The sequence below is a fragment of the Equus przewalskii genome, chromosome 8, assembly GCF_037783145.1.
Source record: "Equus przewalskii isolate Varuska chromosome 8, EquPr2, whole genome shotgun sequence".
Classification (NCBI taxonomy): domain Eukaryota; kingdom Metazoa; phylum Chordata; class Mammalia; order Perissodactyla; family Equidae; genus Equus; species Equus przewalskii.
The window spans coordinates 26364534-26436622 of NC_091838.1; positions in this window are offsets into that span (position 1 = coordinate 26364534).

Genomic DNA, 72089 nt, shown 5'->3' on the forward strand with positions numbered 1-72089 from the left:
TTTATTTAGGCTTATTCTTGCTTTTGCCACCTGGGGGTCTAGAATGGTCTGAGACTTGAAGCTCTCATGCCCTTGGAAAGGGCTGCCACTTTCTCTGGAAAAGGGGCTCATGTAGATGTTCCCCAGGACCGAGACAGTGACTGGGGCTGACCTCCATGGGAATTAGGGAGATGCATTTACACATTCCCCAGAAGGACTGTGAAGTGGAGCCTAAGCACAAGGCCCGGTACACGTGTGTCAGGGGAAACACCCCACACTGGGTGACCGTTCTGCCACTGAAAAGCTGATGGCCACTGCATCCCTTGGGAGTTCTCAGCATGGTAGACACTCTCAGAATCTCCAAGATTCGCCTATCAGGTGCCCTCTAACATTGAGCAGTGGCCTGGAGAAAGAGTGAGTTCTCAGGGCCTGTGGGGTCTGGCCCCAGAGATGGCACTGGAGGGTCAGGCTGCTCTGCCTGAGCTAAGTGAGGGGAAAGAGGAGGCAAGAAAGCCCTCGGTGCTATTGTGGGGTGGGAGTTTTTGAATGGAGAAAGATACAGTTGGGGAATCTGGCTGTGTTGGCGGGGAGGTTAGTGGGAAGGTGCTGGTAGAGCTACCTGGTCCAGAGCTCAAAGCTGTGGGAGTGTTCCCTTCATGGACACGACCAGAGAAGAAGACACAATTTGGGGATGCTGTTGCTGGTTGGAGATATGGTGCCTCATGGATGATAAAGCCCAAAGGCCATGCAGAGTCTAGACCGCCAGGGCTGCTTTCCTGTGTCTGCACTGTCAGGGAAAACATGGGCCATAGGCCACGGTACACCAAGGGAAGGGAGTAAGGATAGAGCCTGGGGAAATGGTTGTCCATCTTTATAAAAATCCACATGGGGCACAAGTAAGGAATAAGGCATGCAGGCTGTGCTGGGTAGAACAGACCCTCCCTGGAAGGGGAGAGAATGAGGGATGAAACCCAGCCTGGGATCCACTAGGCAAGCCTCTGCCTGGAGGAAAGGGTTTCTTTTTCTAATTCCACAAAAATGCCTTCCAGACTACCAGCAGCCCCAGTGGGAACTTCTTGTGATGGTTAATTTTATGTGTCAACTTGACTGGGTCACAGGATGCTAGATATCTGGTTAAAGATGATTTCTGAGTGTGTCTGTGTGGGTGTTCCAGAGGATACTAACATTTGAATTGGTAGACTGTGTAAAGCAAATGCCCTCCTCCCATGTGGGTGGGCATCACCCCGTCTGATGAGCACCTGAACAAACAAAAAGGTGGAGGAAGGGAGAATTCTCTCTTTGCCTGACTGCTGAGCCGGGACATCAATCTTCCCCTGCCCTCAGACTGGGATTGACACCATCAGCTCTCCTCGTTTCCAGGCCTTGGGGGTCAGACTGGCTTTGGTCTCTAGCTTGCTGATGGCAGATGGTGGGACATCTCAGTCTACATATTGCATGAGCCATTTCCTCAAAAAAGATACTCTGTCTCTGTCTCTGTCTCTGCCTCTGTCTCTCTCTACACCCTGTTGGTTCTGTTTCTCTGGAGAACACTGACTAAACACCGCCTTTACACTGCTTAACTTGCTTACTGTCCCCTCGTCCTCCTACAAGTATACTGGTCTAGCCTTGCATCTGGCTACAAAGATCTGTTACCTTCCTGTTGTGCATTTACTTACCATTTCTTGGTAGACCTCCTTGTCTACCAAGAAATCCCCTGGGATTCTCAAGTTTCTCTACATGGAAGGCCTCTTTCCACATTTTGGGAGCAGATTTCGTCTTTGTGTAAAAATTTGTAATCCCCTTCCCTGAAGAAATTTCCTTAAAGGATGTTCAAAATCTATCCCTTTGAAAAATCCCCTATTTCCCAACTCAACGAATGCCTTTGTATTCCTGTTTCTTGTGAAATTTCTTCCACTGCTTTACGCCAGGGTGAATGAGTTTTGGCAGAACCTCAGTCTTTGATGGATTGTCTTTAGAGGATGAATCTTCCAAAGGAATTTAATCCTAAAAGATTTTTCAATCACAAATATTTTATCCATTGTGTCTGAACTAATTCAAACAACTCTCAAAATTTGAATAAATCTCCCCACTTCTTGCTCTTCTATCTTGACTTTAACATAATCAACCTTATGTTGTTTATGGTTACAATTGATATGTTTACTAAGAGTCTCAAGATTAAACATTTGACACCAACAAGGCTTTTGTTAGCCCTTGTTGATCTAATCTTGGAAAGAGAAATCAAATTCAAACATTAATTAGTCTCACTAATCAATAGCTCTTATGAATGGAGCCACATATCATGTCACATGTGACTCAGCTTAAGGCAATTTGAAAATTAATTGTGCAAGGGCAAAGTCAACAATTACTATCACCACCAACGCCAGGAGTTCCTTCGAAGTGTGTAGTAAAGGATGAAAAATGATTTTACCCCATTTGGCAACTGCTTTAGCTAATTCAGCTCTGACACTAGAGAAATATTCTCTGCTTTGTCTAACTGTTACTTGAGTCGTAATAAAGTAACTTAGGGAGGTGGCTTTTGTGTTATTCAAGTTTCCAGAGATACCATTCTTTTTTCCTCAATGTGCACTGACAACTGAACATTTCAAAATAATGTCTATAAAGTTGAATATAAAAAGAAATAATTTAATAGATAACTAGTGGGAAAGTTTTATAGGGAAAACCAACTCAACCATGTCCCTTAGGTGGATGCAGCTAGCTCTGGGCAAATACCAACTGTTAACTGGCACCTTTGAAGGAAGCACCCTTCCCTTCATGCTCCTCCGTCTCTCCCTCTCTCACAATGCTGCCAGGACAACAGTCTTCTGCTGGTTACTGGAAAATTCCTCTTTCTCCTTATATTCCTCCTCCCCTGGTCTCCACAGCCAGGAACTCCCAACAATCTGAGGAAGCATCTCTAAAAGCTACCTCATCTCCAGAGGTTTAACCTGAGACTCAAAATTCTTCCACAATCCCTCTTTCCTTTTCTCTGTTCCTCTCAATGGGAGGACGACTTCCTTGGTTTCTCGAAGGGTGGGTGAAGTCTATACAAGAGCACCTTCCCTTCCCCAGCAGAGCTCACTTGGCTACCTTCCCTGCCTACCAGGGACTCACGGCCTCAAATCCTCTTATTATGACTTCTTGGGGAAAGTAAGGCAATGAGTGTTGCCCAAAGTGAGTACCAATCCACATTATAGGTGTCTGAGTTCCAGGCCTAGCCGTTTACATAAATAATTGTGTATTAAAAACATGGATGGACGAGCACTTCCAAATTGATGGAGTAAGGGTCTTTGAAAACTTGCTCCTCCATAAAAACAATGAGAACACTAACTAAAAAAAAAATATCAAAATAAAACTATTCAGGGAGCCGGGCTGGTAGCACAGCAGTTAAGTTTGCACACTCTGCTTCAGTGGCTCAGCGTTCGCTGGTTTGTATCCCAGGTCTGGACCTATGCACAGCTTGTTGAGCCACGCTGTGGCAGGCATCCCACATATAAAGTAGAGGAAGATGGGCACAGATGTTAGCTCAGGGCCAGTCTTCCTCAGCAAAAAGAGGAGGAATGGTGGCAGATGTTAGCTCAGGGTTTAACTCCCTCAAAAAAATAAAAATAACAAAATAAAATAATATAAGTCAGAACTCTGGAAATTAACAAAACCCTTGCCAAAAATCCCAGGATTATTTATTCAAGAAAAATGCCTGAACCATGATTAGAACAAACAGTTCGTGGTGTTTTGACTTGTCTTAGTCCCATCTTCCTCTCCCAGCTCTACAGTAGTCTTGAAACAGCCTCACAGCCATGGTAGCTATGAAAACCATCAGCCTCGCAGCCACTGGAGAGGGTGAGAATGAGTGTGGGGTTCCCTAAAAGCCCCATCCCCAGAGAAGTGCCACTATTTGATACTGCAAAGTAACAGTAATCAAGACATTGTGCTACTGACATAAGGATAGACATACGAATCAATAGGATAGGATCGAGAGTTCAGAAATAAACCCATGCACTATGGCCAATTGATTTTCAACAAGGGTGCCAAGACCCTTCAATGAGGGAAGAATGGTCTCTTCAACAAACAGTGCTGGAACAATGGCACCTCCACATGCAAAAGAACGAACTTGGATCTCTCCTTCACGTTACACACAAACATTCACTCAAAATGGATCAGTGACTTAACTATAAGTGCTAAAGCCATAAAGCTCAGAAAAAATATAGGAGTAAATCTTTGTGATCTTGGATTAGGCAATGGTTTATTAGATATGACATCAAAAATACAAACAACAAAATCAAAAACAGACACATTGCACTTCAGCAAACTTGAACACTTTTATGCTTCACCACCAAGAATGAAAATACAACCTAAAGAAGGGGCAAAAATATCTGCAAATCATACATCTGATAAGGGACTTGTATTCAGAATATATAAAGAATACTTTCAAGTCCACAACAAAAAGATGAATAATCCAAGTGAAAAGTGTGCAAAAGATTTGAATAGATGTTCCTCCAAGGAAGATTGTTGGCAAGGATGTGGAGAAATTGGAACCCTCGTATACAGCTATGGGAATGTAGTACGGTACAGTTGCTGTGGGAAACAGTCTAGCAGTTTCTCAAAATGATAAACATAGAGTTGCCCATATGACTCAGAAATTTCACTCCCAGGTATGTACCCAAAAGAAGTGAAAACATATGTCCATGCAAAAATTTATGCATCAGTGTTCGTAGCAGCATTATTCATGGTAGCTAAAAGGTGGAAGCAACCCAAATGTCCACCAACGAATGAATGGATAAAGAAAATGTGGTATAGCCATACAAGGAAATATTATTCCTCAACAGAAAGTAGATGAACCTTGAAACTTTATGCTTAGTGAAAGAAGCTAGTCATGAAAGCCAGTCATATTTATAAATAATGTTTAGAACAGGCAAATCATGGGACTGAAAGTAGTTGAGTGGTTTTCAGAGGGGAATGAGGAGTGACTGCTAATGGGCATGGGGTTTTCTTTTGGAGTGAGAAAAATGTTCTAAGATTAGATTGTGGTCATGATCGTATAACTTTGATTATACTAAAAACGACTGAATTTTACATTTTAAAGGAGTAAATTTTATGGTATGTGAATTATGTCTCAATAAATCTGTAAGTTAAAAAGAAGCATATTTATGAGTAAAGTTAAAGAAAGGTAGATTGATAGATTATTTGTAGAAGAGTTTTATTATTACGTTTTTAGAGTTGCAAATGTGTACATTTCAGGTCTACTTGTAGGGTAAACTGGCTCTCATGGGCATGTACACAAATTTACCTGCCATCTAGTATTTTCCAGTCACCGTCAGAATTCTATTCTGGGGGCCAACCCTGTGGCCGAGTGGTTAAGTTCACGTGCTCTGCTTCGGCAGCCCAGGATTTCACCAGTTCAAATCCTGGATGCGGACATAGCACTGCTCACCAGGCCATGCAGAGGCGGCGTCCCACATAGCACAACCAGAAGGACCCACAACTAAAATATGTACAACTATGTGCTGGGGGTCTTTGGGGACAAAAAGGAAAAATAAATCTTAAAAATAAAAAAAATTCTGGGGCCGGCCCAGTGGTGCAGCGGTTACGTGCATACGTTCCGCTTTGGTAGCCCGGGGCTCGCCGGTTTGCATCCCGGGTGCGGATGTAGCACCGCTTGGCAAGCCACGCTGTGGTAGGCATCCCACAAATAAAATACAGAAAGATGGGGACGGATGTTAGCTCAGGGCCAGTCTTCCTCAGCGAAAAGAGGAGGATTGGCAGATGTTAGCTCAGGGCTAGTCTTCCTCAAAAAAAAAAAAAATTCTATCCTGTTTCCTAAACCTAAAGGGAGGCAATTTTCACTTTCTGAAGAGATTGAAGTGTACAGATGATAGTGGTAAATATAAATCCTCTTGAGAGCAATGACCTTATTGCAGAGCCTGGAAAAGAAATTGATTTAAAAAATGAAAGGTTTATTGACAAACAGAAGGTTATAGTTAGTCAATCTTTTATCCTTTCAATCTACAAATATTTATTGAGCACCTACATGTGCAAGGCAGTATTTTTTTTTTTTTTTTTTTTGCAGCTGGAAATAAATATGTTGAACAAGATAAAGTTCTTGCTCTTTAGTGGAGAAAACAAACAATAAACAAAGAAGTATTTCATACTAGGTCAGGTAATGATAACTGTTATAAAGCCAAATAAGGCAGGGTAAGGGGCAGAAAGTTCTGGAGTGGAAAGTCCTGCTAGAAGGGAAGGAAGACCTTTTGATGACTTACCACTTGAAGAAAGACCTAATTTTGAATTGAAGTGAGGTAGATAATCATATGTGACAATATCTTTTTAAACAGAGAATATGTGCGAAAGCCCTGAGGCAGGAGTGTGCTTGGCACATCTATGGTACATTAAGGACTGCATAGTAGCTGGAGCCCAGATCAAAGGGGAGCATGGACAGAGATGACGTCAGAGAGGAACCAGGAGCAAGATCATGTAGGTCCCTGGTAAGATCTTTGAATTTTATTCTAATACCAATTGAGAAATTAAAAGCTAGATTTTTCCTTTATTTTTCTGCAGCTCTGATTCTCATGAAATGAATCAAAAGTCCAGTTTTAGAAGGTGCACTGTCCCATATTTTTCAAATGTCTGATAAATCTGATTTCTCATTCCTTTAACACTTGCATATACTCCAAAAAACAGACGAAAACCTGAAATCCCAAACGTTTCCTTTCCAAGTTACATCACTGCTTAAATCTCTTGCCAGCAATCTTTTATTGTCTGAGAGAGTCCGTCCAGCGATGGAGCGTAATCAGGGACAAACGCTGCATGTGGCCTGGGTTTGCAGCAGCTGTCGCTCGTCGGCACCCTTCGGCATTCCAAAGGTGTACGGAACAGTTCTTGTGTCCTCTTGACACTGAAACAATTGTTCCATTAAGCAAATAAAACTAGCCAGCAGAACGACCGGTTGATTCATCAGTGCTTTCACTTTCTACTTGGTTGTTTTATTGTTTTTGCTACCAGCTTAGAGTTCTGGAAATAAGCAATTTAGTAAGTAATTCTCAGGCTAAAAACATTCCCTACCTCACGGAACTAGATGGAGAACTAAGACACGTTGGATGAAAAGGTGTTTTCTCTTTTCCTTGATTTGAAAAAAAAAAAGTAACCCATATAGCGAGGATCCCTTAGAAAACAGGTTGCTTTCACCTCACACCACCTCAAAGCAGGAAGCTTGGAGCACACCACAGACAGCTCCACTTCTTAGGGCACGATTGAGAAATGGACATTTTAGGAAAGATTTGTGAGGAAATGGAGGAGGGAGTGGAAGGAAGAAGTGCTAATGTTACGCATAACATTTCATTCAAAAAAATTCATTCTGGACCTTCTCCTTTGAAGTATCTAAAATATTTTCTAGCTCTTCTGGATCAGCTTCCATATTCCGCTGGAGAGGGGGCATCTAGTAGTTAGTGAACTAGAGCTGTTTATTGTTCCTTAAGTGTGCCCAACTGAGGGGAGAAGCAGGATGTAAATTTCACCCTGCTACAAAAAGTTTAAGCAAAATGACTTGAAAGGAAGACTGTAACTTGTGAGACGGTAGATGGTAACTCAGCGGAAATGGGCAGGCTACATTAAGGTGGGCATGGGAGGCCTGAATGAGCTTCTGGGGCTGAAATCAGGCTGGCAGAACATGGTCAGGGAGTGGCCAAAGCCAGAAGGTGGTAATCTCAGGCAAGGACTCAGCATCAGGGAGCTTCCATCCAATTTCTAGAAGTGGAGATGGGAGTAAGAGAAGGAGTTCCCAAGAGGAAAATGGAGCATGCCAATAGAGTGGACTCATAGAAACAGTGATTAGAGATCTAAACAGGCAGTCAGGTGACAAAGAAAAAACCATGAGCAGATCTAGGGCTTCAATCACAGATTCTACCAGAGGGAAAGGGGGCTGGAAGTGATGGACACAATTGCAAGAATGAGACAGATTTCTTTAGTCTGAGAGAGTCCGAAGGGCTGGATAAGTTACTAGGTGAGAGACTCAATACAGGAATGAAGAAGAAATTAACTAGAGGTGGGGAGCAGAATAGAGACTTGGCCTGGGATTCAAGGCAGAGTCCACTTACTTTTGTCGAGGGCATAAAGGCAGCATCTTTGCCTTGGAAATCCCATCAGGTAAGCATGACGGGGAGATCCATCTGTATGTAGGAGGGCTCCAACAACCCACAAGGCAAATTTGATGCCATGGCTGAGAAGGCAGAGGAACTGGGGTTGCTTAATACCCAGGTTTAGCTTGGTCTTGGGAATGAGGTAGTGCAGAATATGTTGATAAGAATGATGGAGCCTCAGTTATAGGGAGGAGAATGGATGCTGATCACTCAGGGTCTGACATGAAACAGATGACATACTCAAACAGGGTGAAAGAGGAGAATTTAACAAAGACACAATTTACAAAGGTGCAGGTAGGATGAAAGGAAATCAACTAGAGATGGTGGTGCATTCCAGCACTAAAAACAAAAACCAAGAAACTCAGGAAGTATTACTAACGCTAGGCCTAAAAGGGCAAGAAGAGGAAGTAACTTTATGAGAGGACTACTGCGGCTGAGCTGCAGCCTTTGATCATGGAACAGAGCCAATGTTAATCTTCGGTCCATTAGGGAGGGAGCTCGGAGAATGAACACTCTGATTTCTCTCTTCCCAAGCTGTGATCTCCTGCTGGTGCCTCCCCTTGGCCAAATTTGAAGCCTGAGGGTAAGGGAGCCCAGCCTAGAGGGCAGTGTCCAGGGTCACTGGAAAGAGGTGGTGGACAGATCTGGAGGGGCAGACACCCAACAGCCGGGGCAGGTCCTGGGAACCGGGGTGAGTTTGACCTTTTCCAAATAGTTTTATATATGTATACATATAATATATATATATATATTTATATATATTTCTTCTCAAGATTGCTCTCATTTGCATGACTAAATTTTATTTTGAAATGTTCTAGAGACATTGAGAAAGAACATGTTTGCATTCAAGATACTTTTTCCTGTGTTTCATGGATAACAAAATTCTAAGCCTTGTGTAGAATGTAGATTGATTTTTTTTACCGTAAATCAAGCTTTTGTTCCAAAAACCCAATTACTAATAATGATTTCTTTACCCAGGGCTGCCAAAATTCGTCTTTATTACATTCTTGGAGTGTGCTGATTCTTGTGCTCTATCAAAGATCAAAGTCCAGTAATAAAATATATTTTAAGATTATGAAACCAGATAAAATTCACCTTCCAACAGTCAAGACTTACTCAGGTGTTTTGTTGACCTGAACTCTATCTTGGGACGCGCTCACTTGCGGTCTGTGCTCTGTCTACCAGGAGGGCAATAAAGTTCTGATGCAAGCCAGAGCATCAGAAATAGATACTGACCTCCCTTTGCAAAAGAAAGTCACCTCAAGGGCAACTGACCATGAGAAGGAACTTCTTAAGTCTTCTGGTTAAATTATGGATTTGCAGTGAGGAAATTTTACCGCTTCAATTTTTCCCTGAATAGGCTCAGGAAGCCCATGTTGCCATTGGAGACAGAGACACACCATGTACCACGTAGGCCAGTTAAATGACCTAAATGACAAAGTGGAAGCTGCTAGAAGAAGAAAACGCCACCATGGAAAACAATTTCTAGAAAATAAGTACAGTGCTTTCAACGGAACTATTCTAGATTTTATTCTTGCCCAGACCAGAATTAGAACAAGTGTGAGGCGCTGAGCAGTGACTGGAGGGTTGAAAAAAGGGTAAAGAATAGTAATTTCAGAATCTGAGGCCTTGCTGAAGTGGGAGATGGCTCAGTTTGCCAGAGTAAAATAGGGACAGGCACATCACATCTGTGTGGTTTTGGGTAGGTTATACTCTTCCTTGTTCTCATCTATAAAATGGAGATGGTGTGAGAATACCTGCCTCGCTCACCTCAGTAAAAGACATGAAAATATTTGAGAGTTTCGCCTGTAAGACAGCATAATTTAGTCTATTATTTTTTTATGTTTTTATGTAAAGAGGAAAGATAGAAAATGGCCTTTTGTGAATTTCCCAGATAAATTTCTAGGAGTGTTGTGAACATTGCTTAATTTATAGGGATTGACTTGGTCTAATTGAAGACTGGTTAGGTAAAATGATATTTATTATTACTAACGACACCCCAGGAATGGACAGTGAGTAAAGTAATGAGTAATTTGCATAATGATTTTGGCAGATGCTAAAGACAGGGTAATAGTGTGTCATTAAGAGAGATGTGCTCTGCCATATTTAGAGAGAAAATCAGAATAGGTCCAGTTAGATAATTGTAAGATAACTCATTACACCTGCAGGACAGACAGAAAGCATATAAATATTAGGGATGCATCACACAAACTGAAAGGCATGAAGAGAGACATAGAAATGTAGAGTGACTTTGGTGCATTAAATTACATTTTTAATGACTCCATTTCTGACCCTAAGCATGGTCTTCTATCTTCGACTCTCTTTTTACTACCAAGTGGATGTTGTGGGGGATTAGAATTGGCCACCCCAAGATTTACCTCTTTGGCATGTGGATTATCTTGGGCTGGTTACTTTTAAAAACTGCAGACATGAGAGAAACTCTGAAAAGTGGAAGTTACCCTTTGCTAAGAGATATTTACATTTGTAAAGGAAATCTCCATTTGTAAAGGTGTCTCCCTCTCTGTACCTGGACGAAGGGGGGATGACTTTATCTCTAGAAACTTATCAATGCAGAAGGCAAGGACTTAAATCTGCATAATACCCTTACTCTTGTTTACTGTACTCTTCTGATAATCTCTCATAACTGACTCCCCCCAACCCCAACATCCTCCTTTGTCTTTATCTGAGCATGGTATTTAAGGTGAGAGGTTCTGCCATTTTCATGAGTTACCCAGTTTTTCTAGGTCTCTCCCATGTATACATGTTACAAAGCTTTGTTTGATTTTCTCCTGTTATTCTGTCTCATGTGAATTTAATTTGTTCTGTCCAGAAGGACCTAGAGTGGGTAGAGGAATTGTCCTCCTCCCCTACAATGTTTAATGTAAATTTTGGCTGACCGAAATATTGCCCTATTAATTGAGATTTAGCTAGAGAGGATATGAAGAGTAATCACATTCAGATTAATTTGCTTTATGTTTTCTTTTTTAATATTTTGGGGCTCCTTTTTGGGTACCTAGTATCATGCTAGCCATTGGAGAGTCAATATAGGACCCCTGCCTTTGTCGTGGCAGGATCAGTTGAGTCCCCATAAGTACTATGGCTCCCACAAGTACTCACAACTTGGGCTCTATGTCCAAGATAGGTCAGCCTGGTAGTGAGAGGCAGCTTATCAGCTTCCATGTGCCATTTATATCCTTGAACTGGCAAACTTGTGCGCCCAATTAGAGCAGATTCTTTCATTCTTCAGGTCTTTTGGGTATGACATAGAAATATTTATATCCATTTGAAATTTACCTTTGAGATTCCTAGGAGATAATTGAGCCACATTAGCTTAGTCATCCAATGCACAGAACTCTGAAAAAAGTTGAAAGTGTTGAAAGAAACCAGAGAGAGTATCTTCAAATGGCTCTTGAAAAAGTAGTTCCTGGGTCTCATAAGGTGTAAGGTAAGAGACCACACTCTGTACTTTAATTTTTCTTTCAAAATCCATCCTTCAAGATGCATCCTTCAAAATCCTACCATCTTTTAAACATCTCTTTTCAATGAAATCCTTCCTCACCACTCGAGACAAAAGAAGCATCTCTTTTTTCCTGAATCATGTAAGACTCCATCCCTTTGCCAATTGCTGGATACCTATCCTAAAATTTTCTTGAGCTGTTTGATTACCCATCTCCTCCTTTAAACTGGAAGCACCTAAAGGTAAAATGATGCCATACATCTTTGAATCTGCCCTCTACTATGCTTAGTAAGTTTTCAGTAGGTATATCTTGAAAGAATTAATTTGTTAAAAGTACACATCTGACTTTTTATTGATTTGGTGGCAAAGTTTTTCAGTGCCCTTGCCATTAAGAACATACTAGATGAAGAGATTGATAATGTGAAGTTGTATTAACAGATGAAAACTCAGAATGTCTACCTTCAATATTTTTGGTAAAAGAGATCATAAATGTTAGCTTAATTTTTAAATAATCAGTTAACTTTTCATTAAAGCATAACCATCAGGACTACACTCTGGACTGCTTAGTTTTCTCCCTGACTGACTTTGCTTATGCTCAGGCATTGCCCCTCAATACCAAAGCAGTTTGTCACACAAGGAGTTTTATTGCTTCTCACCTGGGCATAGTCAAAATTCCTTGCCAAATGTCAAAGCTGTAAATACTAACAGACTGTGTAGATGTTCCTTTGGAATTCAAGATTGAACGGTACACTATATTTGTAGGGAAATATATAGAATGCAAAGTGCTCGGTCTTATGTTTTCCCAAGTATGAAATGGAGAGGATTGTTTAGAGAGAAATGGGACAAAATTTGAGTATCTTTTCATCATTCTCCGAGTGCAAATTTGACATGTGAATCATTTTATAATCCTTCAAATTACGTCCTTCTCCTCTCCTCTGGTCTGGCTGGTTCGTGAAATTCTAACCAGTAGAATCATGTTACCCAATGAATTAACCTCTTATTCCCAAAGTACCTGGGTAACAGTACACATCCACTTAGGTGGGATAGGTAACAGAATCACAGAGACTCATTCCTCGGATCAAACTGTTATTGGAGATGAAAGATCAATCCTGAGGGAATGGGGCACAGAGTGGAAAATATCCAGAGCCTGAGTCATGCTGGACAATGCAGCCTTGAGCGGGACATCACAGCGCTGTGTCCCAGAAGCTGAGGATGGGTGGAGCAGTCTAAGGGCTTTGCCCGCTGGGGTGATGGCCCAAACATAATTCTCAACTGCACCTTCTGAGGCCAGGAGCAAGATGCAAATATTATTTATGCTTCTCAGGTTTTGAAAATATTCTAAATAGCTAATGACATGACGTCAGAGTGGAAAGAACAAAGGATTTGGAATGGAAAAGTCTGCATTCCAGTTGGTGGCTCTTTCCTTAACTCGTTACTAATGACTTGAGGCCATTTCCTCGTTGTCCTCAGGCCACCACTATTTTACCTATTAAAAGCCCACTTTCACGAGGTCGTTGAGGGTATGGCAGGATGATAACGTGATCCAGTTGCCCGTAGTTCCTTGGTGGCCCACTCTTCTTCACAGTCAGGTAACAGTCACAGTTTCTATACTAAATTCCCTAAGGTTTTATCTTTCAAATTAGACTTTTGCAACCCACAACTGAGAAAATAGCTTGAGAAAAGAGGTTTATGGGTCTAAAAACTCCGTGTTTTGATAACCAAAATTCAGATCCATAAGGATTCCAGGCATAGTGTTTAAGCCATAGCACTAGCTAAGTGGGTTTCTCAAAAGGGACAAGGGGAAGGGGGTCTGCTCCCACCGGATGAGCCAGTGGAGGGGAGGGGTATTAGAACCTCATGACAAATTTGGTATTAGACAGTAGATTTTTGTGCCCCACTTTCTTCATATGGGTAAGGTGAATAGCCTGGAGTTTTTGAGCCACCAAAAAAAGCAGGGAGCAGAGTGGGTAGGACATTGTGTGTGTTTAGGTAGGGGGCCTGAGACAACACCCGCAAGTTTCATTGGAAGGGCATGAAAGATAGGTTGACTGTCAAATGCCCTTTGGAGGAGTGTGGAAGTAGATGATAAATTCAGTGGACCTGAAAACACCTCATAATGGGGAAGAGGGAGTACAACAGTAGCTGGCAGCATGAGTAAACAAATGTTTCAGCATTTGCCAGCATAAATTAGGATAACAACAACCCAGAACTGATGACAGACATGTCAGTGGATCCTGTTTGGTAGGGACACATAAAGACCAATAAGCAAATCCTGCGTTCCACCCCTCCCACCTACCTTGTTAGTATGTAACCTTCCCATCTCTCCTCCCGAAAGCTGAGGCAGGGGGAAGAGGAAAACTCTACTTTCACTAATAAAATTCTAGATTAACTGAGTCTAATGTGCATATTTTAAGACTAGTTTTTCTATCATCAGTTAAAATTGTGAGTTAGGGTAGAAATTCATTTCATTTATAAAACATAGTTTTAGATCTTTAAATATTTAAGTTTTGGGTTTATGAAATCAATGCCAATTACGTTATTAAATTATTTAAAAATTTAATAAGGACAAATAGAAACTACTGTTGGGGAAGTGGGAGAATTTGCCTCCTGCCTTTCCTTAAGGTTCTTATGGTTGGTCAAATAATCAAAAAGGCAGGTTAGCAGGAGAAAATCAAACAAAGTTTAATAGCATGTATACATGGGAGAAACCCAGGAGAGACTGAGTAACTCGGCCATCTGACGGAGGCTGCCTGTTTAAATATCTTCATCCACAGACAAGGATGATGTTGGGGGTGGTGATTTGGGATTTCAGAGGGGAAGACAATTTACAAAGAGATGGAATGCAAATGTTTGTTAAACAGGTTTTGCTGGGCCAAAAAAATGGGTGTGTTGGTGTCCTTTTATCATACCTATTTTACATCATACTACAGCTATCATACGGTATGGGGTCCTTCCTGGACCAGGCCTTCTATATTGAAGTCTTTTAGGCAGTTTGGTGAGGGGAGGTTGGATGCTCTTCCTGAGTCTTCTGAGCCTTTATTGTCTTTAGCCCCAAATAACCCTCATACCAGTATGGTGCATCTTGGGGCAGCCTGCCCTGAACCCCATCACTACAAATCTTTTGACCCTTCTGAGTAACTGACATTTTTTGAAACTATATAGCTGTATTGATATTTATCAGACAGGATTTATGTACACATCGATGTTCACTCCTTTCCTTCCTTCCTTCCTAAAAGACCCTGACTTTTGTTCAGATATCCAACCTACTCCTCTGGCCACATCTTTCCAGGGAGGAGGGCCTCAGATGGTGAATCATATTTGGTTGAAGCCAACCGTGGTGGAGCTTGTCCTTACCAGGATTGGTTTGTGTGGGGGCCAATTATGGCTGATGCGATGTGAGCATAAGTCTGCTGAGGGGCTTCTGGGAAAAGTTTCTCTTGCTAATAATGAGACTTATGAGAGAACATGTTCAATATTTTGCCTCAGAATGTTGCCATGCAAACATACGACATGTCAAATGCATTAACCTGACCATATCAGAGTGGACAGACTGAGGTCCTTGATATCCTGCACCAACCAGTGCTGGAGACAAATGATCTCCAGAAGTTCTGCTGAGTTGCTATATTTGCTGTTTTAAAAGCATGTTGAGTCAGGGTTTCCTGTTACTTGAAGCTGAAATCATATTCAATTTTAGTCTTAATAGCTTTCTGAGGGCTCACAATAACGTCTCTTGAGTGGATCTTCTCTGCTCTTAAAATTTCAGTATCAGACAGCCATCCCATGGTCTGGCCAGTGATCTGCGCACTGATTTAGTCAAAAGCAAATGAAAAGGGAGAAACGGGTGATTAGGCACATGTGTGTGGTGATGGATTGTAATTAGTCGTTGGGTGGTGAACATGATGTAATCTACACAAAAAACGAAATATATAAGGATGTACACCTGAAATTTATATAATGTTGCAAACCAATGTTGCCACAATAAAAAAATTATTAAAAAAAAGCAAAGGAAATTTCTGTCATGTACTTTGACTGTGTATGACAGGCTTCTTTCAAAGATGATTAATGGTTATATGTTAGATGGAGACATTAAAAAATAAATCAAGGGCTGGCCTGGTGGTGCAGTGGTTAAGAGCGCTTATTCCACTTCGGAGGCCCAGGGTTCACTGGTTCGGATCCCTGGTGTGGATATGGCACCACTTGACAGGCCATGCTGTGGTAGGTGTCCCACATATAAAGTAGAAGAAGATGGGCACGGATGTTAGCTCAGGGCCAGTCTTCCTCATCAAAAATAGGAGGATTGGCAGTGGAGGTTAGCTCAGGGCTAATCTTCCTCAAAAAAGAAAAGTAAAACAAATAAATCAAGATGTCAAACCTTGCCTAATTTTCTGGGAATTACGCTTACTCAACCTTACCCTTAGAAGGCTGGGAAAAATTTCCCAATATGCTCAAAAGTAGTCTCACCCTCAGATATAGACAGGAAAATCTAAAAGCTATTAAACCTAGTTGATCTTTTTTTTTTTTTAAATTTCTGCCTGAGGGAAATTAGTCAATTGAGGGAAACGTTTCATAAAGTAGAGAGTTTTAAACCAAAATGGCATTGATAATGATTTTCTATCATCGTCATAACTGTACTTCTACAGTAATTGCCATTCTTTGACCTACTGGTCAAGTGGTATTTTTCAGTTAGGAAAAATTATGTTTCTGCCATGTATTAATAAAGCATGGCACTGCATTCTCTCACTCACTAACGGTTATAGGTCTATATCCAGGGATGAGCCACATGAACAAAGTGTTGTCAAAATTATGCGTATGAAGACATATTCATATGTGTTGCTCTATTCTCAGTAATGTGATGCAAGAAAATGAGACAGGAAATGACAGGAGTGCCAAATGGATAACACAATTGAACAGGTCTCTAACACCTGACACAGTGATGAAATAAGATTTGACACTTCAAGTAATCAGACAGGTGGAGGATCTATTGCTAGTTCACACTCGCTCACTAAAAGCTGAATGAAAATGACACTGGCTGGATGATAGATGGTAAATGAAAAGAGCTCCTCTGGAATCAGGCTTGTGGGGGGGCTAACTCTTTCTGACAGTACCAGTGAAATTCCCTTGGCCAGGAGATGTTCATTTAAAAGATTTTCAATTCTTGTTCACTCAAGGATGTTTCATAATTTGGAGATTTACCATGAGGAACAATCTACTTAAGCCAACTGTAGCTTGAAGCCTTTGTAAGGAATTAGACTCAGAATCTTTCCTGTCATGTCTGCATTGGGAAAATCCTGTAAATGTTCAGAAAACAGGAAGTCTCATGAAAGAAGAAGAATTGAAAGTAATTGCATCTGTATCAATGACCCCAAAAGCTGATTCAATAAGCTATGGTCCATAAAAATGGAAAGGTGATAGGAATAGGATATTTTTGTGAGTCATTGATGATATGCATTCCCCCTGTCATTACTTTGTGTCTGCAGCTAATCTGTTTGGCCAAAGAATATCATGTGACTAATTCTGAAATTGTGCATGGAGAAACTAATTACTTGTCCTTGAAGGATTTCCAAGCTTTCTATTGCTTTATCCCTGATTCTTTGCCCATTTCTGCCTCCATTTGTAGACTATTGATCAGGAGACTTTCATATTATCAAATATTCCTCTCGAAGCCAAGAATTTGTTTGCGTATATGGGTAAGTCACATGGTTAAAGAACTTTTATGAGCAACAGGATCTTTGGAAAGACACAAGAGTCAAAGGTCCCAGGTGCCAGTCTAAGTTTACTGCTCAGGAGCCAGAAATGGCTCCTTAGATGCATCGGTTAATCTCTCTCTGCACCTCAAGTCCTCATGAAAAAGACTGACGGTAATATCTAACTCACAGGAATATGATCTTGAATTGGGAATTTATTCTGTAAACAGCAAAATGTTCTATGTTGATTATTCATTGTGTCAGAGGAACTAGGGTTGGGTGGTCAAATAATTAGTAGGCTTGGGCTAATCATAAATCAATATATAATCTCTACACCTATATAACAACTACGCTGAACATCTCAAGAAGAACTATTCTACCTTCTTAACAACAGCAAAACTTAGCCAATTTATGAACATTCTTCTATGACTCAATTGCTCTTATCTTATTCATGAAACTCTTAAGAGTATACCTATTCTTACTTACGGTTCTTCATATACATACACCCAGGTTGGCACCTTGATAATTTATCCAGACGTTCCTGGGCAATGGTGAGTTAAATAAGCCATGCAACAACAACTGATTCGTTCCACCGAAACGACTATTAGAGATATGTCATACATATTTAAATAGAGAGAAATGTCTACTTATTTATAAACAGAAATAGACCTTTATTAGATAGAGCAACAAATTTACTCAATGTGTCATGCAAATTGACAGAAGTTACCAGGTCCACATAAAGCCTTTTAAATGAACAAAAAGTTTCTGAGCATTAAGAGTGCTGGCTTCCTACATCTGTGTAAGAACTGATAACCAGAGCTCTATAAAATGCAAAATCCTTCAGGGAAGAAAATGTTCTTGCTCATTGCTCTTTCTAGCAGAAACAAGATTACTTTGGTCTAAATTAAGTATAATTTCTACTTAATTTATTACTTTGTATTGTACTTTGAGATACACTAAGCATGAAATTATCCTATAAATATAAATTTCCTTCTACTCCAATGCTGCTGATGTGACAGAGTGGAATAATGTTGACTATTTTTCCCGAAGAATTTAAAAGACGGAAAATGGACTGAAAATTGGCCGTGTGTTTTACTCTCTAAATAGCAGGCTTGTCTATTTCTTAAGTTTACAGGCATAAAAAGTGCTAAAACTGAGCTAAACTTAAAGGGAAATTCCTTCTTTATACCTTAACCAATACGCCTACTATATTTCAAGAAATTCTGTAAAGTTTCTTTTTCATTTATAACATTTGATATTCTGCAATCAATTCGTACTGTTATTTAGGTTTTTTTTTTTCATATTCATACACAAGTATTCCCTAATCTTCCTTTAAAAGAGTCGAAATGGTCTAATTGTGAGGCCTTGAGCATGAAATACCAGGCTAATTGAGAGGTGCTCTTTTGATTAAACCACTCGAAAGTGATCTAATGCTAGGTAAGCTGTTTCTCCTCCTTGTGCCTCAACATTCTCATCAATAGGATGGGGTTAAACCATATCTGTTTCTTGTCTGTTCCTCAGGAATGTTGGGCAGAAAATATATCGACTTTTTAAAAAAATGGCTTATTATCACTTAGAATTTTAGCTGCAGACTCAGGCAACCGTGGGAGAAGAATTTGGGTTTGAATAAAATGAAAATAAGATGTTTTTAGAATTATAGGTAGAGAAAAAGATGAGAGGAATGCAGAATTCAATCAGGCAGTAAGTAGTTTAGTTGAATACATTCAAGTGATGAAAAAACCTACTTAGTGGTTGCCAAAATCTGTTGAAATAAACCAGGTGATATAATTTGAAAAAGATGAGGAAATAAGTACATTTTGACGCAAGGGAAATGTGGGCTACTGAGCCAGCCCAAGTGAATGGTGTGATCGTGGAGGAACACGTCCAGCTGTTGACTCAGTTAGAAAAACACTGTAGACATGTGACTCATGGGTCCTCTTTTTGGTTTGGGGTCTCTGACAAATATAAAACTATATATCTTGGTTATATAGCCACACTGTGTATACGTATGTAACCTCAGCTCCCCTGAGATGATAAAGCAGATTTTTCTGTCTCAAATCTCGGACCATTAGGCAACTCTGGGGTAGGTGTAAGACTTATCTAATGTGGTAAATCTGATCCTCTAATTGGGTAAAGCCTTCACAGCCCTGGAAAGACTTGAGTAAATGCTGATATGATGAAAGTAAGGAAATTGCAGAGTTTGAATTCTTTTGCATTAGGTTCAATACAGTTGGTATGTTTATAATGTTTCTGAGAATTTAGCAATTTAGAGAATTTGGTTTAATTTAATTTTAAACTTGTAGCTTTAAGTTCAAAAGTACAAAAGATTTGACAACATGTATAAACATTTTGAAAAAATGCCTTGACATTCACTGTGTCTATGTGGTTACTTCGTTAGCTTACAGGAATAATTTAAGTACTCAGAAAGGTTTTGTTTGTTAGGGCCATAGGCTTGCATGGTCAGGTGCTCAAAATGCTTAAAAAGGAAATCAAAGCTATTAAATTGACATATGAATTTAGAATATTTAATGAATCTTAATTATCTTAAAAGAGCTAAAAAACCTTTTTCTGTACAATATGAGTGAATCAAATAGTCAGAGAAAGGGAACTTAGACTTATTTTACTAAGTTTATAAATAAATGCTAATAACATTTGTATAAGAAACTTGAATTGAGGAAAAATATGTTTTGGGTTTGTAACTTTTTAATAAACTAAATAATAATTCGAAGTGCAGTAGCTGCAAAAGTCCTTTCTGTGCCTTTCTATGGCAAAAAGCCCTCTCCTGAAAAAACTTTAGAAATTAACACAAATATTTGTCCATCTTAAAATATACGTGCTATCTATATTTAAGATTTTATTTGGAACTGTTACTTTGCTCGAATTCTAAAGATCCTGTAATCGTTTTTATTATTTATATGATCTTTAACCTTTGAACTGTACTTGTCAATTCAAAAGATTTTTTTCTGCGACAATTAATAAAATACATTATACTTGAGATCATAATTGTTCTGATGTCTTCTTCTATCTGTACTCATTTCCTAGGTGATATCATTCAGTCTATTGGATATAAATGCAATCTATATGCTGATATCTTTTAAATTGATATGTCCATCTATACATTCTTCTTCGGTATCAGAACCATACACCTAATTACCTACTTGGTTTCTACCCTGGGCTATCCGGTAGATACCTCATACTTTGCAAGCCCAAAATTGCAGCCCTGATTTGCCTCTCCAAAACTGCCTCCTTCCGGTCTTCTCCATTTCAGGAAATTCAACACCATTCTCCACTGTTTGCCTTTGTAACTAGAGTTAGCTGTTGCAACTGGAATTAGCTGTTGCCTAATCTTTCCAAATATATTCACAATTCAACCAAAACTACTACCCCACCCTAGTCCAAGCGCCCATGATCTCTGGCCTAGATTATTGCAATAGATTCTTAACAGCCTCTCTACTTCTATCCTCCCCTTTAGAGTCTGTTCTCAACCCAGAAGCCAGAGGGATCCTTTTAAAAATGTGTAGATGTGACCATGTGACTTGTCTATTTAAAACCTTCCAATGGTTTTCAGTTCCTTCAAAGCAAAAAGCAATGGCTTTATAATGATCTACAAGGCCCTACAGTATTGGGCTTACCTCAGCTAGGACTGAGTTTTCCCTGTTACATTCTGTTCCAGCCAACTGCTTTGAGCATGCCAGGCACTATTCTGCTTCCATATCCTTATACTAGTTGTTCTTTCTACATGGAAAGCTGTTTCCTGATAGCCCCGCGGCTCCTTTCTCATTGCCTTCAGACGTTAATTCTGAAGTCACCTTCTTGGGGAGGTCTTCCATGCCCACTATCTAACATTATCTAGCATTTATACACACATCCCCTTCCCACTTTACTTTTTCTCCTAAGCATTCACTTATCTTTTCTTTTTGGTCTATATCCTCTGGTGGAATGTACACTCCATGAGATTAGAGTTTATTTTGGAAGGGAGTGGTTTATTTGCTTACAAACATGTAAGCAAAGTGTGGAGAATAGCTGCCTGGCACATAGTAGGACTCAATCAATAACTGTGAAATTGATGAGAGCATGAATACACACAGATAGGCTTTACAAATGGAAGATACAGAATTACGTAGATAGACTGTGGCACCTGGAATCGTCTTCCTGTCAGCTGTTCTTGTTGCTTGCTTGCTTCTTAACTTCATTCAGGTCTCATTTCAAATGACACCAGGAGGTCTCTTCTGACCTTACTATCAAAAATAGCACCCTCCAAAATTCTCTATCTTATTTCCTACTTTTAGTCTTCTTCATAGACTTTTTTACCACCTGACATGACATTATGTATTTGTTTCTTTCCTCCTCTAAAATGTAAGGATGATGAGGACAAAAGCATTTTTTCCCCTGCTCATAAGTATTTACTCCACACCTAGAACAGAGCCTGGCACTCAAAAGGGCCCTGGTCAATAGTTATTAAATAAAGGAATAAATGAATGAGTGAGTGAATAGGTGCAGCCATGGCCTCTCTTTTACACTCCAGACTCAAATTTTTAGGAGCCTAGACAACACCACTCTAGGAACGTTTTACCTCAAAGGTATCAGGTCCCACACTGAACTCACTGATTTCTTCCTTCTCTGTTCTTTGACTTGGTTGTAAGTATGCTGTAGACTACAAATCACAAACCATTTAGGCTTCCCCACTCACTTAATTTTGAATCCATATTTGCCCAAAGTCTCGTTAGTACTGCCCGTCTCCCTTCCTCTTCATTCCTACTGACATTGCCTGTTTCAAACCTTCCTCACATTGCAGAAGGGTCTGTGCTTGTCTCTGAGTCTTTAGGCTTTTTGCAATTCCTCATCTCCACCATTACCAATGCTAGATTTCTCAATCTTGATCTTCTCAATTTTTCTTCTTAAATCTTCAGTGACTCAACTGAATTTTCCTTTATAAGATGTTCGAAGCTCTTCGCAATTTAATTACAAGCAAATTTCCAGTGTCAACTTCATGTCGTGGCCTCTGTTGTCTACATTCAGGCCAGCACTTTACACAGAGCTGCCTACCTACCTCAGAATCACCTGGGACACTAATGCCTGGACCTCATTCCAGCCCTACTGGTCAGACTCTCCAGAGACGCATACCTGGAATCTACATTTTTAATGAGCTGTCTAGGCAATTTTTAGGCATAGAAATGTTATAATCGTACTGAATTATAAACTGCTCAAAAAAGCTCTCTCTGATCACACTTGCTTTCTGCCTAGAATGACTTCCCACCTCCACAGATCAAGATTGGTATGTTTCTTCCTCCATTTCCCTGACTTTCACTTACAACATCCCCTTAGGAGCATTTATTCTTTCTTTCTCTATCTTCCTTTTGACTCATATCTTCTTTACGTGTGTATCTTCAAGCCCTAGCATGTTACTTTGCACTTATCAGGTCTTCAATCAATGTTTGTGCAATTGAATTTTTGCAGTGCTTTAAGCTAGTTGAAAGCTAAAACACTCTCAAGACACAGGAGAACATGAGATTAATTTACACTGAGGGTATCTGGTAAGGATTTCTCTGGTTTGCTTTTATCATCTTTGTGTTGCCAGGTAACAGAGAAGTCTCAAGCTGCAATTAGCAAGCACCTTTTCCTTAGGTAATGAACATGGTTGTAGATAGCTTGCAGATTTCAGAAAATGGAAGCCAACTTGCACTTAATGGTCTCCATATTGTCTGTTTTTAATATTTTATATCCCAATATGCAATGTAAGCATTTCTTTGATCAAAACTATATGAACTTTATAAATTTGTTAAAGATTATTTTTAGCAAATTTGCATTGAGCTGGGCCTTGAAGGATGAGAAGGACTTCAACTGACAGGAATCATGACCATGCAGCCTAGAGAGAGAAGAAAAAATAGGTGTGGAAAAATTGGGTGAGTTAACGCCATACTTAAAGGAACCCTTTAGATAGTTGCTGGCTGATGAATAACTATAGTTATTCTTCCACGGGATTGGCTGCTTTTTGCTTTGCCAGTGGGGTAAATCTGTGTTACCTTCGAGGCGAAATGTACCCCTCACCACTTTTGGAATCAAAATGGCCAGCACCATGGTTTGCCAAATGGTGTTCAATCCTGGATCTGGCTTACATTTTGAAGGATATAGTTGGGATAGAATTAGAAGAAGGGAAACACGATAAAAAGAATACTTTATTTCTGCTAGCTCAGGGAGACTAAACTGCTCCTTCTAGTATTCAAAAGGAAAGCAAGTCTCATTTCCATTTTGATCACACCTGGAAATGGAAGAGCTTTTCACAATCTCTTTGAAATAGCTTCTAAAAATGCCGTTTATAATCTATGCACTTATTTTACGTTGTAGATTTGAAAGTTTTGTGTTAGGAAAAATAAATCACATTACACACATAAAAATATAGATAGAATGAAAATATTTATTCCCAAATATTTCACTTTATTTCTCAAGCCAGATTAATCTTGAAATTCAATCTATGCAAACTTTGGAAAAGGGAAGAATATACGTTTAATCTTCCTTCCTGCAGTCAAATGCCATAACTTCTGTGACCATGATATCTATACATTTATGACAAAAATAATTTTATTCAGTATGTATCATGTTTGTAAATGTGGGAGGGAGTAAAGACAATCTTTTTCCAAGAAAAATATAGGCAATATAAAATGGAGGGTGATACTAATTAGTATCAATATATTTGGAATCAACATATGCTATAGATAGTAGAGAGAATTCTATGGTTATGTTAAAGAAAAATTGTTCAAGACGTTTGTTAAAACATGGTAAGGCAGACTTTACTCAAGGGGGCCATTGTGATAGATGTAGAGGTCACTGCAATGGGGTCTTGCAGTGAGGGCGAGAGATGGGGCTAAACTCTAATACAACAAGGAAAAGTGGGAATTTACAGCCAAGGAGTGGAGTAGGGGGGTCAGTGGATGGAAAATTACTAAAAAGAAAGATCAAGGGTAAGGAGGAATTCTTGCTCACCTGACTGGACAAAATTCTTGCAGAAGGCATGCCAAGGTGATCAGACATCGCTGGAGGGGACAATGGAGGGTGAGGAACCTGACTAGATATCAGAGGTGATCAGCTATGGAGAATGGGGGATCCTAGCTAAACCAAATTAGCAGGACTCTTGATAAAATTGGAAGATCCAGAAGTAAACACAGAAACTCAAATTCAGGACCTGGTTGAGAAGAAAGTTCATAGCAGCCTGACTAGAGTTTGGTAAAGAAGAGTATCTTTGACAGTTAATAAAAAATAATAATTGTTGGGGCTGGCCCCGTGGCCGAGTGGTTAAGTTCGCGCGCTCCGCTGCAGGCGGCCCAGTGTTTCGTTGGTTCGAATCCTGGGCGCGGACATGACACTGCTCATCAAACCACGCTGAGGCAGCGTCCCACATACCACAACTAGAAGGACCCACAACGAAGAATATACAACTATGTACCGGGGGGGCTTTGGGGAGAAAAAGGAAAAAATAAAATCTTTAAAAAATAATAATAATAATAATAATTGTTGAGAATTTCTGATAGTTTTCCCCAGCTTCTCACCTACCCTCTCATTTTTTTCCATCTCAAGCTTTGCAAATTTTTCTTGTGAAGGAAAAAAAATAGGATAAAATTTCTAATGATATAAAATGATAAGAGCATTTCCTTTTAAACCTATCCTTACATCAGTGGCCACCAACCAACATACTGACGGCTGATGCTTAAAAACCTCCAGAAATTTCTTGCAAATAGGACTTTGTTTTCGAACTATTGTTCTTTCCTAAAACTTTCCTCAGAAAACTATTTTGTAGTTTTCTGCCAATGATTTTGTGTATAAAATAAATTCATTATTTAAATTTGGAATTAATATTGTAGTGTCAGAAGTATTAAAAGAAACAATCAAAACTCCTGACATCGAAAAAAAGAATTTGATCAGAATAGTTTACCTATTTTGTTCTTTCACTGATTGATGGATTGTTTCAACAAATATATTTTTAAGCATATATTTCTGTGTTAGGCACTATGCTAGTTTCTAAAGTTCCAAGACTAATGAGGTACAGTAGCTAATATCACTATGTTTGTAGCCTATTAGGGAAAAGCAGCACATTTTAAGGCCATTATGATATAACCTGATCTACGTAATAAGAGGAACACGAATAAAGCAAGATTATCCAAGTGGTGGTTCACAATTTCCTAGAGGTTCATGAAGTATTCATGGGAGTTTGAGCTATCATGACATTTCTGTTTTTTAAAAAGCAATTAATACATAAACTAAATATTTTTCCATTTAAAAGAAAGCAGTTTGACAAAATGAAAAGACAACCTAACAATTGGTACAAGATATTTGCAAACCATATATCTGATAAGGAGTTCATATTCAAAATATATAAAGAACTCATACATCTCAACAACAACAAAAAACTAACAACCCAATTAAAAAATGGGCAAAAGATCTGAACAGACATTTTTCCAAAGAAGATATACAGATGGCTGACAGGTACATGAAAAGATGTTCAACATCACTTGTTATTGGGGAAATGCAAATCAAAACTATAATGAGATATCACCTTACTCCCTTCAGAATAGCTATAATAAACAAGACAGGAAACAATAAGTGTTGGAGAGGATGTGGAGAAAAGGGAACTCTGGTACACTGCTGGTAGGAGTGCAAACTGGCACAGCCACTATGGAAAACAGTATAGAGATTCCTCAAAACTTAAGATTAGAACTACCATAGGATCCAGCTGTTCTACTGCTGGGCATTTATCCAAAGAACATGAAAACACAAATGCATAAAGATATATGCACCACTATGTTCATTGTGGCATTATTCACAATAGCCAAGACTTGGGAGCAACATTGGTGCTCATCAAAGGATGAATGGATAAAGAAGATGTGGTATATATATATACACAATGGAATATTATTCAGCCATAAAAAGGATGAAATCCAGCCATTTGTGATAACATGGATGGACCTTGAGGATATTATGCTAAGTGAAATAAGTCAGAGGAAGAAACTCAAATACCATATGATCTCACTCATAAATAGAAGATAAAAACAACAACAAGCAAAGGCATAGAGACAGAGATTGGATTGGTGGTCACCAGAGGAGAAGGGGAAAGGGAGGAGGGGAAAAGAGGTGATTAGGCACATGTGTATGGTGTTGGGTGGTAATTAGTCTTTGGGTAGTGAGCATGATGTAATCTACACAGAAATAAAAATATAATGATGTACACCTGAAATTAGTATAATATTATGAATCAATATTACCTCAAAAAAATTTAAAAAGAATGCAATTTGATGGTGTCTGAGAGGATATGAGGAGCTCGTGCAGAGATTTATGGAAGGTACATAAGGTGCTCATGATTCGCTCATTTTTTTTAACCACTCAACTCAGGATAAGTTTTGACTATTATATAGTCTTGAGCTATGTTTATTTATTGTTGGATATATTTTTAATCAATATTGAGGTATAACATATACAATAAAATAATCCATTTTAAGTGTATGGTTCAGTAAATTATGACAAATAGATGCTTCGTAACATGCCCACAGACATGCTACAGAACACTTCTGTTGCCCAAAGACTTCTCTTATGCCCCTTTGCAGTTCATGAGCTCCACTCCCTGCCCTAGGCATTCAGTGATCTGGCTTCTATCACTATAAATTAGTGTTCTAAAATTTCACATAAATAGAATCCTCCAGTGTGTATTCTTTTGTGTCTGGCTTCTTTTGTTCAACATAATGATTTAAGATTCTTCTAAGTTATTACACATACAGTTGCTTTTAACTGTTGCATAGAATTTCATCCTATGAATATACAAACTTTGTTTATCACACTTGAAAAGAATGGGTCTTATGCAGTTATCAGATATTGTATTTTATAAATATCAATTAGGTCTATTTGTTTGCCAGTGTTGTTCACATACTCTATATCATTATTTTTGTCTAAATGTTCTATAAACCACTGAGAAAGGGCTTTTAAAATATTTAACTCTGATTATAAATTGACTATTTCTCCCATTACTTCTGTCGATTTTGCCTTATGAATTTTGAATCTTTGTTTAATAGTTGCACATACATTTATGATTGCTGTATTTTCCTGATGAACGATCTTTTTATTATTGTGAAACATCCTTCTTTATCCCTGGTGGTACTTTTTTGTCAAAGTCCACTGTCCGGATATCAATATAGCCATGTCTGCTTTATTAAGCTCAGTGTGCATCTTTTCTTACCATTTAAATTTTAACTTGATTATGTCTTTATGTTTAAAGTGTTTCTTATATAAAACATAGGATTGGGTCTTGCTTTTTTTAAAATAAATTTTAACAGTCTCTGCCATTTAATTGGAGGTCTTAGTACATTGATGTTTAAAGTTATTATTATGTTGATTCCCATTTGTCTCCTGGTTTTATCGTTTTTGTTCTGTTGCTGCTTTACTGCATTCTGGGGTTAATCAAATATTTTTTAGTATATCATTTTATTTCCTCTATTGGCTTCTTAGTTATATCTTATTTGTTTGTTTATTTTTGGTTGTTGCTGTAGGAATAAAAGAGTCATCATTAACTTTTATCATATTTAGAACCAACATTGTGTCACTTCACACTTCATATCTGATCATTTATACTACTTATTTCCCTCTTCATGCTTTTTACTTTCACATCAAAAGACTAACCTACAACAGCGAAAGTTCTTTTACATGCTTCTCCATCCTTTGTGCTATTGTTGTCATTTTCTTTAACTTTCATCTACAGGGTTAACATTCTTTAAATGTTATTCTTTTATTTTTATTTATTTATTTATTTTTCCTTTTTCTCTCCAAAGCCCCCTGGTACATAGTTGTGTATTTTTAGTTGTGGGTCCTTCTAGTTGTGGCATGTGGGACGCTGCCTCCACGTGGTTTGATGAGCAGTGCCATGTCCGCGCCCAGGATTCGAACCAACGAAACACTGGGCCGCCTGCAGCAGAGCGTGTGAACTTAACCACTCAGCCACGGGGCCAGTCCCTCTTTAAATGTTTCTCTTTATGTTTTAAATAGACAATTGTATTATAAAGAAATTACAAAGGAAAAATAACCTTTTTCATATATCACTTATTTTCCATTTTCGGTGTTTTTTATGAATTTTTGTATATACAAGTTTTTATCTGGTCTAATTTCCCTTAAGCTTGACAAAGATTTTTACATTTTGTGTAGTATAGATCATTGGTGACAAATCCTCTCAGCTTTTGTTTATCTAAAAGTTTTTTTTTTAATTTATTCACATTTTTGTAGGATATTTCATTGGATATAGAATTCTGAGCTGACTTTTTTTCTTTCAATACTTTATATGTGTTATTCCATTGTTTTCTTGCTTCTACTGCCTATTACTCAGAATTAGCCGTATTATATTTTTGCTTTCCGGCATGTAATGAGTTCCTACCTGCTCCTCCCCAAGCTGCTTTCGAGATACCCTTTATTTTTCTTTTAGCTGTTTGACTATTATGTGCCTAGGTGTTGTCACGTTTTGGGCTAGCTGAACTACTCGGATATATAAATTGATAATTTTCATCAAATTAGATAAAATTTTGATCATATATCAAATATATATTCTGTCTCATTCTCACTCGCTTCTTTAGAGACCCTGGTTACACTTCCATTAGGTCATTTGTGTGCATGAGGATTGGCTCTTTTTTTCCCTTCTTTTCTTCTCTTTGTTATTCAGACTCAGTCATTTGTACTGATCTTTCTACAATTTCACTGACTCTGGCTTGTGCTTCCAATGTGCTTTAGAGATCATGGAGGGAAATTTTGTTTTTTTCCTGCCACTGTAATTTTACTCCTAGAATATGCACTTGTTTTCTTCCTTGCAGTTTCCATTTTTCTGCTGAGATTTCTTATCAGTTCACCCATTACAGCTATAATTTTTGAATGTATTTTCTTTAAATTATTTAAACATACTCATAATAACTACTTAAAACCTTTATGCTGCTCAATATAACATTGAGGAAATCTTAGGTTAATTTTCTATTGATTTCTTTTTTTTCTCAGGTATAGTTCAAATTTTCCTGTTTCTTTTCATGTCTAGCAATTTTATTTTATTTTTTAGTTTTTTTGCTGAGGAAGATTATCCCTGATCTAACATCTGTGCCAATCTTCCTCCACTTTATACGCAGGTCGCTGCTACTGCATGGCTGACAAGCAATGTAGGCCTATGCCCAGGATCTGAACCCACAAACCCAGGCCACTGAATTTGAATGTGCCAAACCCAACTACTATGCCACGAGGCCAGTCCCTAGCAATGTTTTATTGTACCGTGGTGACATAGTTTAGAGATTCTTGTTTCTGTAACTCTCTTCTGAGTAGAGTTGATGTTTGTTCTGATAGGCAGTTCAGTTACTGACTGATTGCCTTCAACTTGTGTAGGCTTAGATTTATATATATTTGGCTTTGGTGCTGTGGAAAGCCCTAAAACATTTTTGCTTGGCAAGACTCAACCTCAAAACTTTATCTATTCTGTGGATCTTATTGGTGTTTGGTTTTAAGCTTTTTAGAGTAGGTCTAGAATAGACCTTATTTTAGATTCTGGTTCTTAACTCCTAAGATGCTGCCTTTTTGGCATATCTGCTAGATGTCTCCTGTTAACAAAGTCTGAACATGTCTTCCCATCTGGAATTCCAATGATCCCTAACCTGATTGATCACTGGTAGATCTGGTTGACTACCAAGTCTGTAGCTACTATTTCCTGGAAAACCTTAAGAAGTCTCATTCCGCACATGTCAAGCCCAGCCCTTGGTCATGGACTCACAGGGAGCCCCACTCGGATTTCTAGAGCTCCCTCTAAATAAATTTCTCTCTGTTCTCTGGTGTCCTCCTCTATATACTGAAGCTGTGTCAGCTGTCAGGGACTAGGATTTCTGCCTCCTCAGCTCGGTAGGACCATTGCACTCCCTCCACATGGATTCCTTTCTGCTACATTGAGGTCAGAAAATTGCCTCATATATTTTGTATAGCTTTATGGTTGCCTGTGGTAGGAGGGTTAGTCTAGCATCAGTTACTCTATCATAGCCCATAATAAGTAGCTTGTTAAAGAGAATAAATTCTATTGGGTTTGAGTTTCAACATCCTTAATTAAGATTTTGGATAGTTTCCTTTGTAACACACAGTTTTGCTCTAAAACCAGTTTTAAGTTAAGAATGAAGAACTAATGGAAGTCTTCTTTTAGAGGGGTTTTTTCCTGACTACGCCCCTCCAACACAAAAACACAACTTCACTTCCCCAGAGAACAGTGAAACTGCGAGACAGAGTGAGGGAAGAGAAAGAATCCATAATCCTTTCCTTTCATTTGTTTTAGACAACAAGAATGGAGACTCCTCTGAGACGATATGGCACACAGAAGAATTTGAGGGCTCAATGGCAGATGATCACAGAAGGGGGGTGTCTCTCATGGAATTCTAAGATGGAAGCCTTTTGTAAAGATAATGACGGCATATTGGAGGTATGTATTCCTTTAATTTTTTAGAGGTATGTATTCCTTTAATTTTTTATAGGCACTCAATCTAGTCTAGGATGGAACGCCATTCGTTCATTTGTCTGTGAGTCTCACCTGTCATTTTTGTACTCTAGGACTCCCACATTGAACAATGATTACGCTTTAGTTAAAACTTCTTTGTCATCTTCTTTGACAGTTTATGAAGGTAAACTTACACTATGCATATGTGCTAGTTTCCTGTTGCTACAGTAACAAATTACCACAATGCTAATAGTGTAAAACAATACAAATGTAGTATCTTACAGTTCTAGAGGTCAGAAATCCTAACATCAAAATGTTGGCACGGCTGCATTCCTTCTGGAAGCCCCAGGGGAGAATCTGTTTCTTTGTCTTTCCAGCTTTTAGAGGCCATCTGTATGCCTTGGCTCATGGCCTCTTCCTCACATCACTCTGGCCTCTGGTTCTCTCATCATGTCTTCTTTTCTGACTCTGACCCTTCTGCCTCCTTCTTACAAGGACCCCTGTGATTACATTGGGCCCACCCAGTTAATCCAGGATCATCTTTCCACACCAAGACCTTTAACTTAATCACATACACAGGGTCCCTTTTGTCATATTACAGGATCCAGGGATGAGAACATGAACATTTTGGGGGAGCCATTGTTCTGTCTACCACAGAATAAATATACGTGTGGAATAGTTACAAACCAATTTCTATATTATCATTTTCATACACAACAGTCAACATATGTTAACAAAAATTCCCATTATTTCTGACCTAGAGTTGAAATAATTAGAAATTGTTGAATTTAGGAAATCAGAGACCTCTAGAAATTTGAGAATTTTTCTTCCAAATACCTCTTTGATGCATAACATGTTTAGTGAGGGGGGCGGGGGAGGATGGAAGGAGGTTTACAAATCCAATTCAAGATTATCTTTAATGGATTTTTAAGTCTGCATTGTCTCTAACTTTTTTCTATAGCATATCAAGATGTTTTAATAAACTTTTTAGAAAGTTAAAAATGTAAAACTATACAAACTAGATTTTTCATCTCTTTAGAAAAAGGATTATTCACACCTTCAGTGTCATATTAAAAAGAACTACGTGCAGAGAGTATCCTGTGAAAGTCTCTTTTAGCTTGTCATTCAACAACAAATCACAAAGATTATTTTTAGAACAAAATAAAAATTTCCAAGCGTGAGGGTTTGAATGCAGTTAAAACTTAAGTTGACACTATAATGCATATTTTGTTCCCCCCAAACCAAACACAATATTATACTTTTAGATTAGCTAATGACTAACCATGCTTGTCATTTATCAATTTGAAATAAATTAACAGATAGTTATTAAAAGGGAAATGTCAATATTTACCACAATATAGCATACATATAGATTTTATTAAATAAACTTTATAATAAATTCTTTAAAATCTTTAATATTATACTGATCTAAAATAAAGCTTTTTAACCTAAAACCCTTTCTCTATCACACACCGTAAATTATCTAAGAGGAAACATAAGGTTATCATGAAATAGTTCATGAGTCAAGCAATATTGGGAATACTAAAATGCGGAATTAAGGGGGCTCATAAGTAAGTCTTTGGTTCAGCCAGGGAGGAGAGGGGTTAGGGAAAGCTTCCTGGAGGAGGTAAGCACTGAGCTAATTGTCAAAAGGGAAACAGGATTTAGCCACAAAGGATAAATAGAGGGAAGAGAGAGAAAATGTCATTTCAAGCAGAGAGACAGCATGAGAGAAATCAACAGTGAGGTGGTATTTCTAGACCATAAAGAAAATTGATGTAATGAGTTTAAAAGATGAGACTGGAGAGGTCAGTAGGGAAATATCATGGGGTGCCTTAAATGCCACGTGAAGAACTTAACCTTGATACCATTGTGATGGGAGGCTGAAGAGTGCTAACCAGGAAAAAGATAAATGAGCTCTGTGGTTTCGATGGACTGTGGTGGAAGCTCTGTGAAAGCTGGATGGTGAAGAGTGGACCTGAGGATGTTGTTGCTGGAGGTGGGAAGCTAAGGAGATGATAGATGCAGACGCAGAGCTCCTGAGACTCTGAGGAGAGAGTAAGGCGAGAGTAAATGATCGTTCAGATATGGAGCAAGAGCGAAGAAGAATCAAGGGAAGATTCTCAGGTTTCTCAGTGGTTTCTGGTAACTGGGGAGCAAATTCATGATGAAGATACCGTAAATTTAGATATGTTTAGGGTTAGGTACTTTGGGATATCCAGATGTCAAGAAACGGTGGCTAAAAACGTGAGAGTAGATGAGATCACCTGGAGAGAGTGCTTAGGAGAGAAGAGGAGGGGCGGACTTTAGGGGGGCAGAGGTTGGGTGCAGAGCACAGGAAGGAGACAAAGGGGGACTGGTCATGAGTGTGAGGAGAATCAGGCGGGCCTGGTGGCACAGAGGAGAAAACAGAACAACCAACATAATTGCTAACATATATGGCACTTCTTACATGGCAAGCACTCCTGAAGACTTCATACATGTTAACTCACTTAATTTTTATGACAAATCTAGTCACACTTTACAGATGGAAATTGAGGCACAGAGTGTGTAAGTAAATTCTCCAGAGTATGTAAGTAGGGGAGCTGGGATTCGAACCGAGGCAGTCTGGCACGGGCACCTGTGCTCTCAAGGAGAAGGGAGTGGTCAGTGCTAAAAGGCAGCAGAGAAATACAGAAAGGCAGGGGCTGAAATGAGGCTATTAAATTTTGCAACTAGGAATAAATCTCCATAGAACAATTTCAGTACCAACAGACTGGAGGGGAGAGAAGAGGAAGAAGATATGGTAAAACGTGGATGGGGGTGGTAGAGCTCTAAGTATTTATTTTATATAGTTGCAAAGACAGTGCATATTTACGATTGCATTCCACAAATGTTTGAGTGCTTTACATGATGTAATGCCAAATTAGACAAACATGGCCCCTGACCTCAGAAAGTTTATATTTTAGCACCCATAACCTCACAATTTATAATTATTTCATTTATTTCTTTATTGCGTATTGCTCTGGAGGAAATAAATCATTGGATGTTATAGGCATTGTCAAGGCAGGTGACATGTAATCTGTGATCTGAGGGCTTGCAAGGAGCTTGTCAGTTGAGGCATTAGGGAAAAACTTCCACAGCGAGTAAAGACAAAGTCCCTAAGTCCCAAATAAGCTTAGCTCTTTTAAGAAATGGTAAAACAAACAAACAAACAAACAAAAGCCAGCATCATTCGAGCAGAGTGAATTAGTGGAAAAGAAAAGAAAAATGCAAGGAGAGCCAGGCAAGGAGACAGATGATTCAGAGTCCCATTTCACGATGCAAATCTGCATCTTATTCCAATTGTAATCTGTGGTAATTAAAATGTTCTAGCAGAGGAGTGACATGATTTGGTTTCAATGTTTAAGATATTTCTTTGGCTGCTATATGGAGACTGAATTGAAAGATGAGAGTGAAATGGGGAGATAGGTAGCTGAGGTGTGAGATAATTTGGATCAAGTGTGGCAATAAAGATGAGTGGGATAAATGTATTTGAGCAAACAAAAGTTAACAAAATAAACTGGCAAAATATTATAGTAGGAATAAAAGCAAGGGTATAAATTATTATACTTAATGTGCATGGCTGGATTCTTCTTTCAAAACTGAAGCATCTCATTTGGTTCAGAAGCAAAATACAGTTCTATGTTGTTCACAAGACACGTGTATTGTAAACTAACAAAGAAGAATTGAAAATGGAGTGATGGTCAGAGTTACTGGAAAATGCAGATCTAAAAAGATCAGAAGTGGTGACAGTAATATCAGAGAAGCACAATTTGAGGCCAAAGCCGTTAAATGTGCCAGAAGTTATAAACTGACAGGAGTTATCAGCTCCGAAGAAAATATAGTTGTCAGAATGTTTTATGTACTGATGGGGTTCGGGACATGCTGCCCCAAAATATGGCACCTTGGCATACTGAACACCTTAAGCTGAAGGAGTTTGAGACAACTGCAGGAGCAGGAAGGTCACACTCACCTCCCGGCCACCACCTTCTTCCCTGAAAGCAGGAGACAAATCTCCCATGTGAAAGGTGCCCTCCCTGTACCAGGAGGAAGGGAGACATCCACATCACCAGAGGCAGGAAATTTAGGGCCCAGGAGGCTGTTTAAACAAACCTTGTTACTTCTTCGCCATTTGCTACCCATAGCCCAAACCTCTTTGTCTTGTCAATTCTTCACAAATGTATCATTTCCTTGTCTAAAAGCTTCCTTCTCTGGTTACTTATGTGAAGGTTCCCATGTACATGTAAAAATTTAATAAAATGTGTATGCTTTGTTCCTGTTAATCTGTCTTTGTCAGTTTCATTTTTGGACCCAGCCAGGGACCCTAACAGAGTAAAGGAAAACTTTTTCCTCCCCTACAGTGCTAAACAACATAACGATATCCACTAAGGACAAGACTTTGGAAATACAAGAGGACCAGATAGAAGCATGATGGTAATGGAATACTTTTAGTGCATATTTTCAGAATTTGACAGATTTTATAGATCCAAATGGATAAGAACATATAAAATTAGAATAAACAGTTCTATTTTCTAGCTTCGAACTCTGAATCTCCACACAATTCCAAAGAACGTAGAGCTATAAAGCCATGACCCCTGTGTAAGAAGGACACAGGGACTATTACAAGTGTCAGTTTACGTGGGAATGGGGAAATGAATATCTGAAAGCAGACGAGCCAGCTCCAGAGGCCCTGCAAGAGCAGGAAGTCATGTGGAGACTGCACAGCGCAGGAGAGAGCACAGCAGGCAGACGTCGTGGCAATCCAGACAGAAATCACCCATAGAAGAGGAAGGTCCCGCTCTGAGGAGGGAAATACTGACAACGGGTGATTCCTGGAGAGTAGAGAGTTGCCAGCTGGACACAGAAAAGACAAGGCTTGAAAGTGTGCCGACCAGGAGGGCCGTCTTGGGAAGCAGTCTGAGAAGAGTGAAAGGAGTCCATATTTGCAGGCTCATCCACGCAGGGAAGAAAGGGAGCAATCCGTGGAAGTGAAGATTCCTACAGAAGTTATGTATCATGGAACAAGGAACAGCAACAAAACTTGTTTGTCCAACAAGTCCACATTTTGAAGAAACTAAACTTCTTTGTAGCAATGGAAGAGGGCTCTTTTTAACTAAGAAACTTCACAAACGACTCAAATTCACTCCCCCTAAAGAGAGACATTTCCTTTTTTTGTGTGTGTGAGGAAGATTGGCCCTGAGCTAACATCTGTCATCAATCTTCCTCTTTTTCTTGAGGAAGACTGTCACTGAGCTAACATCTGTGCCAATCTTCCTCTATTTTGTATGTGGGATGCCGGCTTGATGAGTGGTGAGTAGGTCCACACTCGGGATCCAGACTGGTGAACCCTGGGCTGCCCAAGTGGAGCATGAACACTTCACCAGTATGTCACAGGGTTGCCCTGAGAAAGACCGTTTTTTTAATAGTTTGGTAAAACCTTTACAAAGGCCCAAAATAAAATATAAAGCAGAGGAAAGCTGTAACACAACTATCTGTGATTTAAATATCATCAAAAGCAATGTCAGATATGAAAGCACACTCTGAATCAAAACTCAAAAACTCAGCACAAAAATGAACAACAACAAAGAAAGGAATATGAGAGGCGAAGCTTGACTAATTTCAAAAAAACACTGAGGAAGAATATAAAATCATGTCAGCAAAGAAAACTAATTACAAATATCCAAAAGAGAATAGAATCAACCAAGATATAATAAGGGACATTGAGAAGAGGCATGAAACAGAAACATGAAAAAGAAAAAAGAGACAGGTAAACAATATTAAACATAGAATGATGGATGTAGATGTGGAAGAAGAAATCTACCACAGTGTCCTTGGAGAAGAAAAATCAAGCACTGAACTAAACTAATAATTAAAATTATAATAAACATATTATTCTGGGAATAAAGGATCTGACTATAAAAATTCAAAGGGCCCACGGTGGGCATGGGAAAACAGACTTCAAACGATTGATTCTGAGACACAGCCGAAAAAGTAACAACTAAACTTTAAAAATAAGGAAAATCATCCTCTAGCTGTTTGAGTAGAAGGATCAAGTCACTTTTTGGTAAGCTTGAAAAAAATTGAAAAAGAATAAATATACTTCAAAGAGTTTTAGAATCTCCCCAAACAAAAGAATGGAGACAAGGATTTTCGAGAACTGAATACAGTGCCCCGGGGGCAGAGGGCAAAAGCGGTGATTAGGCTCACAGGTAAAGGGATGGACTATAATTGGTTTTTGGGTGGTGAATATGATGTAATCTACACAGAATTCGAAATATATTATGATGTACATCCGAAAGCTATATAATGTTATAATCCAACGTTACTGCGATTAAAAAATAAAAATAATAAATAAATAAAATAAATCTAAATAAAGTACAGTGGCCGTTCAAAAACTGAGTCAGTCCTGACACCTGGAAAGCAAATCCACTTTATGCTGATTTTGCATTGTAATTAAATTAGCAGTGGTCTTGGAGTTTCTAGATCTTCCAGGAAATTCTGCCTTAGGTAAGTTACATAACCTCTTTGAGCCTTAGTTTTTGTATCTTTAAAATAAGAGTGATGACATCTCAAAAGACAGGTGTGAAAATTAAATGGAATTGTACATTGAAAATATCTGGCACATCATACATGTTTACCAAAATGAAATTTTAAAGCACTTAATAAATTTCTATAAAGAGCTAGTTTCTTAGCATTTATATTTAAGAATATTCAGTCATCCCTTCAGTATCCACTGGGAATTGGTTCCAGAACTGCCCCCCCATATCAAAATGCTCAAGTCTCTTATCTAAAATGACCTAATACCTGCATATAACCTGCCCACATCCTCCTGTATACTTCAAATCATCTCTAGATCACTGATAATATCTAACACAATGTAAATGCTATGTAAGTAGTTGTTATATTGTCTAGTTTAGGGAATAATGACAAGAAAAAAGAGTCTGTACATGTTCAGAACAGATGCAACCATGGTAAGCCTTTCCATCCTAAGTGGGTTGAGTCCACTGATGCAGAACCTGTGCATATGGAGGGCTGACCTCAGTCCATTTAAAAATATAGTCATAGCATCTTTCCCCATGAAAAGATTTGATGTAGCTCTTAATAATAAAAGCAACAACAAAATTGTAGCTCACATCATGAATTACTTTGTTGATTATCATAAACATTTTTCTACAGTAAGATTTTGTGCCATGAAAATATGTTTTATTTTCCATTCATAATATTTTTATCCCTACACTATTTCCCTCCTTTCATTAATCTCTACTGTAGCCTTGTTGCAAGTTGACAATGTGATTTCTGTCAACCACATCTTTTTTCCTAAAGAACTTTAAGGGATTCCCAAAATATCGCAATACCTAACACGAGTTTTACACCTTACAATCAAATGTTCAGAAAGATTGAATTTTCTGCACTAGCTGTCTAATACCACTTGAAATTTATATTTGTCAAGAAAATTTACTTTTTGATGCTGTGGCTTCACATGTAGATTTTCAATTGCTTTCTCCCAAAATGGGGTCATGCCTTTATCTCAGAAAAGATATAAAATGAGTTTCCTTTCATTAACTTAGTTTGTTTCCTCAGAAGCATTGTATGTCTGTATGTTTTCATACGTAATTTATAGTATGAGGATTTTCTTTATAACAGGCTTTTCGAAGTACCTAGAAAATGATTTCAACCTTTTGGACATTTATGCCTTCTGCAAATAGGAAAAGGGAAATGAATTCAGGCATTTTTCTGTTGGCAAGTAAACATAGTCTGACTATTTGTTTTGAAATGATAAGTTAAACAAGCCCCAGGAGAACTAGAAATGTAGTTTAGTTTCTTCCTCCCGCCATCTGTTGTTTTTATTTCCAGAAAAATGAGGAGAGGCAGCATATTTTGGCTATTAAATAAAGTACCATGGGTCACCAAGTAGAACATCACTATAAAAATCTCAGACCCCTCCTCTATACCCACGTCCTCGTGAGTGTGGTGAGAGGTCAGTGACAAAATGAAAGCCACACAGTACTTCTGTGTTCTGCAGACGGTGTTCTTTTGGAAAGGGGACTGAAGGGGAGATTAGTGCCTAGAACGTTTGTTGGGGAGTGCACTTGTGCTAAACACACGTGGAAAGGAAGGAGGTAGGATCCAGAGGAGGGAGGAGTCGAGCTGTGATGCTGCCACCTCTGCAATGAAACCCCGCTGCAGACCAGAGGGGCATTCTGTAGATGGATGACCCAACAGAGCTGTCCCCAAGTGGGGCGAGAGTGCCAGGCCTTTATGCCCCTCCGTCATTGGAGACCAGCTGCCTTGAAATGGGTATGCCCTTGGGTGAGGAAGCTCTCAGCAGCTGAGCTAACCTCGGAAGGTGCTGACAGCTGAGGATGGTCTCCCAGCAGCCGGGACAAGAAGTCCTCTGTTCTTAAAGGGGGATCTGGGTTGTACATCGCAGAATCCACCACAATACCAGAAAGGACAGAATTTTATGTTGAGACCTACAGACTCGTGAGAGATTGTCAAAAAGGCTTTTTATTCAATTCAACACAATTTCAATCACTGTGTTCTGTGCATTATGCTGGGGACTCACATTATTCTAAAATGATTAAGTCTTGTCCCTGTCCTTAGGTAACGAACAACTTGTGGAGGGTTGAGACTGAAATCAATGACTACACGTAAAGCAATTATGCTGCATGGCATAAAAGAGGTAAAGTGATGTCAGAAGTTCCCAGAGAGGCGGTGTTTACATAGAGTAGGAGCAGTCAGGAGAGGCTTTGGGATGTGGGAAGCATTTGAGATGGACCTTAAAGAGTGGGATGCATTGGAACAAAGGCTAAAAGACTTCCAGGCAGGGACATAAAGTTGCGTTACCATGGGCTCTTCATCACTGTTCATTGATGAGGACCTAAGAAATCCTTTAAAGCAGACAGTGTGTGCTTTTATTGCAGAATTAATGTCAGAGCCGCTGAGGTAGAGAGCAATTTTTCTGTTCTTAGAAATCTGTCACTAAAGAAGCAGCTGCTCCCACACCACAAACCGTATATGAGTCCATTTCTTCTTCAGCTTTAGTGAAAGATAAAACACTATCCTAAGTGTTTAAGAGAGCAGAAGCATCTGTGTAATTTAGATTTACTGGAATATGAGTAAATAAACACATAAGGTGTATGAAAACATATCCCCACATGGCAGGCACCTGCACCTGCATTAGAATCAAAAGAAGAAAAGGGTCTATTTCCCCCTGTGGATCTATGTTTCTCCCATTCGAGGCTGAGTCTCAGGTAACTGTCGGAGGGCAGATATTTCCAGTAACCTACTGCGAATGCTCAGAGAGGCAAACTCACGGTTGCCTCCAGCTCTCCTCCCATCTGCCTACTCTCGCCTCTGCTGTCCAGGCAAATTAGACCTTACGACCACACGTGTCTGCGGGACAATTGTTCTCAGGCTTCAGCCTTCACCATGTGGACACTTGTACTCCCTGGCACTCTATTGTGTTTACTGTGCTGTTCTCCAATTATTTCTTTTGTACATTGTCGTCTTCCTGAACAGATTGTATGTTCCTGTACGGCCAAAATATCTCCCACAGCCATATCAAAGTGCCATGCTTCCCTAGGTTTGGGAGAAATATCTGATGATTTTGATTGACTGGGCATCTACTGCAAATAGAATTTTCCAGACGTTAACATAGGTAGATACAATATGAAGTCAAATTTAAGATACCAGGATGCCATTAAGATTAAGATTCATGTTACTACACCCTGCTCACTTGGTGGTCACTACTACTTTTTAGATGCCGCGCTCTCCTCAGAGCTTAATCCCTCCCTGAAAGAGAATTGAGAAAGACATTCGGGCTGCCAATGCTGCACTGAGGTGAGCCACGGGGCTGGCGTGGGAGAGGGTTTTTGTAGCGACAAATGTGTGTTCTAAAGAGGACTTTCCTTAAGTTGTCCTTATGATTACAATGTAACTTTTCTCAGCTTCCCCACAAAATCTTTGGTAAAACCTAAAGTATTTACCAGTTAACTGTAGAGTTTGATTTATTTTTGGAGGAAGTGAGGAAGGGCTCAGTTCTTTAATGTGGGCATAGGAGAGAATGTCCTTAGGGCACTACTCACATTTGAGTTATGTTTTCCAGAATCGTTGCTTCAGACCTATACCTGGTGATGTACCTTGATGTTGTTTCCATCCTCTTTAGTCTGATACCCTGTGAAACAAGGAAGGTGCATTGTCATCTACCTGGAGGAAGAATGGAACGTTCTGTGTGCCAGTCTCACAATTAGCTTCTTTTTATTTTCTTCATCTCTGTTTTTACATTTACAATTTCTTCATCAACTTCTTTATCTGCTGCCTTAGAATCACTTCTGATGAAGTTAGGTAGAAAAAGAAGAGAAGAAAGAAAGGAAAGAGAGAAAGAATAAAGGTGGCTCTCAATAGAGTGAGCCGGGGTAAGGCTAACTAGTTTTTCTGTGGATTTAACCAATAACCTTTGATTTTTATATCGTTGTCTTTCCACATAAATGCCACTTCCAAAAGTATCAGGTTTAAATTGTGGACAAATAGCAGAACTTTTCCACCATTGTAGCCATTGCCATAATTTTTGGTTGTATTTAATAAGAAAATAAGCAAATCCTCTAAGTGCCTGTTTTATAGATGCTTATGTACATTTTTAAAAGAATGAAGAAAGGAAGGAAAGGAAAGGAGAGAGAAGAGAGAAAGGAAGAAAGAAAAAATGCAGAAAGATGGCATCTGTGAGCCAAATAGATTTCTCTCGATGTAACTTCCAGGAACTGCTCTTACATTTTAAAGATTTAATTGGAGATTCATCAAGAGAGGGAATATTAGAATATTAGAGTTAGGGGTGTGTGTGTATGCATATTTCAAACACTGAGACCCTCTTCATTCCACCATCCGTCCAAGAACGGGGAGCCGCTTTACCTTCACTGACATTGACCGCCTCGGTAGAAATGGCTGAAGGAAGCCTGTTGCCTCCCACCGGAGTGTTGAGACTTAGTAAAAGTTGAGAACCGTGGATGCCCATGAAGTCAAATCGTTCAGTAACAACTTAGAGCAGATCCAATTAGTTTTCCTGCGGAGATCCATACAGAAAGGGTTGAAGCTGTGTTCCTCTAAAAACGCTTTGCATTTGCTTCTGAGAGGAATCCCTAGAACATTCCAGCCAGGAACAATTTGTGCTCCCAGTTTGGGGGTTCTCGGGCCATAAAGATAAAGGAAAACTCCAGTTAAAATGAAAATAAGCCCATAGATATAAATTCTCTCCCAAGTTTTCTCTATCTCCGCCTTAACCCTGGGCAAAAACTGTAAATCATTCTTTTCTTCTCCCCGTACCTATAGGTTGATTTTTTCCTATTCTATTCTTTCACAGGGTATGCAGCCCTTAATAGGGGTCAATGAAGGCTCAGCCCTCACTCCCACCTCTTTGAGGCCGGGGCTTTGTAGTTAGTCCCTGTGTGACCAATAAACCTAAACCCTTTTGGTCCCCAGGACAGGAAAACCTCAAGGAGTCAGCTCCCATCTATTGTCTGATTCTCACTTTCCTTTTCCTTTTGACCTTTGAGAGTTCCCCTTACTTTTCTTACTGATGAGCTAGGATTTTACAGGCTATTTTATATAGCAGCATTTCTAAGTGCTGAAGGAGCACGGGATATTTCAATAATCAAGTCCAACGTATTTCTGGAAATCTTCCAGAGAATTGATAAAATATTTTTTCTGTATCAGCGAATCAGTAAGAAGTGACTGTAGAGTTGGCACTGCTTCCATTTATATAATCACCTTGGAGGAGCTTTGCTTTGGAATCAGGAGTGAAGCATTCCGGGGGCTGTGACTGTCTTACCTCCTTCAGAAGACTGTGTCTATACAGTAACCTGCTGGTAGTGAAGGTAGGAGTGCTGGATCCTCTTCAATATTTCTAGATAATACCATCATGTAAACTTCAGTGATCATCTTACCAAGCCACTACAAATTAGACTTACCATATCATTTTTTTTTCTTTGAGGAAGATTAGCCCTGAGCTAACATCTCCTGCCAATCCTCCTCTTGTTTTGCTGAGGAAGACTGGCCCTGAGCTAACATCCATGCCCATCTTCCTCCACTTTATATGTGGAACGCCTACCATAGCATGAGGTGCCAAGTGGTGCTATGTCCACACCCAGGATCAAAACTGGCGGACCCCTGGTGCCGAAGCAGAATGTATAAACTTAACTGCTGTGCCACCAGGCTGGCCCCTAGATTTACCATACCTTTTGTATGTATTAGCCAAATGCTTTAACAAATAAGAACATTTGCTTGATTTTTAACCACCCACTTATTATTCGGCTAAATTCATTTCTAATATGACAAAAATGTGTAATGCTAAAAAAATGTGGGGATCATGTGATGAATTATGAGAGAAAATGCCTCCATTTGGTGACAGGTAGAATGAGACTGAGATGTTCCCAGGATTCTAAATATCTGGATGTCAATGGAAGGGCTAATCTTTAAAACATGTAGGTGAGTCAGCAGCCTATTTTACTCTCTGTGCTTCCATCATATATTACCTCAGATTTTAAGCTTTATCTATGGCAAAGGAACCAAATAATTGTTTACTGTTTGTGGCAACTTTGAATCAAGCAATGGCTTTATTTGCTGCCTCTTTCTTTCCTTATTGATGAAAAAATGGTGTGGTTCAAATTCAGAAAAACATTCTAAGAAGAAAATGGCCAGGTTGATAATTAATTGCAACAGCCTTAGAATTCATTGCTTAGTTTGAAAAAGAAAATCAAAGTTTTTGAATTGCACTGATGAAAGTGGCATTTCTTTAAATGTGAATATGAATTTTATTTAAATGCGAAGTATATTTCCATTAGCTTTTTCTGCTCACTTTTGTTTGACCAATGGTGAAAGCCAACTTAATGAAAAACCATCCCCTTTCATTTGCAAATTCAAATATTTGAAACTTAGCACCTAAAATAAAATGCTTTGAGGAGCAATTGTAGAACATTTTAAAGACTGAATTTCCAGATGTTTAGAAGAGTTGTCTACCCATGTCTTGGCTGGCAAAATGGTAATTCCCCTCAACATTGCCATGAAGAGCCAGGAATAGGCCCAGTACTTATGAGATTGTTCACCATTTGTCTTTATTTTCTGATTCTTTTAAAAATAAGTAATATTCTTTCTCTAACCTTCAACCGTCATACCCTATCTTTAGAGACAATTTAAATTTCTGGCAGTCAGATATGCTTCCTAACCTAGCCCCAGCGGTATTCTTGCATTAATGGACACTTGGTAATAGATCATAAAATGATGTCATTAAAATGTATCGTATTAATTTTTTGTCAGCAAGTTTTATCAGGTTGTACTTGAATGAACCCATCTTCTGAATTATTTTTAATGAAATGAGCACATAGCTTAAACTTTCTGATGATCTCACAGACGCACTCAATATATGGAAATCAATATAATTTACATTTGCTCAGAACATTCATGAGTAGAGTTATTTGGCCAATAATTTTTTCTGAGGCAGCCTGCACATCTTCGTATGGCCTCACAAACAATTAACCCATTTAATACGAAAGTATTATTTATTAAGTGGCTACTATGTGCTAGACTGTATCTTAAATCCTTATAAAAGTCCTTCAAGATAATTGTTATTATCTCTAATTTACAGGTGAGAAAACTGAAGTCAGAGGTTAAGTCATTGGTCCAAGATCGCACAGTGATGAAGTGCCAGAGCTATGACTTTACTTCCAGGGCTGTTTGACTCCAAGGACTTCTGCATTTTATTGTCCTGCTTGCACTTGGCCCTGGGGTGAACCAAGGCAATAGCAAGCTGACACTCATGCTTGGTGTATGAATGAGGACTCTCAGTGGCGTCCCTAAGAGGGCATCCAAACTAGTATGATCTTGATTACCTGTTTAAGATCTAATTTTCCCTTAACACAGATATTGGGAAAGGACTCTTGGAAAAGGCAGGAATTCTGGGCTTTGGCCCCATGCTCGGGGACTCCCTCCTGGGTTTCTCACAGTAGTGTGCGTGTGGTTTACCCCAGCTCCTCCTCCTGCCAGCTGGAGGGTCAGTTTAGTTAAACAAACATTTAGTGAGCAGGCACTTCCTAAGTAAACTACACCAGTATTAGATCTGGAAACAAGAAACAAATCAAGCTCCCTCTCTGACCCTGAGGCCTGACAATTTAATCTCTTCTACTTGCATTGTCCTTCCACTCCAACCACAGGCAATTGAGAGTCACATTAGCTACACAGCCTTCTGCTGTAATTTGAGAATTGCAGGCTGCGTGTTCCAGGCCTGCTCTGTCACTAAAGGGCCATGGGCCTGTATCACAGTCTCTACATGAGATGGCCATGTGGCAACTGCCCCTCCTCATGTCACACAAATATCTTTCATCTTTTCATTATGGACTAGGACATAACTCTCTTCTGAGAGCTGGGGCTGCCTTTTGCTACAGGAAGAAGAGGGTTTGCTCCTTGTTCTTCAGGGTCTCAGTTTCTACGTCACTTTAGTTCCTACACACTTTCTTTCATAGTTTGATGGGTGTCTGTTTCAATAAACTGCGTGTTTGTTACTGGCAATGCCAGTGGGAGGTAGTTTTTTTAAGTGTCCCTATTTCAGGCTCTGAGGGAGCATCTTATAACATCTTTCCAGGTTTCCTTCTCTTATTTTTGGTGACTGTCTCTGTGCTAAAAACAAACATAATTCCCATGTACTATCCCTTTTCAGCATTTTTATTTTGGAGATGACTGTGCCAACAAATGAGAATCAGAATGAGAAGGTTTATCTTGTATTCCAAGAAAAGTGAAATTAAAACCAGTTGATGCTGTTAAAATTCAAAATGAGTGACCTTCTTATAGAGAAACTTTGAGTAGATCCATTGTTAATATGTACTCTATATGGGTGCCCCTCATGGCACCAGGATACATCCACTTTCCCAGTGGCTGACCTGAACGCTTCTGCCTACTTGCCAGTCTTTGAAGCTTTGGAACCCAAGGAAAGGATCATGTGCCTATATTCTAAATCAGCGAACTTTAAAATGTTTTATTATTTGCTACCTAAAAGAAATTTGAAAAAAATATATACCATTGCATATTTTTAGGCTGGCATTTAAAATTATTCATCATAAATTAAGTAATTATGAAGGTGCAATTTCTTGATGTTATAAATATTGATGACTTTAAATGAAATTTTCATATTATCACTTAAATGCATGCATTGGATTTAATTACCATAGTAATTTAATATAAACCATCATCCATTTAAAACATACATAAATAAGTTCTTCAGCAGTTGGAAATTTTACATTGGTTTTTCTCTTTAAAGTTATATTTTCATTCTCCATATCCCACTAAACTATATCTTCACATAATATATTTCACTGTTGGAAAGCCTTTTATTGGTCACCCTGCCTTTCTTCTTTGTTAAAAATGTATATATTAATTAATTGTTTTATTTCTTGTGACTATAAGTCATAAAGAATTAGATTCATTCTATATTGACTTATTACCATTATTTTATTATTATTATTAGTGGTAGCGGCAGTGGTGGTAGTAGTAGTAAGTAGTAGTAGTAGTTGATGTTTTTAAAAATTAGGTCAGGGGCTAGCCCGGTGGCGCAGCGGTTAAGCTCGCACGTTCTACTTCTCAGCGGCCCGGGGTTCGCTGGTTTGAATCCTGGGTGCGGACATGGCACCACTTGGCACACCATGCTGTGGTAGGCGTCCCACATATAAAGTAGAGGAAGATGGGCACGGATATTAGCTCAGGGCCAGGCTTCCTCAGCAAAAAAAGAAGAGGACTGGCAGTAGTTAGCTCAGGGCTAATCTTCCTCAAAAAAATAAAAAATTAGGTCACATATTTGTGGGTGAAAAGTATTTATTAGTACACCAAGACAGGCTTCAGCATCAACTCTAGTATCTTTTTAAAAAAAATTATACATTGGTCCCAGGATACCTTGTTCATGTATAGAAATAAGTGGAGAAATGCACGGAATTTTATTACAAGAACGTCACCCAATTTTTGACCTCCTTCTAAATTACATGACAAATAAATGCTATTGTTATCAACACCTATTTTAATGATTCTATCAGCTGGTGCGGTAATTAAGTCCTCCTGACAAGTCCCCTCAGCTGATGACTCAGCTGGTTCTCCTTTTATTTATTGAGAGCAAATACACGGAAACCACTGCGCATGAAGAGGATTTGTTACCAGTCATGAACAATCCACTTCCTCGGCCTCTGGGATCTACACCAAAAGGGCCCTACCAAGTGTTATTAAATGGCTTTTAATCATGCCTACCTCTCTTTGACTTACAGGCACCTGTTTCAACCAAGTAATTTTTCAGAAGTTGTTGGAGAATAAATATATTAATCCCGGCACATGTTTGTCAAAATGCAAAATATGTTTATTTGTTTTAAAGATATTTTGATTGAAACCTTGGTACTCCAATTTATTCAGTTAAAAAAAATCCGCCATCCAATCTAACCAAAAAATCTGATTTGTCAAGCAAGTCAAATGAATCCTTACTGTCTCTTGGAAAGTCTAACTCATTTCATTTTGAATAAATGTGTTAATTTGCATTCTTGAAACAACTGAACCACTTCCAAATTTGATTCTAAGATAAACATATGATAAGTAGGTAGAAAGATAGCTGGAGCACAGAGCTTGGCCAACAGCTTATCTCCCAGATGTAAAAGCTGGTGCTATCTTCAGCACTGCCCTTCAGTACTACCCCTCAGTACTACCCTTCACTACTACCCCTCAGTACTGTTGTTCAGTACTGCCCTTCAGTGCTACTCTTTAATACTGCCCCTCAGTCTTGATCTTTAGTATTGCCCCTCAGTACTGCTCCTCAGTACTGCCCTTCAGTACTACTTTTTAGTACTGTACCTCAGTGCTTCCCCTCAGTACTACCCTTCAGTATTGCTTACTGATATTCTCTTTGCTTGGTCCTCATGGCTTTTGCCTCAGAGCAATGCAGTCTCCATCAAAGAGGTGATGTTGTTAAATGAGAGTGTTGTCACTCTCATCCCTCATTTTTTAATGCACATCATCTGAAATCAGAACACTCCAAGAAGGATTAAAATAGCTCATTTTTTAAACTTTAAAGGCTTTTAAATTTTCTTTTTATCAGAAATACATATAAGTTAGGAAAATATATCATTATAATTAAGGACCTTAATTAAAATTTCTATGGTTCTAACGTTTTGGACTGTCCTTGTACCCCAGAGGATTTTATACCAGGGACAATGAACCGTCTTAAATCCAAGTGACAATGTGTCTTTCTTTTGTAAACGAGCAGGGGGAACTATACAAGAGAAAGTAGAAAGGAGAATGGCCTCCTAACTTGACGCAGGCCGGTGCATTTTAGGAAGGTGGACCTGTGACAGATGAAATTACGGAAGTCGATTCCTTGCCCACAAAACCCTTGAAAAGTATTTGTGTGCTCCCAGGTAAATGTACCCCAGTTTGAAGATTGCTGCCCTAGGGTACAAAGTGAGGAACTTTTGGAGTGTAATTTATAAGAGGAGGACATTTGTAGAATTTAAGAACCTTTGAAACTTATGGAAGGCATTGCAATTCCAGGAAATCCTGAAATGGCTCACATTAGATTGTGAAAGGTTTTCTATAACAGACCAACCTGTATCACTGCCTGTGCTTACTAGGAAATAAGATGCAAAAATCACAAGCTATCATGCTCTGAGAGAAATGCTTTCTTAGGCTTGCTTTAATTTCATTTAAACATTATGAAAGCAAATACATAAAGAAATTTGTTAAAATCGACCATATACCTATGAAGCTTTCCTTTTCAGGATGCTGCAGTGGGGGGAAAATTATTACTGATCTCTAAGTGATTCAGCCTATCACTGCTCCTTTGTGCAAATTCATTTATCAAATTTCTCTTTGATAATGCCCTGGAGGTGCCCAGGAAATCCTCACCAGCATAAGATGATGAGAAAAAAAAAAAAATGAGTTGTCAAACTGTCCTCAATTTCCTGACTTCTCCTGTCTAACCTATGAGGTTGGATTTAAAAATAGGCTTTGTGGAGATTTATAAGAATAAAGTCACATTGGCATGGTATTAGTAGCCTTTTCTGTCCACCATATGATAAAGAACATTTTAAATATTCATTTTCTGATTCATACCAATGGATTCCAAAGTAGGTACTTTACTAAATTAACATAAAAAATACTTAGTGAAAGAGTGACACTCCAAAAGATAATTCTGCTCACTAGAGTGAAATTGCATTAAAATTAAGCAGAAAGCCTTCAGATACAATGTAGAAAACACCGTATCTGTTTCAATGGCAGGGTATTTGATAGCTGAAGTCATTAAGCAGGTATTTATTGTGCACTTATTCTTAAACACTGATTTATATGTGTCACATATTTTAGAATTTAGAAAGACTTTTGAGATAATACTCTTTCCCCAAAGACAAGACCCCAACTAATATCCCTGAGAGATAAACATACAGTCTCCATTTAGAAACTTCTGGGAATGGAGTATGCACTTCCTCACAAGGAAGTCTGTTTCTAGTGGCATGTCTAAATGGTTTATAACTTGTAACTTCTCCCCCATAATATGTCTAGAATTGACACTCTCTTCCTCATGTGACCCCACCAATGAAAAATGTGGTAAGGTAGCCAGTACTTAAAAAATAAAATAAAGCATCTACTTCCTTCTATTTCTCAATCCAGGTGCAATTTTTTTTGTCATCACGATTTACCTGAAATTGTAAAAAGTCCACAGTGATCTCCTGATTACCACACATTTGCAGTCGTACGTCTGACAACTCTGTGCAAACACCTCTTCTTAAACGTAAACCTTCCTTTAGCTAGCCTCCTCCTCATCTCTTCTCTACTCTCCACAGCCATGCTTCTAAAACTTTCTTCTCATCCATACAAATTACCTCAAAAATTTACCTTAATGAACATTTAGTGAATGTATCTTACCATATCTGTGGGTCGGGAATTTGGGAGCAGCCTAGTTGGGTGATTCTAGCTCAGAATCTCTCCTGAGTTTGCAAACAAGCTGTCACCAGGACGGTAATCATCTGATGGCTTGACTGGGGCTGGAAAATTCAGTTCCAAGATTGCTCATCCACATTTCTGGCAAGTTGATGGTGAGCGTGTGTGGGAGGCCTCAGTTCCTCACCAAATGGGCTTCTCCACATGGCTGCTTGAGTGCCTTCATGCCATGGCAGCTGGCTTCCCCCAGAGCAAGTGATTCAAGAGAAGGATGTCTTTTATGAAGTCAAGGCTGTTTTTAATAAGCCTCTACTTGTCTTTATGTTTTATTGTTGGTTTACGACCTTAGACAATTTAAAGTTCCAAAGATAGAATAACATTAATTTGAAACAAAGGGAAAAGCTCCATGTAACATTTATTAACACGTCTAGCTTAGTCTAACTAAGGAGAAAATCCTGTGTGTACAATGGTACTTCCTTAAACTCCTTTTGGTCAAATAAAGCCCTCACGGCCGCTCTTCTCCCCACCCTCCCCAGTAATATTACTAAACTTTTTCTAGCTCACCCTGTTTTGTACAATTTGTTTTATGAAATGAATTCAAGTCTTACAACTAACCTATTCAAGTTCAGATGATTGAGTTGTGCTTAACCTTGCAATTTGTCAAAAACCATGTTGAATCTGGATTTTTGCCTGTAGTGATGGAAATGTGCCATCCAGGATGGACATTATGCTTAAGCAAAACAGGTACGTGCCTACAGGGTGTAATTGCAGAAAAGTCCAATCTAAAGAAAATTCCTGAAATCTTCAAAAACGCAATTCCTTTAGAGCCCCTGCCCCTAAAATTCTCATTCCGTTCTTTAGATCTGAAATTTCTCTCTTAAGAATGTTACCTGAAAAGTAGCACACCAAGCGCTTCACCTCACCTCTAGTTGCTTCATTGTGTTAGTCATCACAATTCAAGGTGTGTGAAGCTTTTGTTCCACACAATGACTAGATGGGCAAGTTTTGATAAGAGGTGGGGACATTTACAAAGATTTAGGGCTTAAGATGATGCCGAGGCCAAGGCAAACCACTAAAAATGATGTACTAACCATGAGGACGTGAAAGAGGATCAAGGGAGCACTGCTGGGTTGAGAGTGTTCTGGGAGTTGTATGCTACCCATTTACAAGTGCACAGATGATTTTCCATCATGTTTTGGGCACCCTCGGCCCTCTTGGTCTTATACTTTAAGGGATGGTTTTACACTGACCTCTCCACACTCATCTACCTCCTCACAAGACCAAGGTTAGTGAGTGGTCCTGCTTATGACTGATTACTGTAGAATGGAGCAACTCCAATGAACTCTATGACTCAGAATCCATTTCTTGTTCTTGTCATCAAATACCAGACTGGGCTAACTGACCACATCACAGCCTTTATGACAACTGGCACTGGGCCACAAAGTATTAGGATGAGCTTAACAAGAAACCAGGATGTTGGCCCACACTTATAGCTCTTTATGGTTTGCTTCTGTGCTCTTTTTCATCTTTATTAGATTTTTTGTGGAACTGCCTTGATGGGAAATTCGGGATGTATTTGTTCCAGGCAGTTGCTTGTCATTTTGTCTACTATAATTTAGAAACAGAAAGAGTTACCATTTTTCAGGAAGAAAGAAATTAAGTGTCAAAAGTTGGTTGTTTTCTCCATATGCAATAATGCTTTCTCTTTCCCATCTTTGTTCAGGAAATATAACCTATGGTGATATGAGCACAATATAATTCACACCAGTTTCCAATCTCACAACTGACTTTAGGAAAATATCTTCAATTATTTCTGGAAAACATTTAGCCCTGAAAGGAGATGATGATAATCTATTGTTCTTTCAGCAGCTAGTAGCTTTTGAATGGCTTCCATCACCAGCAGATATGGCAGGTTTAAATCAGCAACATAAGCCTGTCTCATCCAATGTACTGCTGGACATAAAATCCAACACAGAGAAGCACCATGATAGTCACAAAAAGATGTTTATTCCAGAGCCATTAGTGCATAATAAATAAGCTGACAAAAAGTCTATTCACTTCATATCAATGGGCATTTTCACATACTTGAACCCCCTCAGACTCACCTGAGAAAACTTTTTTAACATGGAGTCGGTAGTAGAATTCCATTCTACTACTGTATATTCCATTTTAGTAGAATTTAAAAATAAAAAATGATAAATAGACATATTCAGTAGCACAGCCTAGCTTCCGAGTCATTGGAGTGACTGGAACGTAATTTATTCAGGTAGTGGAATTTGTGCTAAATTTTAAACTGTGGGAAAGATTTTGATATAGAAATGAGAGAAAAGGGTATTCTGAGTATAGAGGTGACAAGATCAAAACTGCAAAAATAGATGAATGTGGTACATAGGGGGACCGCTTCCTGTTAGATGGGAGGAGAAGTCTAGTCAAAAATAAGGTTGATTTTGGAAGTCAATTTGAGGAAGACCTTGAATGGGAGAATACGGTTTTTAGGTGAGACTACTGTAAATTATGATGTTTTTGAGCAGTGAAAGGCTCAGAGAATTTTATCGGGCATCCTAGGATGCTTGTGCTGAGGGGAGGGCTTGTATATAGGAGACTGTTGCAGTAAGCTTGAAGTGAAACAAGACCACAGACTAAGGCCATGGCTGTGGAGAAAGAGAGTGATTATTATTCTGCTAATAAATCTATTCTCATTTTCTATTGCAGAATTCAGGTCATTAATTTGTATGTCAAATGGTAGTTGGGGTGACTGCATGGATATGTGAGAGGGGCTGGAGACTCCAGCAGGGACCAGTATTACCCCTGAGTGCCGGCCTCCTGGCCTCCCTTCCGCTGTTTGAAGATGCCGAGGTTTCTCTAGCCTGCTCTCTCCTAGATTCAATCTATGTGGCATGCTCTACTGTTGCATCTTTGCATGGATGCTCCATTTTAGTCACTAGACCTCAGCTTGAATGTCACTTTCCCAAGAAAATACAGCCCCCCAATCCAAAGAAGCATGAATTTCCTTCTCCCTCAATTCACATTCCTCTGGTTTTCATCTAGGACTGATATCCATGGCGATGCTTCATGTAATGGAGTTTATTTGCTTATTTCTGTCTATTTCTAATAGAACATAAGATCTAAAATAATCAAGGGTCTTTATTGTCTGTCCAGGACTTCATTTCCAGTGCCTACATCAGAATTGGCACATAATAAATGTTCCATAAATCTTGGTTGAATAAACGAATGGAAGGTTTTATAATCTATTTCTCCACTACTTTTCTTATATGCCTTTCTTATCATCGTATCCCTCTTGCCAGTACAGTGCTAACGATGAAGTCAGGAATATGTGAGTGAGAGATTATATGTAAGAGATGATTGCTGTCTAACCTCCTGGTACTGAATACAATGGCCTGTGCTTTATAGACGAATGGGTAGGGAAATCGCCCAGTGATGAAAATCTTGTCTCAGATTCCTCAAAGAAATTAAAATTGCTACCCTCAATAATACTTGTCAGAAATTCTCCCACTCACTAAATAGCCAAACAACTAGTTGTGCAATCTTGGCTGAGTCGTTACTCTTCTTTAATCCCTGGCTTCCTTAATTCTGAAAATGACATTTGTCCCGCATCTTTTCTTTTCCTTCTGACTTCAGTTCCCCTCACCCTACAGAGAGTCCTGGGCAGCTTCCTGATGGACGGGCTCTCCTGTCTGTAGACCGGAAGAGGGCAGAGCTCTGAGGTGTGGTTTGAGTCAAGGAGGTCGATGCCTGTCTTAGCATGTGCTCCCTTGTCACAGCCCAGTGTGAACATTTAGAAAGGTTTGTGCTTTAAATAAAGCCTGGTCATTCTTAGAATAAGATTCCAGTTGATTTTGTTTGCTCACTTATTTATTTATTTTTTTGAGGAAGATTAGCCCTGAGCTAAGATCTGCCACCAATCCTCCTCCTTTTGCTGAGGAAGGTTGGCTCTGAGCTAACATCTGTGCCCATCTTCCTCTACTTTATATGTGAGACATCTGCCACAGTATGGCTTGACGAGCATTGTGTAGATCCGCACCCGGGATCCAAACCAGTGAACCCTGGGCCGCCAAAGCAGAACATGGGAGCTTAACTGCTGAGCCACGGGACTGCCCCTGATCACTTCTTTTTTTAACTACTTGTTGTTCATCTATATAGTACTGGATATTTGTGGGATTTTTTCCACTTTAAAATTGTAATAATATTGTCCCCTCCCAATGGACTCTCAGTCTTCCAAAAGAAAAATACTGGGAGGAGGAGGGTTTCTTTAAAGTGAGGTTAAGGAATTGACTTCTGTGAGCTGGGTTCCTCCAGAGTTTCTCACAGGCCAGTGATAAATATTGTTTCAATTAGCAGAATGAGTTCTTGGAACATCCAATGAGTTTATAAAAACTAACTAGTCTATTTAAAAGGCCATATCGAACACTGTTAAACACGATTTTTTGTCTCTCTTATCAATGTATTTCTTAGCAAATAGCTCAATAATAGAGAGAAAACTGTCAGTAACCCGAGCAAGTTATAGAGAAAGAGAAGTTTGGAAGGAATTACAGTAAGATTCTAGAGTTTCTTGTGAAAGCGTGACATAGTCTTCTCTCACACATTTCTGGGGGAAAAAATTCTCTAATCTCTGTATTATTTCAAATTCTAAGCTACTAGAGGTCAGGACCTGCATATTTGAGGAAATGGAGAGGGGAAATGTGTATAGTGGTGTTTATTTTCAATTACCATGGTATACTACGAAAACATGAGCTTTGCTTTGTTTTTGCTTTGTGATTGGCCTGGAGATGATCATATAGCCTCTTTTCATAGGATAAGAATGATTTTTCAAGGTCATTACTTACACAATATATGAAGGGGATGTTTTAAGAAGAAAGACTAGGAAGAAATGCTGGAACATTCCTATGGATATTGCTAAACTGAATTCCTAACCAAAAATTTGTATCCTTTTTTAGCGGACTATGAAACTCTACAGAAGCTACGGAAAGCAATTTCAGAGCACAACAGGAAATCTAGATAAATTAGCTTTTTATTACAGATAGTAGGAACTCTGTCTCCACTGGGATGCAGATGATGACTGACAGGCTGGGCTTGCTAAACTCTATCACAGTTTTTCCGTGGGATGAAAAGTCAAGGTTCAGAAGATATTTCCTCCGGCAAATCTCATTTACAGACATTCTTAATTTTCTCTCAAATTGAGAAAAAGGAAAGTTTTGCTTCTGAAGTGTTTTCACTCTCTTACACAGCTTCGTTCAGGGCTGTGCACCAAGCCAGTAAGAACTAAATGCGGTTCCAGTGATGCTTCCGAGGGCTTGACTGACATCGTATTTGTGCTCTTTTCAGAAGCTACTGGAAGGTAGTGAAACTCATATCCAGAGATTTCTAATATTTAGGCACAAAAAGTGACAAAGCCTTAACGTGACTCTAAAAAGCTTATACAAACCAGATAACAGCAAATGACAGCAACTCCAGCTAGAGCAAATGTTTAATAATCTTGCAACTGCAAATGCATGCCACAGTTTACATTCTTTGGAAACCAGCCGGAGAAAAACTCACTTTTACGATTCCTGATGGAGCCTTCTAAAGCTACATCATACACTGAGAAACAACTTTGCCTCAGTTTTCATCCTATGTAATCCCCCTATATTTAAAGGATAGGTAATAATTTATACATACCCCATAATGATCGCTTGCTGAGAAAGTAATTGCTCTCATTTAAGAGTATGTATCAATGAATAATGATGAGATTGCTTTCAATTAAATGAATGCTGATACAGTAATGCTCTAAATGCACACACAGATTTGGAAAGATAATGATATTTCTTGACAATCAACATTTTCAAAGGCAATAATTTGTCTGTTCTTGGTAACTCTCAATGTAGGCAGCTCAATACTAATTGCCTTTTTGTCCTAACTTATTTTTCGAATCTAATAAAATGCCAGCTATTTTACATTTAAAAGTGTAGTAACATTTTCCCTATGTTATTGACAGGTGCCCTTACCTACCGTTTTCCAAAAATGACTCTTGCCCTGCCTACCGGCCTACCACATGCTTAAAATGAGACTCAATTGCCCAGCCAGCATGCAAGTGCTAATTTCCCTTAGAGCTGATGCTTTAGCAGGTGAAATTCCACAGACATGATGTTACTTTTGAAAGTGTACCTCTCAAGCTGGGCAGCTTTCAACATATTTTTAAAGCTTTCAACTCAGAGAACAGTCAGGTAGAGATGAGAAAGAAAATGTTTTTATGCAAAACTCTTGGCAAACAACAAAAAAATGAAATCCTGGTGCCACAGACAAGCCTCTATAAGAAACTTGAGTTTCTTACACTTGACTTTGTACCTAGCTTGGAAATGACTGTGAAGAATTGTCAGAGGAGCATCAATTTGGTAACAGGGCGGAATGATTTCAAGGCAGGCAATAAATATCGAGAACTTGAAACCAACTTCTGAAGATATTGTGAGTCTAATGTAATAAGAGAACTGAGCATAAGCCATGACAGAAAAGACCCTTTACCATGATTTAGGTTCTTTGCACAAATAATCGATGTATTGTTATGCTGCCCTTCCACAATCCTCAGGTTATTTTTGTTAGTTGATGTGTGTCCACCACACTCTCAGATGGAAGGATTAAGTGAGGTGGACTTAGTAGGGTAGGAGGACATGGACTAAGCTGCAGGGACAAGGGCTTAATGGCCAGTGAGATGTCATAAGATGTTCACTGTGGCGATTCTGGACATGGCTTTCCAGATTCTTTAGGAAAGGCAATTCTACAAAAGGCAACACTATGGCGACAGTAAAAACATCAGTGGTTGCCAGGGCTGCTTGGTGGGCATGGGGCTGGGGGTGGGGGTGAATAGATGGAGTCCAGATTTTCTGGGCAGTAAAAGTATCTGTATGATAGTATAATGGTCAATACTTATATTTGTCAAAACCTATAGAATGTACAACACAGAGAGTGACCCATCATGTAAACCGTGAGCTTTAGTTAGTAATAATGTATTGATATTGTTTCATCACCTTTAACAAATGTAGCACACTAATGCTAGCTGTTAACAATAGAGGGCACAGCGTGTGTGGGCAGGAGTATACAGGAACTCTCTATACTTTGTGCAATTTTACTGCAAACTTAAAACTGCTCTAAAATATAAAGTCTATTTATTTTTTAAGTTGTATATATAAATTAAAAATAACATAAGAATAAGAGTGGAATAACATTTAGGATCCTTTGAAGCAATTTTTTTGACGTTTTATGTATACTAATTTATTAATAAAAGGAAAGTAAAAAATGACATGTTTTAAGTTCTTTTGCTATTTTAATATTACAGCATTTCCTCCAATAAAAACTTTACTCCAATAATAGTCTTCATTTATTTATTCTTTTGAGTTTTATGTAAGTTTGTATGTTATTAAAATTTTAATTATTTTCTTCTGAAGAGGAAAAATAGGAGAAAGTCAGAGTCTTGCTTGTCTGTGAGAAAACATATTAGATCATGTATTAAAGCCATTTACTTATTTCAATAAGTAGTTATTTCACTATCATTAGCTATTTCACCCTTGGGTTACAAAAAGAGATTTCCTTTTCTTCCTTGGAAGTAAATGAGCTCTGACCAACAGATACACTTTGTGAGATGTATATGGAGCTCCTTAATCAAGCGATCACTTTACATGTAAATTCACAGAGTGCTACAGATTGGAACTAGTGATTCGTCGAACTCCAAGTCACCGTCAAAGCAGCTGCCAACCAGGACATATGTGAAGGACGTGTGAATGGTCAACTTTGTCTCCAGTAAGGGGTAGAGGCAAAATCAGACCCCCCGCCCTCAAAAAAGACCGTCTTGTCTTCTATCATTTTTTCACTTCCGCCAGTAAGAGGCAGCAACAACCAGTCCAACCAAATAACACAAAATGTGTATCATATTCCAGTGGAGAGAAACGGGGTTGTATTTTACGAATGGCGAGAAGGAGAAAGCGTATCACAGTTACTTTAATGTGGAACAGTAAAGAGAACTGCAGCTTATTAACCAATATCCCTGTCACTGCCCAGAGACAATGATACTTGGGAGAAAAAAGTGAAATTCAATCATGTTCTCACAGTACTGCCAGCAAATGGATCTTCCTTATTAGCTCCTTCGGGAGTTTCACCATCTTCAACTTGGGAAAGGCCACCTTGTCCCACGAGAGAGAATGCAGAGGGTCCCTTCTCGTCACCTGCTCTTCATTCAGCAGCTGCTGGGTGTGTCTTTTGTGGAGCCATTGTGAGGTCTGTCATCTATAAGATGTGTTTACATTTGGCTCTGGAGTTTGCTGTTGGCCAGGCTGATTCAGCTTCCTTTAGTTTGTTTCTCTGTTACAGAAGAAAATAAAAAGATATCATTACATTCGTTTAATAAATTCCCTCTTTTTTAAAACACAAGCACAATTTCAGTGGTTACCTCTCAGAGAAGTGGAGTAACAGAAATTTAATGATCTATTTGTGTTTGTCCGTAAATCACACAATTTTTCATGAAAACACATGCGATAGAGCTGCTTATGCCACCAGCATGTGGTTTGTGGCTAAAAAGTGGAGACCTCCCGGGTTTGAACTGTCTTGGATGCTTCCCGCATGCCACCCCAACTGGAAAAAACCTACCACATGGTTCTTGTAAAGCACCACCCTCTGAATGGAACTTTCTTCTGGGGTTGCTTACGCTAGCTTAGCCCATGAAATGCCAGGCTTTCCCCTTAGGTCCTCAAGCTTGAACTGTGACTGATTCAGGGTGGGGATAGAGCTGAAGGCAGATACGCATTTGGGGTGGATTTTTGTCAAGCGCTTAAGGCAAACCGAGCTCAGAAAATCACACATCTTTTTCACATTAAGAAAATGAACTTGGCAGAGGTACACAAGGTATCCACGAATGCAGGAAGACAGTGGCTACCTGTCAGCCCCGAATAGCAGAATTCTAATTTTACAGCAGCTGGGGATGGAATTTCAGAGTTTTCTTCTAATTACACGGTGCCCAGAGCTCTCTAAATGTAGTCACCTTCGGTGTTGCACAGTTAGGACATTTGTGGTTCAGGTGAAAACAGAGCCGGTGGGCGGTGGCCCTTCAGTACCCTCTGGGCAGAGCAAATGAAGCTTTGCTACACGTGTGTAGTGCATTGGAATGGATGAAGGCTGATGCACTGAAGAAACCTCAGCAAATGCCAGATTACAGTGTAAATATAGTATCAAAATGTATATTAGCCTTGATGAAAGCCGTCCTTGATGAATCGGATAAGTGGTTTTAAAAATCCATACTAAAGTTTCCCAGCTTATAAAAGAAATAGTGATTTTGTTTCTCCTGGTGGAGGTGATGGGGAGAAGTGGATGCTGTATCATAGCAGAAAGAATGCCCCATAGCTCTGGCTGTGTGCTCCATACTGTTATCTCCATAACGTGTATCTCAGAGTATCATAACTGTTCCCTGTCCTTTGCCTCTACCACACGTTGAGTACCTTAAGAGGAATTACTGATCAAATATGTGCTATAACAGCATCATTAATGCCTCTACCACACGTTGAGTACCTTAAGAGGAATTACTGATCAAATATCTGCTATAACAGCATCATTAATTGAGGACAGGTGTTTAGCAAATATATCTCATTTGACCCTCAGAGTATTAGCCCTATTGTGCAGATGAAGAAACGGAGTTTCAGAAAAGTGAAATGACTTGCTCAAAGTAACATAGATCAGATTTTCAAAATTTATTGTGCATCAGAGACCCTTGAAGTGGTTGTTAAAATTCAGATTGCTGGGCCCCCCTTCCAGATCTGGGGTGGGACTAGAGAATTTGCACTTTAATACCATAGATCTGAGGTGGGACTAGACCACATGAATTTTTAACAAGTTCCCAAGTAAGCCTGACCCTGGTCCAGGATCACACTTTGAGAACCCCTGGCCTAGCTAAGTCATGGTAGAGGCGATACTCTGTCCTGAACCTGGGTGACTGGGAGGCTATGCTCTTTCCACAACATGATGCTCACCCTCTGGCCCTCTCCATCTGTTGTCCATAGAGCTTGAGTGCCAGTTACCTAAGAGGGGTTCAAGATGTGTGGGTTGCCCTTCTGTGCCCACCTGCCTCCCCATACACATGCCACTCTCCTCACCCTAATTAACTACTTCAAGTCTCAGCTTAAAATTTCACTTTCTCAGTGAGGCTCTCAATAAAATAATTTATAATTGAAAATTTACTCAAGTTTATCTGTTTAATGAATCAATGCCTCCCAAACTGTAAGGGCCACGAGGGTGAGACTGTTGTCCCTTCTGTCCTTTGAACAGAATCATATGCCTGCCACTTGACACAGCACTGCACTTAGGAGGCATCAACAGAATTCGGTAACTGGATAAATGAGTCGAATTAAACAAACTTTGAGATCTAGCCCTAGTTTTGCCATCTATTAGCTGTGTGAAATCAGATCAATGCCTTGACATTGCTAAATTGAAACCCTTTTATTTGTAAAATATAGATAATAATTTTGAAAGGGTTATATTGAGGATTTTTTTTAACAAACATATATATGAAAGCGATGCTTTAGAAATGCACGGTCAGCTCCCAAAGCCATGTGGAGCTCACAGTAGATACTGAGTAATTGTTGGTTGAATTGAATCTAATTTGGCTTATTTGGATAAAGCGATTTTTACACTCTGCAAAGAACTTGACTTTAACAGTTACTCATTTTGGAACATCAAACACTTCTGTTGTTAATTTGTGTTTATATATAAAGGGGCTTGGAAGAACACAATGAATGCTTTCATAGTCACTAATACTTTCTCCGCTTTAAGTTACTGAGTCAACCCGAATTAACTTTTAAATGTGGTAGAGGCACAGGCCACATGCCTTAAAGATCTGATAGGACTTTATTTTTCAACTGCATTTCTTCTCACAAAGCTCTGTAGTGAGTTGAATTGTGACATTAGAGCTTTCTGTCTGTGGCTTCCCAGACCAATTAGCTAGAAGTATGAGCAAGCAAGTAGCCGTTTATAAACCTCATCTTCTGAAAGGTCCACAGAATTATGGCAGAAGCAGTCAGAGAACAGAAAGATTAATCAAAAAATAGTAGAACTTTCCCCTTTAATAGGCAATAGCTGTTTACTGTTTTTAGTTTACCAGCACCCACTCTTAATTGCTAGTGTATGTCAAATTACTTACATGTCAATGGTACACAATTATCATCAATTCATTTTACGTTTTTCCAGATTTATAACCTGAGCCATTGCCCATGTCATATTTCACTTACAAGGAAGCCCATAATTGAAAGGAGAGTAACCCACGGCCCTCCCTCTGCAGTCTGAGCAGCTCTCTCTGTTAACGTTCTCCACTCAACAACTTGCGCACGGGGTGGAAACTTCACTCCTGTAAACATTTCTCCCAGTGGAGCTGTGGTACATATGCAGCCCAGGGCAAAATCTTTCAGCCTTGCCTTTTCAGCATTCACCATTTATAAAATAGCAGACCTACACTTGAGAAGAAGCAGCTTGACCCTGGATAGCACGCTTCTCGAGACTGCCAGAGGGGAAAGATTTCATTTCCCACTGGAAGATGTGGCCTTTGAGATGATGCTGATGAGCGAGTCCACTTCCCTGTTTCCTTTTCCCTTAGAAGTCAAACCTCACATTTCTGATGAGAGCCTCAAGGAAACCATTTGGCGCAGATTAATGGGATTGTAGGCACTTGTCCAAAAGTTTGGCCCTGAGATATACTCATAGGACATGCATCACATGCTCTTCCCTTCTATCCAATTTACAAAGTTAGCTGTTAGGTGACTGAGCAAGGAATTCTGTCTTGCAAGCCGTGATACCTGTCATATCTCTGAATTAGAACACAGTTAACTCCTGAACCACAAGTTGTTGTTACTGGTTCTTAATTCAAGAAGGAATAGAGCAAATGTGTGTAAAGAAAGACTACCTTGCAAGAGCAAGAGTAATGTACAAAGATCCAATTTAATATATACAGATAACGAGGCACTGCATTTCTGGATCACCCAAGCCTGAGTAGCTCGGCTAACTTTGAGATATCCTGGAAGAGCTGTCCCAGTATCCCGGAACTAAACTGTCTCTCCCATTTTACAGAGATGTAAATGGAAAAGTGGACAGCTTAGTGCTTTCCCTGAAGTCCCAGAGGAGGTCAGTGCCTGAGCCACGAGTAAAACCTTGGCTTCCTAATTTAGGGAAATTTCTCACCAAACAGTGCCATTGTGATGCGTGAGGACAGGAGAACTCCAGAGGCTGAGGAGCCCTGCAGGGCAACAAGGCAAATCTCGAGTCAATCCCAGCCGCTGTAGTGAAGGCGGCAGCTGAACTGAGCTTTCCACTGCTGCTGATGCAGGAAAAGAGCTGAAATGCAAACAGTGCCTTACACGGCCTTTCTTGCTGACTCAGTAAGTTCTTAGTTCATCCCCTTCCAGCTGCCTCCCCTCAGGTCCTCTGTGTTTTGAAACAAGACGCTCAATAGCACCGCTATCTCTTCCCACTTCCATCCAGGAGCTCTTTGAGTGCTGTTAAATACCCAGTCTATGAAGAATGAATGATTGAGCATTAACAATTGTCCCTTAGCATCATGTCCACAGCTTTGTCAATGTTAACGCCTCCCACCACAGGAGGCTGCAAATCCCCTTGGAAGGGGGCCGTGGAATGTATTGGCACAGATGCTTTGGTCAGAAAATGTCAGTGAACGAGGCCACTGAAGTGCCTTGGAGTTGAAGTGGGGACCAGGTGCTGAAGTGGGGAGCCGCATTCTGGTGTAGTGAGCCAGACATCAGGCTCCCGCCATGTGGCCGTGCATGGGACAGGCCTGTGTTTGGTCTCCTTGGCCCTAATTTGGTGCACTGTCCTTTCTGTTGTCCCTTGCTGACCTCTCCTTTCCTCTCTGCTACTCTCCCTTCTCCTCTCTTTCCACTTCCCCTCCTGTCCTGTGTCTGGGGCCACATCTCCCAGATGCTTCTTTTCCCATTTCTACGTTAGGCCCGTCCGAGCTCTCCACCATAGGCATGCTGCCAGGCACTCCAGTGCGCCACGCTGCACTTTTCTCCTCCTTGGTGCTCCCAGAGCTCTGCTTTCTGATTTAAAATACATCTGAACACATGTGATATGGAGAGAAAAATGCCTTGGATATAATCTATTGCCATGTGTCTCAGTGTTCACCTCTGGATGATGTGAGCATTGGTGATACTTATTTTCTCTTTTATGGTTTTCAAATATATTCAATTAAAAAATAGAAAAAGAACGTGCTTAGCTAGTCCCCTGAAAATTACAGAAAACAAGCATGCAACTCTTTTCTTGAAATTCTTTTTACCAGAATATCCTGTGTTTCCCCTGCGTGTCTCCTGTATTCTCACACCACTACCACACTCACCCAGAACACTTCGCCATGATGCTTCTGGTACCAAACATACAGAGGGTTTTCCCCACAATATGCAATTCTCTGCAACACCAACTGGGTGTCCTACAATTTAACTCAACTCTGACACTATCTACCTGACACTATTCCTATCCCACTTCAGATGCCCATCACAAGTGGTAAGTACCCAGGTTACCTACCACTTCTTTCCATTTGGCTACTAATCCAGGGTTCCCACGACCCTCTCCTCAGGTTTGATTAATTTGCTGGAGCAGCTCACAGAACACAGGGAAGCACTTACTTCCATTTTCCAGTTTATTAAAGGAAATGACAAAGGATACAGATGAAGAGCCAGATGAAGAGATAGATAGGGCGACGTCTGGGAGGGTCCTGAGCACAGGAGCTTCTGTCCCTGTAAAGCTGGGGGGCACCGCCATCCTGGTATGGATGTGTTCACTGACCTGGAAGCTCCTTGAACCCCAGACTACTGGGATTTTTATGGACACTTTCTCACGTAGGCATGATCGATCAGTAACTCCTCTTTCAGTCCCTCTTGCTTTTCAAGAGAATGGGAGGTGGAGCTGAAAATTCCAAGCTTCCAACCACGGCTTGGTCTTTCTGGTGACTTCTCCCCACTCAGGAGTCATCCAGGAGCCCACCTACAGTCGACTTTTTAGGACAATAGACACCCTTATCACCCAGCAAATTACAAGGGTTTCAGGAGCCCTGTGTCAGGAACAGAGGTCAAAGATGAGTATTAGAATAAGAAATGCTCCTAGTGTTTTTGTCACTTAGGAGTGACAAATAATTACAATTCAAGTGACTTGAAATAATTACAAGAGTTTTAGGAGTTCTGTGCCAGGAACTGGGGGCAGAGACCAATATATATTTTCTATCATCTCACAGGTAAATACTAAAAAAATATTTAGTATACTGGGTAAATTTCAATTAAACTCAATATTTATACTAAATGTGCCTGAGACACATGTTTCATCAAATTAGACATCTTCTGCTGCATTTTGTAGAGATGTATGATAATTATTCAGTATATTATTTCCCCAATATTTTATTATGAAAAATTATAGAAAAATGAAAGAATCCTGTGGGTAACAACCATATATCTACCATTTAGAAGATTCAACATTCACATTTTACCTACATCTGCTTTATAAAATATCTATGCCTCTCTACATACTTCTATTTGTCTATAATCCACTTTTTAAAAAATATAGTATTTTTAAACTCTATTAGTCCTTGTGCAAATAAGTGAAAACCTTAAACTGCGAGACAACTGATTTGATAAATATGGATGACCAAGCAGGATACGTTGGCTAGTAAACATTTCTTGAAGATCTTAATTATTTCCTTTGACTGTTGACGTTGATTTTCACTGCTCAGTTTTTAATGTCTCCCCTTTACTTTGTCCTATTGTGTTCAGTTTGCCAAATTATCTTGAAATAAACACCTTACATTGCTTTCTCTCATCAAAAAGAAATGATTTATAAAAATATTTAAATTTATAAATCGTATTTTCACTTTTCTTTTTCTGCTGGTCTTTATTCAAGTGCCTTATTTTATAAAAATCATTCAGGTTGTTCTTGAAATGCAGATTCCTAGGAATTTTGACATAGCAAGCTTCAGGAGGGATCCTTGAGCCTGAATTTAAAAACTCCCCAAATAATTCTAATGTGCAGCTAGTTTGGTGACTAGCACATCTTAGAATTCTTGACTATGTAATTTTGGAAAATAAAGAACTTGATAAGTGATGAATCTCTAGCACCATTTTTGGAAAAAAAGTCAGCACTTTGGATATACTGATAACTAACTGTGCCTGCCAAATAGTTTTGGTCCCAAATGTAGAAAACGGAAGAAACTATACGAAGAGCGTGATCCCATGTATCTACTTTGTCAATAATTACTCAAGTCACTCTAAGTCCTCATTGAAGCAAGATGATTTGGAATCCTCATATTTTTTTCTCTTCAATTCAGAAACTATCCTGGTGGTAAAGAGAGAAACCTTCCTCCTGAGTAGGAAATAGTAGTATATTAAGGATAATTATAGTCTGGAGTACTGTGCCAGGGCTAATTTTTTTTATTATCCACACAATTAAAAGGAAATTGTGATGCTCATTATCCAAAAACTACTCATATGCATTAAGAATAATTTGAAGGTTATAATATTTGCTTTTCTAATACAGTTTGCTTGGTTTGGGTTAATAAGAAAATGAGTTTATATTTGAATACATAATAAATATATATTGGGTTCCTAGTAGACCATTCTGGGTACCAAGGGGAAGCTATTCTGGATTAAGAATTAAATATTGGATCCAGACAGACCCTTAGGACTAATTCTTGTCTAGTCTAATTCCTCTATTTCACAAATGAGGAAATGGAGACTGAGAATCAGTGAGCGCCTTGCCAAAGGGAGTCAATCAATGCTTGCAATGGAGTGAAGCAGTTACTTCAATACCCAAACTATGTACAATCAATACATACTAACGCTGACTCTTGTGGTTTAAGAGGAGACTACCCATTTTTAATTTGTCTAGGTGTGCTCTGGGCTAGCAAGTCAGCATTCAGTTTACCTGAGCTCCTTCTTCTTTCTCAAGTGTTAATATTACTTGAATTTTTTTATGAATGCTGTGTAAATTGTTTTCTTTGGCTGTATCTTAAACCCAGTAGTTGGAAGAAAATGTTCTTCCACTCCTTTAGTTGGCAAGGTCCACAGCACGTACCAAAGGAGATTGAATTTCATCTTCTGTTAAAATCTCACTGAATGCTCCTCGCCTTTTTAAACACACGGATAACTTAACTTCTCCATACAACAGAAACAATGATATCAACTCACTCGTTTCTTCTGCTCCCTCATCCCACTCCATTTCCCAAACTTAGCATGATTTTGCATGTAATAGCCAAAGAAAATCTGTATTTAAATTAAAGTAACAAAACTACAAAATAGTGTTGAGAATGTATAATAATCACATAAACATTGTGACTATTATCACTATGATTTACTAAGTAACCAAGTACCTGTGGTGTACTGGGTACACACACCATGTCCTCCAAATATGATTAACAGGATGCTGTGAGCCCATCAATGACAGTTTGAGTTATGAAATGTGGTTTCATTTTCTAACCTGTGTTTGAAGATGTGAATATATAATTCCAATACAAACATTCTCAACCTGTGAAGCAGTTTGTTTTAGGAAATAGCTTGGCAGGCTACAACTCAAGGTTAATTGTGACAAACAAATGAGATTGTTCAAAAGTAGGATGTATACCAGGAATAAAGATGACTATGTTTTTACGTGTCTCTAAGTTAAATCTTAAATATCCTCCAATTCTGTCTTTGCCCTTTAATTATTTCTTTCACAAATCACCAGATGCTGCTGTTGGAGTTTCTGTTGAATTGTGAAGACAAAGCACATCTCAGTGCTGGAGGCTTTGAAGTCACACCCTTCTGGGTTTGAAACCCAGCCTCACCAATTGTTAGTTTTGACTCTGAGCAAGTTATTTAAATTATCTAAATGTCAGTTTTCTTATCTGTAAAACAATATTATGCACCTCATAATTGCTGTTTAGGAATAAGTAAAAATGAAGTATGTAAAGCATAGCTCTGAGCCTGGCACAGAATAAGCCTCAATAAAATTACAACATTGGGAAACTCTGTAAGGCACCAATTCCTTTGGTTAGAACAGCAGCTAATGTCAAAGAACAGGTAGGCTTGTAATTACATCAGTTCTCCTCTTTGGTTAACCAAAGGCCTGAATTATCAAAACATTTATATTGTCAATAGGTGAAATCCATCAGGAAATAGCTTTAAGAGATTATCACCGAGGGTAGAAGTTTGTAAAATAATAAGCTAAATTTTCTTGTGACTTCCAGAACATTCTTTTACCAATAGCTAAGTTTTACCCTTTTATTGAAAACAGCCTTACCAAGTATTTCAGTGTTAGTGGGGATTATATAGTTTCAAAGTGGGCAGCATATTTTGGGATTTTTCTAGGTTAGTAAGTGGTAGAAAATGTCCATAATTTTCTGAAGACAATAATCTAAAATTTGCTCACATTGGTGCACTTCTCCAGACATCTTGGCATACCCGAACTTTCTCTAGAGATTTTGGTTGAAGGGAAATAAGAAAATGGCATCACTTCAGTTGTACAGAGTAATTGCTCTCTAGGATTTTTTGTTCTTTTTGATGTAGATAAAATCAATATGAATATGGCAAGCTTGGTGGTTAATTACCAATGATATTCTAGAATAACTCTCTTAAGTTTGAATTTATTCTTTGCCAAAGTAGAGGAAAAAGACATTTTTGAGGAAAGAATGTGAAAGATGTTTGGTCCAGAAAGCAAAACCTCAGACATACTAAGTTTGTAGGTGGAATGGCTTAAAGATGTCTGTAACAAATCTGAAGAGGGTTCAGGCTGTCTTTCCCCTCCCCGTGTACCCGTCCAGCTCCCATTCACTCTCCAATGAACTCAGGTGTCAACTCTCTGAAGCTTTTCTAGAATATTCACCTAACTCCTCACAGAAAAGTTAGTTGCTCAGATAACTCATTGTTGAAACCCTGTTATCATAGCACTTAATTATGTTTGATTGTGGTAGTGTGTTTACCAGTTAATCTCTGCCTAGATTGTAAGCCCCTGAAGGGCAGGACCAAGTCCTTGACATATTTATGTTCAATAAGATGGAAGGGGTGAAGCTGAGGGCAAGGATAGGAAGCAGGGAAGGAAAGGAGGGAAAAAAAGGTGAAAAAAAGACTTCAAGTGAGTGATGACTTGTTTCTGTGAAAGACCAAGACTACTGGTTGCCATTATTTAAGGTTTCCATGTGAGCAAGATGGAGGTGAAGACATGGAAAAGGAAATATCACATTCTCAGTGACCTGGCAATGTTGGTGAAAGAATTATGGCCCATCAATAAGAGGAAAATAAGGTCACCTCTCTGGATGAATTTGGTTCCAGGGGAGAAATTTCATGAGCATAATCTTTCAAAATAAACTGATGTTGCAAGTTCATCATAGGAAATAGCCAGGGCCTCCAACAAGAATTAAGTCAGGGTGTTTTTCTAATTCCCCTACCATTATGTTAAAAATGCAGTAACATTCTATCATGTGCATTAGTTCCACAATCTGCAGATATTATCCTAAAATTAAATAGCTTAATTCACCAAAAAATGAAAAAAGGTAAGTGTGGTCATAACTAAATCTCTTCCTTTTAAAAAATTACATTAAGAAATCAGCATCTTTTTTCTTCCATCTTTCCCTCAGACTTTATTTTCCTAAAACTCTAACCTTTTAATGTGTATCTGGTCACCAATTTAATCACAATGGTCACCTGTGAGAGAGACCACATGATACCCTGTGAGTTTTTGCTCAGTCCTCAGCTCCATGCTGGCCTCACTCACACCCAATTTGCTCACCTCTAAACCTATCAGAAGATTATCTTTTTCTGTAGAATCAAAAAAGGAATTTTTTTTAATCAGGATGATTTTTTCAAAGAAATTATGAATAATTTTACATTTTAAAAGCATGTTGCTATATTTGTTCCTTGCAAACACGTACAGTGCTGCCTTTAGTTAATGAACACTCTGCTTCTCTCTGCTGTCCCCTTTAATGTTTAGCTGTCATATTTCACTTCTTATCTGCTCTGCCCTTCTAAGGAGATGAAAACACTTCAGTATAAATACTCACTGCATATAAATATCCTGTATCTGTTGTGCTTGATTCAAGGAATTCTGAAAGTTATTTAGAAATGGGAGACATGGAAGTCACATCAGGGGAGGTGAGTTACCAGAAAGGATGTCTTTTCTCTGGATGGAGAGCTGGAGGGCTGGTAGCTGGAAAAGAAACCACTGAGAGGCTCAGGGGAGTAGGGTGGCACTTCTAGAAAATGCAACAGATTACGTCACTATTAGGATTTCCCCTTTTATTGTAATTGACAAATGTCAGTCACTTCTGTCTCCCTCCATCTCCTCCAGGCCAATTTCTTTGATCTGGCCCCACCTGCTTCCCAGCCTTATCTGCCCACACCTCAGCACAGATCTCCAAGCAAACTGATACCTTTCTGCCCCGGTACTTGTGGAAGTTATTGCCTGTTATTTCGATAGACTGTGCTTTCCTCCTTGGACTTCTAACGACAACTGACAACCTGCTCTTCCTTCAAGGTACAGAGCAAACGTCCTCTTTCATGGAGTCTTCCCAGCTCCCCTGTCTGGTAGCTGGCCCCATTTTCTGACCAATGGTTGTTGTTTACATGGGTGGCGTTGGCTCATCAGGGCCGAATTCTTGTGAGGGAGAGCAGGCATACCTCGAGAAGGGTTTATCCAATCTCCGGACCACCTCATGTAGCTTGAGCAGTCCCACAGTTTGGCTGGTTGCTCACCACATCTACTCAGCTTAAGTGAATATAGTCAACTGTCTCGTGCTCCAATAAAATTTGTTTGTATCTTCGAGGGAAAGCATTTTTCCCATTTCTTAACATTCTTTGTAAAAGTACATTTGCCGTAATAATTTTACAGAACATTTAGAAAATAAAGAATAGAAAAGTATCCATAATATCATCACCCAAACACAATTATCACTGTATTTTCTCTTTCAATCGTTCTTACAAATACCTCTTCTATGAAGTTGTAAAAGTAGTGCACACACAATGTCCTGTCTTGTTTTTTCCTTGTTACACTATCATACACGATAGTCACGTTTGTTGAAATAATGAAACAGACATTTTAAAAATAAAACTTTTTATATAATATCGCCTTGGTTACTTAGGATTGTGTAGATAAGTATAAAACTAGGTTATTCCCACAGTATACTAGACCATGTATATGAATCTGGCCTGTCATATCAACGCAGAGCCCAGAAGGAGCCTGTGAAAGCTCAGCTGTCAGTTGGCCCATAGTCTGCCAGTCATCCTGGGCTGCCATCCTTCCGTTCTGATGTACTGCTCTGAATCTCCAGGACCTTGCCCAGCCACTCTCAGGAAACCTTCTCAATTTCTCTGGTCCAGTACCAATATCAGGAAAATCTTATTTGGATGACTTTTCTCTCCTATATCTTAATTTGAAACTTTTCAAAACCACAGAGCAAAACTTAAAGATTTTACAGTTAGTGCTAGTATACCTATCACCTAGATTCCCACCTTGACACCTCATTGCACCTGCTTTCACAGGCTTCTTTCCATGGTTTTCAGGACTTTCAACCTCTCCCCTGAAGGGAATTTTCCCTGTGGCCTCTGGCTCTGTGTTCTGCCTGGTTCTTCCCAGGATCTCTTCCAGTAGGACTTGGCCCGTCATGCTTGACCCACAGAACAGTGTTGGATGGTAAAAACACTTGTACCACCCTTGATATATATTACCCAATGAATTCTTCCCAAAAGTATGCATCATTTGTAAAGACACCAACAATCTATGAGAGTCTTATATTAACTCTACTGAGCATCATTAGAATTGCTATATTCTACTGAGTATCAGTTACGTTTGGAGGGAGAATTTAGGCTGATAGCATTTGTCGAGCCTTTAATACACTGACTTGCTATATAACTATTTTCATGCACATATTTCATTTTTCTTTAAGCCCTTAATCTTCAAGGCAGAAAGCTGTTCAACCCTTCAAAGCAAAAACATGTTAATGTTTCCCCCACGGCCACTAGCAGAGTGCATTGCATATAGAAGGTGTTTCATTAATGTTTTTTTGGGAAAAAAACGGGACTATATATGCCACTTTTGATAAATCAGTTAATTATCAAAGAAAACAATGAATTTCAAGATGTTTAGCTGAATTGAAGCAGAGAAAAGGGCCTTATAATACACATTTAGCTAAATTATACTGGCCATGGTTTTTATTTCTTTTTAATTTAAAAGCCCACTAACTCTCCAGGCTTGCTTTATCTCCATTACAAGTCGAAATATGACACATCAGCAATGTCTTTAACAAGGTGAGTCTGGGACTCTGCACATTTAAGTCTATCTTGGATGTACCAAGAGGAAGATTCCGTACTGACCACAGTGACTAGAACGTTACGATGGGCACGCTCACCTAGGACCATCGCCTTGACAAAAGTGCTCTTAACAGAACTCTGAAATGAACATGAAAAATACAGCTGTCTATACAAAAACTTCAGGCAACTGATTCTGGTTAGTAAGAGCACTACACCAGGGCAGTTTGGAAGAATCCTGTATGTTCCGTGTGACATCCTTCACAGTGAGGTGCTACACGAGTTTTCAAATAAACAATTCGGTATCTAGAAAACTTGTCCAAAGTCCTTTCACATCTATGACTCCAACAGCGTTGCTTTCTCGCACTGCTCTTCAGCATCCTGTGTCAGTCGCTGCCTGCATCTTAGTTCCCTAAATTGCTCCATCTCTGTAATTTTACTTTGCAATATACCAGCCACCGAATAGAGTCGTCTATACTTTTCCAGGTCTCTGGTTTTCTTTGCCCTCAGTGACAGATGCTAGGCTAGGCGTTGGGGACACAGCAGCAGGGACCCTTCCCTCACAGGGCCTACCAGCCAGCAAAGAGGCCTGGCAGCCACACTGGGCTAATGGTGCCACCTGATGGCTGACATGGGCCAGGCTTTGTGCCTTCTCATTACTGCTCATGCCTTTCCTTCCATCCTGACCTGGTTTAACTTGTTTTTCTTCCCTTTTATTATCTCAACATCTTCTTTCTTCATGACTATACTTCCTCCTCTATCCAGCTCTATTCCAACACTATTTTACTTGCACTTTCATTATCTTCACTCCTTTCTTTCCACCATGTCTTCCCTGAAATCTCCCAGTCTTGGATCTATCCTATCTTTGCTTCTCTCCGCTATTGCCCCCATGGGCTTCTGAATGCTGCTGGAGGAATGTTCATGATCTCAGTGGGGCTCTCAGCTGAGCTCAGCATTCCTGGCATGAGCTTTCCTACGTCCCCACAAGCCATTCCCCTCAACCTTTGTGCCCTCTACTATCACCTCAACTCATCTCTCTTGGAAGATGACCTTGCTTCCACTTCATAGAGAAACTTGAAGTCATCTGGCGTGAACCTTCGTCTCTCA